We start from the raw sequence: 60,873 nt of genomic DNA, 5'->3' as shown, positions 1-60,873 counted from the left end.
AGGCAGACAGAGCTCAGCTCTTCCCTGGCTGAATCCCTCACCCCACTCCCCCCTCAGAGCAGAAAATCACCACCTTTCAGGCTGCCATCTGTTTATTTGGTCGGACTCTGAACTTGCTGAAACGTCTCTCGATGGATGAAGGAACGCAGAGTAGAAGAGCAGAGCCTGGCAGGCTGCATGGTGAGTGGAAAATAAGTTTTTTTGGGGCTTTCTGGAGTTTGAAGGCCTGATGATGGATGTGCATGAGAGGGATGGTAATGGCTTTGTGAGTATCCAAGCACAGAGCAGAGGAATAACTCTGCCTGATAGACTGAGAAATGTGTGTGGGACAGGATCCTCCCCGCTCCAACACGGGGCTGAGTGATGGAGTGCTGCAGGTTTTGGGAAGGGAGGCTGGCAGGGGCTGCATGTATTGGAAAAAAGGTGCAAAGAGCTTGGAAATCCTATTAAATCTTTGCTGTGAATGCATTGGAAAAAGCTGCACCTTGCCTCGGAATGAGGCTGGAGGAGCTTGCAGTGGTCTGAGAGGGACTTGCTGTGGTTCAGACCTGCTGGGCAGGGCTGGTGATCCCTTGTGCCTCCTGGCTTCCCTTTCCCTGCCTTCCCACTCTGCTCCCAGTGTCCAGACCTACTGACAAAAGTGATGGGTTTATGTGGAAATTTTGTGGGGATAAATATTTGCCTGTCAGCAGGGCCGGGTCCGAGTGTGATTTCTCATGTGCCATTTGGAAATGACATTTCCAAACAAAGTTAGAATTTCCCATTGAGGTTATCTGGGGTTTTTTTATTGTTTATAAGTTGGGAAATGGCTGAATTTGAGGGGTTTCCTTGCTGCCATGCAAATGGAAGGGTTGTTCGTGTCCCCATGCTTGGAGTGAGGGGTTTTAGTGTCCCACTTCCAACCTGGCCACCTGAGGAGCTGGGATGAGCTGGAAGATGTGTGTGTGCCCTTCAGTGGGTGGGGAATGCACCAAAAGTGGGATATTTTAACCTGCCTGGGGGACATTTTTTGACGTCACATGAAATCCCACAACCCACAAATTCCACTGGCCATGGGTACAAGTGAAACTGGGACAGTGTATGAAAAGGGGACGTGCGGAAAGGTTCTGGGTTTCCAGCCCTTCCTGTGCCATGTGGTGACTTTGTTGTGATGACTTTGTGTCACTCACTGTGACTTCTGTGGCAGCTTTGGGTGTGAGCAGTGTCAGGGCAGGACACTCTTGTGGATCTTGAATGTCCCCATGGCTGTGGTGGCCTCCTGGATGTCCTTGCACCCCTTGGATCTCTCCTGCCTTGCCTGGAAGCTGTGGTGGGGTCACCTGTGCAGTGACAAACGTAGGGCTGGGTGTCCCCAGGGATGCTGAGCTGTTGGATTTTCCCCAAAATCCAGTGCTGGGATGTGGCTGCTTCCAGCTGGGATGGGCCCTGGTGGCTCTCAGTGCCCTGGTGCTGAGCCAGGACAGGGTTTGGGTGCTGGGGAGACCTTGGTGAGCACAGGGTGCTCATCCATGGGGATCCCTGCAGGGATGTCTGAGAGGCTGATGGTGACCTTGGGATGAGGATTCTGCCACTGCCAGACTCAGCCCACATCAGCATGCAGCCACAGGGGCTAAAAATTGAATTTTAAGAACAAATGCAGGAAATATCCTGCACATCCAGAAGCACCAGCAAGGTTTTTGGCACCCTGTGTTTGCTGGCAGGTGGCAGGATAAATAAAATTATTTGAAGAAGAATTTTAAGTACACCTTTATTTTACTGTGTCCCTTTGGAGCTGCTGTGCCAGGCTTTGGAGCAGTGTCTGTTGTGATGCTACAACCTGAATTTTTTGGATCCCCCTTCCCTTGCCCACTTCTGCTGGGTATTTTGAAGCTGAAATTATTTTTTCTTTAATGGAAAGGACTGGATTTCTTTACACTTGGGACAAAAAATCTCCCCCCTAAATTCCTGAGAGCTGCTGTGTGCTCCTTCTTTGGCTCTGTGTGGGTTTTGCCTGTTTAATATGATTTAAAAAAAAAAAAAAAAAGAGGAAAACAAAACATATCATTTCCTTACTTTAATGTGAGCCAATTATGGCTTGCAGGCTGTTAACTTCATCACCACTTCTTCCAGCAAAGCCCTTGGTAAAATAAACCACAGCAGAGCTGCCTTCCCTGGACCTGCTGTCCACAACAGCCTGGAGCCACAGCATTTTATCCATCCCCACCGGCTGGAAAAAAAACCCCAGTGGCTCAGTCCCACACATGCCCGCTAAAATATCCCAGCACTTGTTGTACATCTGCTGAGGGACACCAACTGGAAAGGAGATTAGGGCTCAGACTGGCTGGGCTGTCTGCCCCTCCTAATGAGGAACACATTGGAGCCTGCCCGCCGCTCCAAATGGCAAAATCAGGAGGGCTTGGGAGGCTGGAGGGTGCCAGGGTGTGGGACAGAGGGACTGGAGGATGCCAGCAGCCAGGGACAGCCCACAGGGGCTGTGTGGAGTGTGAGACCAGGGGACAGTGACAGCTGGGGACACCTGAGGTGCTGAGGGGCTGGCCCAGGGTACCAAGGATGCTCTGAGTGCTGTCCCCAGGGATGCTCTCTGTGCTGTTCCCAGGGATGCTCTGAGTGCTGTCCCAGGGATGCTCTCTGCGCTGTCCTCAGGGTTCTCCTGTCCCTGCCCTGTCCTGCCCATGGCCCTCAGTCACACCTTGGGGCAGGTGTGACCCCTCCAGTCCAGCACCACTGGCTGAGGGAGCTGGAGACGGGTGGGTCCCAGCCCCTGTGGGGCACATTTTGTGTGGTGTTCTTCAGCTGCTTTTCCTTGGGAAGAAAAATGCTCTTGGCATTTACAAGCCTGTCAGGGCCATCCCCAGGAGCCAGGAGGAGTGTCCCTGCTTTTCCCACCTTTGGCCACAGCCATTTCCACGGAGTTTTGCACTGGGACACACAGACCCTGCACCCCTTTGCTGGTGACTGCATCCCCATCTCCTGAATTGCTCCATCCCCTGGCTGGGATCCAGGGAAGGAATGTTAATTTATTTTTATTCATTTTGTGGCTAATTTGGGATTTTGGGCAGACCTGATACTCGCTCCCTCTGCTGCAGCATCCTATAAAAAGGCCAGGATGAGCTGGGATTCCCATACAATGCTCAGTTTGAGGCAGCTGCATCCTCAAAGCAGAGGAATCAGGAGATCCTGATAAGCCCATTTTTATAGGCACCTTTTAACCTGTTTATCCTGCTGTCAGAAAATCTTGTGGATGGAATTTGGAGTGAAAGCAGAGACTTGAAAGCACATTTCTGCCCTGCTGCAGATCTGTAAATAGGATAATCTTGTTACAGCCACCTGTTAGTCCTGCAGTGACCCTTGAGGATTTCTGGGCAGATATTACATTATTTTAATGGCATAACAGTGTCCTGTCCTGTGATCCTGGCTTGTCCCCAACACCCCAGCCCTCAATTGCTTTCCCATTCGGTATCACTGAAAGTGACACTAAATATCTTCAATTAAACCAAAGTGGATTGGAGGTGTTGGAATGGTGCACCAGGATTTTATTCAGGGGCCTACGTACATTAGAAAAATCCTCAGGCACCTTCACGATTTTGAGTTTCTCTCAACTTTGTGACTGGATAGAGGAGAAAAAACTCCAAAACCATGTCCTTGCCGTGGGTGTGAACTCAGAGCCATGTGCCCATGCCACGGAGCTCCTTTCCCTTCCCACCTGCTTTGCTGCAGCTCCTTTGGGATGCTGTCCCTGCACTTTTAAACCCCACAGGCCTCCTGTCCCCTGCAGCCCCTGAACTCTCAGTCACCCAGCAGGTAGGGCTGACCCCAAAACTCATTTCCCTTGGGAAAGCCTCCTAAGCCCCTTGCACATCCCACTGCCCCCCGGGTCCCTAAGGGGTGAGCCAGACCTTGCAGGAGGATGGGATGGGAAAATCCATGAGCAGGGATGGCAGGTGTCACCCCTCCTGTGTCCCTGTCCCCTCCTGGGAGCTCCTGGAGCTTTTGGGTGTTTGCAGCCCTGGGGCAGTGTCCATGTCTGGAGGAGCTCATGTGAAAGCCATTAAGGAGCGTAAGGAAAGGGAGCATGACGGTTGGGAATGGTTTTGTTTGGGTTTCTGAAACGTGCGCATGAAAACACTGTGTGGTTTTCTGACAAATTTGAACCAGCGCTGCTCAATCCGCTCCAGCGCTGCTACTGTTGATCTTGCAGACTGTAAAGCATTTATTGGAGCTGCTTGAGGCGAACTTAAGCATCTGTGGAATAACAAGTCCAGGAAGTAATTGCATCCACAAGGAAAATATTTTTATGTATAATTCAGTGACCCATTTTATAAACATTGCGGTTCCACCTTGGACTTTTTTTTTTTAATCCTTTTTTTTTTTTCTTTTTTGGCTTTTTTTTTTTTTTCACCCACAGCCTTTCCTCTCCCTGGGTCTGGGTTTGGTGATCCATGTGGGGCTGTGTTTAGTGGTTCTGTGGTGATGGGGTGGGAATTAGAGGGGAAAACCCTGGTGCTGCAGGAAGATGAGGGTCCAGCTCCGAAGGTGGCACCACAGTGGGGTGCTCCAGGGAAGCAGAGACAGCGTGGATGGCTCCTGCTGAGCTTGGCAGGCACTGAGGAATTGTTTCGTGGCAAAAGCTTTTCTTTCTTCCTTAGCAAACCAGCTTTACGAGAAGATGAGTCACTTCCAGCCTGGGTGGCACAGTGCTCGCATGGGGCTGGGGACTCCATGGCCTCTTTTTGGGGTTTTGGGGTTTCATTTCCAGTAGAAATTCCAGTAGAAATTCAGCTCTGTTTGCTCTCACACCTAGCACAGGTGGGAGCTGGGAGGAGCTGCCTCACAAAGACCTTTGTACCCTGCCTGTACAGCCTGGGCATAGCACTGGATACTGGTGTTTAAATGAGTGACAACTTGGAAATACATTTGCTCTGACAGAATAAAGTTATAAAAAGATAAACTGCAAAACACTGTGTTAAAATTACACTAAAGTTTTGTAGGGTTAACATTGGCTCCTGGGGAGCTGGGGATTGATGGCCTGGGACCTTGCTCCCGCTTTTCCTGCCATGCATTTGTTGGCATCTTTCCCTTTTGGGAGGAATGAAATTTGACTCAAACTGAGTGGTGAAAGGCCTGTGGCTGCTGTGCTGTAGGACCAGTGGCATCTCCTGTGTCCCCATCCTTGCTGTGGCACTGTGGGGACGTGACTGACCCCCTGTCAGTGCCTGTGCTGCTGAGATGGACCCACCACCTCCATCCCAGCTCCTGTCCCTCTGTCTGTCCCTCTGCACCGGGCATGGCTCAAACAAAGCCTGTCAAGGCTGAAAATCAGAGGGTGAAGCTCAAGTATGAGATGCCAGGCTGAGCCTCCCTTGCTTTTCCCATCGCCCCCAAACTGCTCTGTCCAGCCCAGGGAGCAGCAATGCCAAGGGCAGCCACAGCCCCAGGGCCAGGCCTCGCTCCAGGAGGGAGAAGAAAACAAAACAAAACAAGCTTGGGAGTAAATATTATCTGAATATAGAGGAACGCGATGTTTCTTCATATGGGTCTAGAATTTCTGCCTTTTAACAGCTAACCTTGACTCAGCCAATATCCACAACATGCAGCTCTGGCCAAAATATGCTGGGCCTTAAAGTACCACAACAGCTGTTTTTCTTGCTAAAATATGACATTAAATTTTTTGGACGGCTGGATGCTTCCTTGATGAAAGTGGAATAAGGGGCTATTTTTCCTCTCCCTCTTCCCCCCCTCCAGCCCTTCCTCCTCCTCCTCCCGTGCAGGGTGATAAAGCCTGAGCCTTTGCAGATATCCCATGTGGGCAGGCCCTGTGGGGCCAGAGGGGAGGGGGCTCCAGCCCAAGGGAAGGGGCTGCTGCTCACTGAGCCCCCCCTGTTGTTGCAGGGTCAGTGCCAGCAGCAGTTTTAGTCCTCACATCTTGTTTTGCCCGTGTCAAAATTTTCTGCCCTTAAGATAAAGGCACTCACTGGTGGAGGGACTGGGGCTGGTGGGTTTTGTGCTTTGTCACAAAAGGGACAGTTTGGGGCTTTCCAAGAGCTCCAGGTGTGGTCAGTGGTGTGGGGCAGGAGCCTGATGGCCACATCTGAGTGAGGCAGTGCTGGTCCCTGTCCCTGAGCTGACCAATACTTGGAGGAATTGCTGGTGGCGTGATCCTGGGATACCAGTGAGGGCTTGTGCAGGGTTTGGGGCTCTGCACACTGTGCTGCAGTGGCTTTTGCTCTGCTGGTGTCACCTGGTGTGACAGGTGCCTTTCAGGGCAGCCCATCCATGGATGAGCAGCATTCCTCAGGATGCAAAGCTGCCAACTTTGTATCAGGACCTGAAAGTCACACAGGTTTGAATGGTGTAATAACAAAATGATCACAGGGTGAAAATGTAGATTTTAGGATTTTTGGTGTGGGGGTTATGGGGACAAGATGGAGGAACTTGGGTGTGTCCAGCCTTTCTTCTTGTTCTTGTTCTTCTTGTTCTTGTTCTTGTTCTTCTTGTTCTTCTTGTTCTTGTTCTTCTTGTTCTTGTTCTTGTTTTTCTTCTTCTTCTTCTTCTTCTTCTTCTTCTTCTTCATTTCCTGCAGTGCTGTTGGCACTTTGGGATTGGTTTAGAGTAGAAGTGCACTGTCTAACATGGGTGATAGGTATTGGGAATTAAGTGTAAATGTGTTATATGTAGTTTGTAGTATAAAAGGACAACACAAAGAGTGCCTGTGGCTGCCCTGCTGAGCAGATCTCGGCTGGGCAGAAAGAAAATTTTATAGATTAGAATTAATGAACAACCTCAAGAGCGAAAAGTGAAGAGTGCAGACTCATTCTTCAGGAACAGAGACATCCTGCACATCTCAGGGCAGCAATTAACAACGAAAACCCCAGAGTGGTTGATAACCCAGCAAGGTGTGGCATGAGCATTACCCATTCCTCCTCTTATTTCCACAACAACCCCACTGCAGAACCTCCTTTATCTCACTCCCTCCGAGCTCTCAGCCTCTCTGTGCTGTTTTTTAGGAGCATCCTCGGGTGCTCACGGCCGGGATGCCCTCGGGGGGTGCCCGGTGTGCTGGGTCCCGTTGGTGCCCGCGTGTTTGGAAGGGATTCGTTCCCTTTTCCCGAGCATGTGGTTGGAATTAGCGGCGCGGCTGCAGGGGGAGCGGGCAGCTGGGTTTCTCCGGAGCGTTTCAGTGCTTAATCTCTGAAGAATGCAGAATGTCTGTCTGGACGGCCCGGCCAAAATCAACTCCGCGGCACGGGGAGGCCAATATAAACGTTCATGTTTTGTGTCACCGAGATTTCATTAGATGTTTTTTATGTAATTGCATAAGTCGGACTACCGTGATGAAAATGCCACAGCGAGCAAATGAGATGAATTGTGAAACCTCTCCTTCGAGGAGACGCTGGCCCCCTCTGGGCCGTGGGGATCCAGCTCCAGCCCCTTCCAAGGTGCTCGGTGACCTTTTGGGGATAAATGATGGGTTGTTTCCTCGTGTCCTCGCTCTCTACCCCTTGCCCTGACATCAGGGAGAGCTCAGAGCTGGGCCAGGAGCAGGTCTGGTCTCCCCATGGCCAGTGCTGGGAGCTGGAGGGTCTGGCTGCTCCTGTGCTCCAAAGGGGCTCCCATCCCTCCTTGGAATCCCAGGGGGAGGCAGCAGAGTGGGGGGAGAGGATGAAAAATCTCCCATTTCTTGGTTGCCCGGCATCCAAGTGCTCTGCAGCATCTTAGTGATGTCACTGCCCTCTTGATTTCCTGCTTTAAACCCTGGCAGAGGCAGGGATGGAGAGTTCAGGGCTCGAGCAGCACCCCCAGTGATGCTGTGCCCGATCCCCATCCTCTGACCCTCTCCATTAACAACAACAACTTCATTAATTTGTCTCTTCAAGGCCTGGCATGTCTTCCTGATGATAACAGATTAATGCTAATTTAATTAGGCCTGAACCAATGCTTGCTTGCTCCAAACCCAGACATGCTCCAAGGGCTGCTGAGTGCTGTGACATGATGCTGCTGCTCATCCTGGGCTGGAGGGCTCGGTGAGGTGACACCCCATCATCCTCCTCCTCCTCAGGGGAGAGGCTGGGTCCAGGGGTGGCAGCCCACCACAAAGCCCTGGGTTTTGCTCCTGGAGGAAGCTCTGCCCTCTGCAGGGATGGGAAGTGTTGTAGATGGATAATGAGATGATTTGCTCTCATGATTAAAAGACAACTATTGTGTGAATATTAAGAGAAGCTTTAGTGATGTGTAGTTATGTTGTTGTAGTTTAATGTCCTCTGTTCTCCCCACAGTTCCCTTTCCTCCCTGTATTTTTGCCATCAGACAGCCTGGGTTGTCTGGGACAGGTACAAAGAAGCTGCACAGGTGTCCCTTACCTGGGGCAGTTGGGAATGGAAAAGCTTGGTGCTTAGGGGGGGAGGCATGGCAACACCTGACCTCCAATCCAGTTACAAAAAAGCAATTTCCACCTAAATGGCAAAGAAGAGCTGCCTGACAGACTTTGGGAGGGGCCAGGGCTGGCTGATGCAACCCCCAGGGGTATAAAACACAGAGCATCCATCTTGAACACAAACCAGCTTCATGGTGTGCAAGAGGGGCAGCTCCCAGAACTGTGAATTTTTCCTTATGTAGTCCTCTGCTGTATTTTTGTTAAGATTTAACAAACCTCTTTACATTTCCGAAGGGAGCAGTTGTTTCTCACAGGAAGCACCACGGGAGCCCTGGGTGCTGCATCCCCGCAGCGGCTCCGGGAGCGGGGCTGGCCCTGGCCGCAGACACATCTGCTGGGCGGGAGGGCCTGGAATTCGGGATATTGTTTGTCTGGCGGGGAGCGGTGGGTGCCAAAAGCCTGATAAATTAATCACCTCTGACATGGGTCAGTCCAGCTCTGGCGTGCGCAGCCTGGGCCCCCTGAGACGCTGCTGCTGCTGCTGCTGCAAGGCCAAAATTCATCAAGCAGCGAGAGCAGCGGGTTTTGGGAGGGGGTTTGACCACTGCAGCCCTCTGGCATGGCAGCACAGCTCTTCCAGCTGCCTGTGCCTGGCAGTGCTGCCACCTGACATCACTTGTTTTGGAGCAGGAGCTGGCTGGGTGGCTGCTGGGGGATGGGGATGGATTTAGGGTTTGTGCAGCTCCTGTCAGAGCAAACTCCTTGCTCAGGAGCTGCTCTGGGCACATAGAGCCCAGGGAGGCTGTGTGGGATGGGGATGTGGGGCAGGGGTGCAGCTGCTGGAGGTCACAGGCAGCTTCTTGTGGCCCCTCAGCCCAGCCCCTGTTAGGAGTTGGGTCTGGATGTCCTCCTGTGTGCTGCTGGGCCAGTGGGGAGATGCTGGTGCAGCTTGGGGTCAGAACAGCACTTTCCCCCAGTGAGCAGCACCATGGACCTTTCATGGTGGGTTTTACTTTGTGGGGATCTGATCAATCCAGTCTTTTTGCTCAAGGCAGGCTCAGCCTGCCCCTCACCAGGCTCCTTTGCCCTTGGGGGCCACAGGTCTGGTCTGGTACAGGGGGGTGGCAGTTCCTGACCCTGCAGAGTCCCCACTGCTGCTTGGACAGAAGGTGGGGAAGGGCTTTGTTCAGCCTCTGCTGGGGTTCCTCACAGCTGTGGAACAAAGGGGATTTTCCTGCTTTTAATGACTCCTCTTCCCATCCACCTCTTCCCCTCTCATGTGCTGCTTCCCACCTTGGTAGCTGCCAGCAGCAGAATTCACTTTGCCTTCCTTGGGCTTTCTTGGGAACATTTCTGCTCAGAGAAGGAGAAAGAAGCAGAAGGGGAGCAAAGCTCAGGGGACAGTGTTCCACGAAGTCTTTGAGAGTGTCAAGGGCTCTGTTTGTGCTTGGCATCCCCTGAGGTGTCCACAGGGCTGCTCTGGGTGGCAGGAGGTGTTGAGACACCCAGCATGTGCTGTGACCTGCAGGTGGGATCAGAGCAGATCTTATCAGCACCATGCAGAAGCCTCCTTGCATCCCTCCTGTCCTCCACCCGCTCGCTCTCCTTCTCTCCCCCTTTTATTTTTTTTGTCCAGACATAATTAATGTAAACCAAATGCTTTGTGCACAGCTGCTGGCATCCTGAAAACGTTTTGTGTGTGGTCTCTCCTTTAGCCTGGACAGGGATGTAGCAAAACTCTGAGCACTATCCCAGACCTGCCTGAGCAGGGAGCAGCATCTATTGCACAAGAAGCACCTTGAATTTCTGCATTTCCCTCGTGGGATGAGGTTATGCTTGAACTGTTTTAAATAAAACCATGAAGCTGCCCTAAAACTTCATCTCCCAAATCCAGTTAAACCCAAGCTCAGCTTTTCTCGCTGGTCATGCTCAGCTGAAACCCCAAATATCTGTCTCATTTTTGTGGCTGCCTCTGTGTGTCTGGGCTCCCCCAGGGCCTAAGGGATGCTCATGCAGCAGAGCTGCTGTGGGAAGAATGTCCTCATGCTGCTTTTGGTGCCTTTGGACTCAGGGAACAGCGAGATCTTGTGATTTTGGGTTTTTTTTCCAGCCAAAGGGGCGATTTCTGATCACTGCTGTTGTCACTGCATCTTTAGGGCTCAAGGTGTGAGGTAAAGTGTCTGCCCTTACCTGTTTTGCTCCCAAAAGCCCAAGCAGCAGCTGGGTGACATCCTGCAGCCTCTGGATTACCTTCCTGCACCTTCTGCACCCCACACTGAGCTCTCCATGCAGCTCCCCTTTCCCAGTCCCTCACAGATGATGCTTTTCCCCTTCACTGCTTCAATCATTCCCTCAAAACCCCACTATGACATCTGGGATCACCAGCAAAAATGAGCAACTTCCATAGCCCACACCCTGGGTGTGCTGGGAAAGCTGTGTGGTACCTAGGGATGCTTGATTCCCAAAAATCTCTCTTTTTTTGGTCAAAATCCCCTCCGGGGTGGTGCACTGAGTCCTGCCATGGTGCAGGGAGGGCTGTGGCTGTCCTGGCCCTCCGTGAGTCAGTGGCTGAGCATTTTGCAAATGTTGGAGCTGAATGGGAAGCATCTGAAACCCCTGCTTTGGATTCCAGGATGATTAGGATGCTGCAGATGCCTGGGTGAGAAGGTGGGCTGGGTGGAGGTTTGGGGAGTGGCTCTTCTCATGTTTCTGCTCCAAAACTGTCTCTGTGTTGTGGCTGGGAGATGGGAATGGCATCTCTGGGGTGAATCCTCCCAGCAGAGACTGAGGGCACAGCTTGAGGTGGCTCCTTCTGGGGAGGCTCAGAGCAGAAAATCCCTGTGCAACAGGACAGTCACCATTTGGGGACAACATCTGCAATTTAATTCCTCAAATAAAAAGCACATTCACGTGTCCACACAATATTCTAGTTCAAAAACCCCAGTGTATGGAAGAGTTTAAAGGGAAAACTTTCAAGCAGCCTGGGGAGATGTGGGTGTGCAGGAGAGGCTATTTCTGCACTCAGTGCTTGGTTGAGTGATGCTCACAGATGAGGGAAGGGCTCTGATTTGCAGAGAAATCCTTCCCTGGCTCCCCATCCTCACACCCAGGATGCTCTTTGGGGTCGGAGGATGCCAGAACACAAAAAAAAATCACAAAAAACCCACAAAAAACCCTCAGTGCTGTCTGCACTGAGTGCCCCACAGCACCCGGGCACTGACAATTTTAAATGAGTGAGAGGTTGAAAAATAGCGAGTGAGATTTTTTAAAAGGTCACCTTGGCCAAGGAGACAAAAATTCTTCCTTGTGTGAGCGAGATGCTTTAAGAACTGCCTTAAAATTAATCCAAAACATGAGCTCGGCTCCAAATGAGTGGGACTTGGCAAGAGGGCTGGACACATTATCTTTAAATACAGGCAGGCATCCTGGAGGGTTTCTGGTGGTTTTCCTGGTCACTTCTTATTCCTCTGTCTCCCCTCTCCTTGCATAATTCTCTCCCTTTTAATGCCTCTTCCCACATTTTGGGAATGATGTCTCCCCAAACCAAGCAGGGTTGCAACACTACAAAGATTTTGTGTCCTGTGGCACTTTTGGTCAGGAGAGCATTGCCTGTGTGGCCAGTGACCTCTGTCCTGGGGAGGCTGTGAGTCCCAAGGGTTGGAAAAGGAGTTTTAAAGGTGTAAATTGGTATAAATGGGTGCAATCCACCTCTGCCTTGTGGACTGGGGGCCTCATAGATGCCAAGTTGTGCAAAATGGGGGTCAGACCTTGTGTGCTTGTGACCATCACTGCAGTGACCTAAGTGGGGCCTAAACCTCCTGTGACAGGGGCAGCAGTGCCCAGCACACAGGAGGTTTGTGACAACAGGTTCTGTGCTGCTTTCCTGGCCTCTTCGGCTCCCTTTGTCCCCTTCCCACCATAAACACCAGGCTGGGGCTCACAGAAATGAGCAGGGCCCGCTTTAGGCCGGGAGGGAGAATCCAGTCCCTGCCACCAGAGCTGGGAGGCTCGGGACCCTCTCAGGCTTTGAAGCTGGAGATGTCTGGCCATACAAAGACACATCTGTGTTTAATCCTTCCCCCTGTAACTGAGCCTGGCCGGGGCAGAGCCCGGCAGCCCCTCACTGTGTGCTGCAGGGATGCGTTTGAAGGGCCTTGGCAGTGCGGCGGTGCTAGGCCGGCTAGAGCCACATGTTCTTGCAAATGCAGCTTCCTATTGACTTGTTAAACATTTGCTATTTATCAGATTTTGCTTTTAAACTGTCTGTAACAGTCTGGGAGAAGTTGTGTCAAAATCCCTTCCAGATGTGAAGGTGCTACCTGATACTTTGGTTATAACCTGGACCCTCGCTCCTGCTCCATTCAGATTAGCTCCACTACTGTGGAAATGAAAATGCAAATAAAGACATAAAGAGAGTGGAGACGTGTGTAAAACTTCCCCCAAACCTTCCCTTTTACAGGCAAAACGATCCTGCCTTTATAAGGAGATTGTGAGTTTTATCAGTGAACATTTGCTTCACTGGAAAACCAGAGCAAAGCAGGGGAGAGCAGCCACCATCCCTGTCTGCCCACACGGGTGTTTTTAAAGCATAATTGACTTTTTTTCCCCTCCATTTAAATAATGTTTCTTTGGGTCTGGGGCTTCCCAGACACATCAGCTCAGTTTTATGAGCATCAGGTGATGTGTGCAGTTGGAAACCTGAGAGTTTCCCTTGCATTTGGAGCACGTGGATCAGATAATGATGCCTCATTAAACGCTCATAGGAAGGCGGCTGCAGGGTCGGGAGCACTCGCTCTGCAGACCCCCTGCCCTGTCCCTTTCCAGGAGAAACTTTGGGGCCACGAGATATTCCCAGCTTAGAACAACTCCTATCTGTCAGATCAGGGCCTGAGCCAGCTCCCATTGTAGGAGGGAGGGTTTTTCCACTCCTTTAAGAGGGGCTGGAGCAGTGCCATGCTCTGTGTAATGCGGATCCGGCAGTGTGCGTGATGCACTGCATGATGACAGAATTTCTGGGAGATTGGCCTAAACCGAAAACCTTGGAGCTGGCGCTGCTCTGCTGGAGGAGTGGGGAGGCTGGAGACACCAAACCTGGGCTTGGAGAGGGGTTTTGCAGCTGGGGAAGAGCCCAGAGGGTCTGGCTGTGCCACTTCTGCCCTGCCCCAGGGTTTGGTGCCTTGGGTTGAGTCCACAGCCACATCCATGTTTGATGCTGCTGTGGGAAAAAGGCACCTGGGAGGGTGTGAGGGGCTCCCTGCAGCACCCCAGGCTGGCTGTGGTGATGCAGCTGAGCTTTGTGCCCCAAAGCATCGCAGAGCTGAGGGGCTCAGTCTGTCTGCAGTGCCCCAAAAATATCCCAGTGCTGCCAGGAGGGGCTGCCCTGTCTGCACCAACTGGGATGGGAGGTTTTGTTGGGAATCTTGCTGAGAGGAAAGATGACGGAAGAGAAATGTGCTGGACCATTGTGTGGCATTTTAAGCAGAATGCTGATGCATTAATGTTTTTTTTCTCCCTTAAATGCTGCATTAGGCAGGTTTCCATCCTCACAGGAGGTACCACTTCACTGATTCCTGTGGTTGCCTCTGCCCTAACTCCATGCTGCTGTTCCTGTGTGCCTTCTGACTGCTCAGCAGAGCAGAAGACCTTCTTTTTACACCCAAAAAGGATGTTCATTGAGGATGGGATAGCTGGAGAAAAGCTGAGAGATACCAAGTGGTCCCAAATAGGTGCTTCAGTTGCTCCATCTCCCTTTTATTCCAGGCTGATGGACAAGGCTGTGTTCTCACAGTGCATCTGCACCATGGGGCTGTGGAAGACATGGCTGGTGACTTCCTTTTGCCCCTGCAGACCTGATTTATCCCTCTCACAGGCTCATCAGAGCTGGAGGGCGGTGCAGGACCCCAGGGCAAGAGCTGTCCCTTGGACTCCCCACAGAACTCCTGCCCCTACCACCACTCTTGGATTTCCTTTGGTTCCTTTGGCAATTCCAGGGAGAAGGCTGCTCCCAATGAGCTCCTGGTGCCTCAGGATGGAGCAGCACCACTCTGAAGTGGGGTGGTGTCACTGTGGGCGCAAGGAAAACCTTGGCCCCACCATCTGCATTAACCTGGCTGGTTTCAACACTTGAACATGCATGGGGGAATGATAATGGGAGGGTGAGGAGGGAAGAGCAGCATGAAGAAGAAAACCCAAATCTGTCTCTCAAAATCACATGGTGATAAGGCCTTTTCTGGAGTGCCCCATGCAGCTGGCAGCAGAAACTAGGCTTTTATGTTTGGGTCTGGCTGGTTTTTCACTTTCTGCAGCCAAAAGGATCTGGATAAAGTTTGCTTGGAAGATTAGCTGGCACTGAGCCTGACTAGACATCTCTGGAAGCCTCCCCTCCAGCAGGAGTAGGTTCTGATTCCCTCTGTGCCAGCCCTGCCCTAGGCAAGTGTGGGGAACGTCCCCTGGAGGGGCTGTTCCACCAGCCCTCTCCCCTCTGGCACACAGATCCCTGCTCCCACTGCAATGGGGATGCTGGGGAGCATGCAGATGAGATTCCAAGGGATTTCTGTCACCAGAATGACAGGGAGGTGACACTCCACAACCTGAGGGAGCACGGAGCCTTGGCATCCATGACCATTCCCTGGGGAAACATCCTTCATGTGCCTGCTCTGATACCAGAACTGGGCTGGGAAATGGGGTGCATGGGAGCCCCCCCAGCAGGGCTGGGCTCCCCCCGTGCCAGCTCCAGGGCAGATGTGCCCCAGCTGCTGCTGCACACCGGGTTTGGCACCAGCTGTGCTGCCCGGCCACATCTGAGCTGCCAGCTCGGGGGCACAGCTGGCAGGGGAAGAGATGCTGTGCAATGCCATCCCCACAGGGTCCCTGGGCACCCCATGCTGACCCAGACACAAAGCAAATTTTGGGTTTTGTGCCCAGGGAGGCCTGGCACAGGCAGGGGAGACTGCGCTGGTAGCAGATGCCGATGCCTCCGGAGCGGAAAGCGCAGTCCTCTCATTCCTTTTTTTCCTTTTTTCTGCCTTTTTTCTAGTTCCCCCCCTCTGGCTGATTTTAAAAAAGCCCTGGCGGTTTGGGCTTTGTGAAACCCAAATGCCTTTTGCAGCATCAAGCCCGGATCCCATAAGTAATATCCCAGCATTGAAGAGTAAGACAGTATATGAAGTAGACGGGGAGCTATAAAGACACTTTAAAAGGGGCAATAAAAGTTTTGGGTTTCATATCGTCTTACCAAAGAAGAGAATAACAGAGAAGCAGGAAATTTCAGTAGCAGACATGACAAAGGTCACAGCACTCAGACTGCACCTTAGACGAAAACACCTACTCTTATGAAAACAGCCAGAATTTTTGGCAGGGGCTCAAGAGCTCTTACAGGCAAAGCTCTCGGCAGCGCTAAAAGGTTACAAGAGACTGTTTTGTCTACGTTGCTGTAGATGTTTATAATATTTCCCTGCATTGGTGCTGCAGGGGATATCCTGCCCAGGGTAGTGGATCCAGCCCTGCACCTTCCTCTGGTGTTGGGGTGCCAGGTGCTGCCATCAGCTCGGGGCTGGTGCCAGGGCAGGGACCCTGGGGGTGTGCCCAGGTGTGTGTCAGTACCAGGTGGGTGCTGGTCCTGCACTGAGGTGTGAAGGGATGGATGGTTGGCAGAGCTGGAGCATCACCCTGGGGCATCATCAGGGAGAGGAGGGGACAAAGCAAACCTTACTTGGGATTTTGCTGTGTGCAAGACAATTTGGGATTTTTTTTTGCAACAATATGTGGCAGATGGGAGCAGGAGGATTTATCCACTCAGCTGCTCCTCAGGTAACGTGCCCTCCATGTTTGCATGGGGTTTGCCAGCCTTGGTCCTCATGCTCAGCCCCAGGTGAGTGTCATGGTCATCCTGTGCCCTCTGGATCCCCACAAGGCTCTCACCATGCCCACAGTGCCCATGTCTCCAGGGCTGGCAGGGCTGTGCCTGTCGCTGTGCCCAAACAGTCCCAAAATGAGCTGCTGGGGTGAAGAAGGCTCTGATCAGAGGCTGCACCAAGCAAGGGAGGCTGCTGGCACTGCTGGGCAGGATCCTGGGGAGGGTCAGCGTTGAGTATTTGCGTTTTGATGACAAATACCCAGGAACAGCCAGTGGGGCTGTGGGATGCCCATGGGGGTGACCCCTCAGGGGGCTGCTGTGCACCCTCAGAGGCATCTCTTGCAGGCAGTGCTGAGCTGCTTCTTTCACTCCAAATCAGAGCACCTGAGCCTGATTTTTGGGGCCACCCTGAGCAGCCCTCACATAGCAGAGAGCTCCAGTAGCGTGCAAGCAACAAGGAAAGCCTTGTACGCAAACCCTGAGAGCATCTTGTAAACATCCTGGGAGCTGGATGCTGGGAGGGAATGGAGCTGTGTGGTTTGGGTTGGTTTAGGTGCTGGGGAACCCTTTGCAAGCTCTCTGCCAGCTCAGCCTCTGCATGCAGCTGCATCAGCTGTGCCACCACTTGCCAGTGACTCTTGGATGCTTGGGGATTCATAATTCATTTCTATTTTTGTTGGAAGCTCATTCAGTTTTGGTTGTTGCCCCGTCGCAGGAAGTTGCTCTGATGAATGACTGGGGTGGATTTCTCTTCCAGAGGAACCCAGGCTTAATGTGGGCTTTTTGTGGACATCTCTGTATATCAATACTGCTCTAATTGTCCATGACATATAGTCTTGGCCTTTTTCCCAGACAGTCTAAATAAATCATACACTTCTGCTATAGTAAATAGTCTGTTAGAGGAGATGTTATAGGCTTACAGCCCTCCCCCCTCCCTCCAGGAGCTTCTTTTCTCTGCCTCTCATTTTCCATGTACTTTCCATACCAATGAGGCACCTGCTGCCTGTGCCTGCAGGTCTGCAAGGACAAAGTGCCCAGTGTTGCAGTTCCCTCCAGGTTTGAGGGGCTGTGGCGGCCGTGCCCAGAGCTCTGCTGTGGAATTGGCATCTGCCCCTGACTGAGCTGAGTGGAGCTGGAAACTTTCCCATCCCGCTGAAGAAATGCTGGCATTGCACACTGGCAAGGTCTTTGTTAGTATATATTATTTACATCAAGAGAATGCATAAATAAAATAGTTAATATCTCACCAAAAATTACAGGTTCTGTTAATTGGGTGTCGCAAACCAAGCTTTGTGTGCACAGCAAACCTGCACGGAGGGCACAACTTGGGTCCTGCCAGGTCAGAGCATGGGACAGCCCAGGAGAAGGTGACATGGCTGGGAGGGCAGGGGACTCCTGGGGCAGGGGACAGGCCACAGCCCAGCTGAGTGCTCCTCCAGGGAGAATATGGACATGTACCAAACTGGAAGTGCAAGCTTTGCTAGGGCTGGTGGTGGAAAGGTGAATCACAGGATGGTTTGGGAGGGACGTTAAAGCCCATCTTGTTTCAATGCCCATGGGCAGGGACACCTTCCAGTAGGCCAGGTTACCCAGGGAACTTCCCAGAGGAGAAAATCCCAGAGCGGGCACGGAGCTGGTGGGAAAAGATACCAGAGGAAAACCCAGCACAGGCAGCATTTTCCTTTTGGCTGCACCCTCCATCACCAGGGGCAGGAACACGCGTGCCCGTGGGCTCAGACGCAGCAGCAGAGCGTGGAGCAGTCCAGCCTGGCGGGGGTCCCGGCACTCCCAGCCTTCTTGTTCTCCTTGGGCAGCAGCAGCACTAGGGCCATGGCCAGGGCACAGTGGTAGAAGCTGTGCACGTAGGTGTAGTCCCACTCCTGCGGGCAGGGAGAGCGCCGTGAGAAGCGGGAGCAGCAGGGCCTGGGACATTAAATTTCTACAAGTAGCCGAAAGGAAGGGGATAAAAAAGATTCCTGAACCTTCTGCCTCCCTTTGCTGTCAGAGAAGAAAGGATTTCCAGTGAAAAAAGAACCCCAAAGCAAAGGGGATTTAACACGTTCTAATTTGCACATTTCCCGATTTTTGAATGAAGTGTTTCATTACCCCGCGAAGGCCGCGGCGGCGAGGCCGGGGCGCGCGGGGAGGCGGCTTCTGCTAAGTGACATTTTTATGTTCTGCTAGAATTTGCAATTACTAAATGCTTTGAAAAATAATCCTTGGGGATGCCTGTGAGGTTGTATCTCGCAGCTCCCAAAGCACAGAGCAGCCGTAACGGCGGGGCTGAGCGCAGGCACGGCCGGCAGCTGTGTCGGGGGGTTATCGCCTGCCCGGCGGGACCCTTCCCAGCAGGACGGGGGGACTGGCCAGCAGCAGGAGGAGAAGGATATGAACACAGCATCGAGTGCCCCTGGGAGTCACTGAGAGTCTTTTCTTTGGCGTGAGCCAGCTCTGGATCCGGCCATGCCTGGGTTGGATCCAGTCCCTGCCGCGTCGCTGTGAGGTGTCCTTAAGTCACCCGTGCCCAGTTTCCAAAAAACCCTGCTCACGCTTGACAAAGCCATTCTGAGGACCACGTGTGCCTGAGGAAAGCACATCCCCTGTCCTTGTCACTCACTGAAGGGGGGAAAAGAGACAGAGCATCACCCTGTGTGCCACTTGCTGTCACACCTGCTCTGAATGGCTCAGGGGATGGGGACAAGCATGGAGTGACCCTTGTCCCCAGCATGCCACCCCTGGAGCCCCACGCCTGAGCTGGGTTTTGTGCAGGGCTGGATGCAGTCCAGTGGTGTGAGTGGGGCTGTCCCTCTCTTGGTGATGTCCCTCACACCTTGCAGAGTCAGGGAGGGTGAGTGTCACACAGGTACCTCAAAGAAGAACCTCAGCATCAGCGCCAGCGCCCCGAAACAGAAGCCAGGACCGATCTGTTGGGTGTAGACACTCTTGTCAGGATAGAGCCCTTTCTTCTCCTTCATCTTCTGCAGCTGGGAGGAAGGAGAGAGCACACCAAGTGGATTCACCTGGATTTAGCTGGCTGCTCCACCCATGTTATTACAATATTCCTTGTAATAACACTGTGTTTTAAAATATTCAGCCCCAAAGCCAGCTCAGGGAGAGTGTGCCCTCACACACCCAGCTGTGGGAGAGCAGATCCCAGCACAGCATCTGCAGGCTGGATGATGCAGGGTGCTCCTGTGCCTTGGTCTCCTCCTTGCCCATCCTCTCCTCATGGTGGCCACTTGCTTTTAGCTGCTGGCTTAGTGACAGTTCATAACTGAGACTTGCACCACTGTATTTCCACGATGTTTGGCATCATCTTTCTGCAATTTTTATCCCATCACTCCTGCAGTGGCTTCCCCACCTCACTCCCATCTGGGTCCACAGTACAGTGGGGCACAGACTGCAGCATTTTGCCCGACTGTCCCAGCTGGATTCAGGCAGACTGCAGACAGATTCCTCCCCACTTTATCACCGTGGTTTTATCCACATCTTCCCCGGATCTGGGGCAGTTTACCAGATCCCTCTGCCTCTGAGTAGCTGTAAAAACTCCATAAATATGTTCCTGCTGATTAGAAATGCAGGGACAGCAGATGTGGTAGATTGCTCAGACCGATCGAATCTGGCATTTATCACAGATACTGCTGTCTGCCTTCTGCTCAGGTTGAAGGAGGAATCACTGAGAGACTGAAAGCTGCACTGTGAGGAGGAAATCCCTGGCATGGGTTCAGCCCTTTCCCCAGCAGGAGCACCCCACAGAGCCCATCCTGCCCCACGTACCCATCTGACCGTGATCACCAGCACGGCCGTCCCGATGGGGCCCGAGTAGACGCCGTAGCCCCAGTGGTCGTGGTAGATCCTCACGGCGATGGTGAGGACGCCAAACATGATGAAGGTCGATCTCTTGGGCTCGTCAAACTCTGCCAGGGCTGAGGGACAGAGAAGAAGAAGCATCAGATCACAGCCCCTACTTTTCAGCTGCTTCCCTAAAGCATTCCTGGGATCTTTCCCCCCTGCCCTGGGGTTGTATTTGTGTTTCTCATGTCACATTGCTGGGGAAAGTGAGGCACATGGGGCAAAGCCAACCATCCTGAGGCATTTGAGTGGTGGGTCCAGGAGATGATTGTTGGGGTTTTATTTCAGTGTTGTATGGGGAAGCTTAAAGGAGATTCCCTGCCCAGAGGAGCTGTGGCTGCCCCATCCCTGGAAGTGTTCCAGGCCAGGTTGGATGGGGCTTGGAGCAACCTGGGATAGTGGAAAGTGTCCCTGTCCATGGCAGGGGCTGGAACAAGATGATCTTTAAAATCCCTTCCCACTTTAAACCCCTCTATGATTTCCCTTTTCCTTGCCCCAGAATTCAGAGGCGATTGCAAAAACCCTCATGCCCTGTGAGCCCACAATCAGCTCTTGGGTTCATCCTGCATCTCCAGCCTTCCCAAACTTGCCAGCTCACTCTGGCATGGGCTCCACCACCCCAGAGCAATGGGGCTCCCCCACTGATGCCATGGGGTCCCAGCTGCCCAGCCACACCAGCACCTGCCCGGGCTTTGCAAGCTGGAAGTCGCCAGTGTGAGTAAATTATTAGAGGCTTTTGTTTAGCACAGAATGGGGTAATAACTGATAAAAGTTATGGATCCCAGTGGGCTCCATGCTTTTCCAGCTTGCACAGCTGTGTTATGGCTGTCCTGGATTTGCATTCCGGGAAGTTTGCCCGAGGGTCTGCGTCCGCACATGTGCACTGGGGCTTTACAAGCCACAGTGAGAGGCTTCCCTGGGCTTCAGTCACCACACCTTCCATGTCCTTGGATCATGCTTTTATAGGGAGTTTGGCTAAGGGATAATGTCCGCATGTTAATCTCTGTTGTTTCCCAGAGGGTCAATATTTTAAACCTCCTAGTCCAGGATTTGTATTTTTTTTGCGAGGTTTCTGAGCGCAGTAATGAAGCAATCAAGTTGAATTTTGCTGCAAGGAGCCAAAGTGTCTGGATCAGCTCTGCCCTACCCTGACACTGCTGTTATCCACTGAAAATGCCCTTTGGAAATCATTTGCCTCGTTGCCTTTTCTAGCTGAGCAGAGAGAGCACTGGGGTGCCCTGGGCACTGGGGGAGCCCCCTTGGGACTCACATTTTGATGGGACAGAGCCATTTCTAAGGGCAATATATTCCCTACATATTTTCCCCTGAATGGTAAATTGATCCAATTGCATGCCTTGGAAGAGGGGTGCTCCTGCATCCCCACAGGATGAATTTGCCCAGCTGAGGGGTCTTACCCCTGCTTGTGCTGGGCTCTGAGGCTGCAGGAACCCCATCCCTGCTGGAGGTCCTGCACCATCCCTGGTGGGGCAGAGGGGAAAATCCTGTGGCCATTTTGGGGCTGACTTCAGCTTATCATGGGGAGAAATGGGAACTCTGTCTGGAGTAGGCACTGGTTAGAAATAGTCCAAATTTTCAAGCAAAACCTTTGTTTGTTGGAACACCTCTCTCCCCTGACCCTGCTCTCTTCTTGCCATCAATACTCACATCCTTCCAAAACTCATGTGACAAAATGGGAAAATGATAGGTTTGAACTTTTTGTCTTCCTCATATTTTTTTTTCTGTTTCTATTATATTTTGTTTTGGTGGCAAATAAGGAACAAAATGAGGAAAAAGAGAGTGAAGCAAATGTGGGGAAAAGGAAAACTGAATAACAGGGCAAGGGGTGGGATTTATAGTAAAAAGGAAGTGAAATAAATTTCTGCTTTTTCTGAGCAGATCTAATATTCCCATCAGCCCAGCCCAGGCTTTTGATAAACCAGGAAGTTATATTTGTTTTGACTAAACTACTTTGATTCTCATGCTACCAAGGGAAGTGGGAGATTCTGCATTTCTTAATGCCCCTGAGTGAGGCAAGACAGGCTGATGGGCCTGATATGGTGAAAATGAGCAGAAATGGGAAATTCCCTGGTATATGAGGTTTCAGACTCAGTCATCTCATAGTCTTGTCCTGCCTTGAACTGCAGCACAAATCTGCCAGTGTTTTATTGTCATTTGAAGCAGAGGACACGTGTGAGAGCTGGTGCAGGCAGAGGAAGACCTGACCAACAGCACCAGCAGGTGCCACAGCTCTTTTGGAGCAAAATGTTCTCATCTACCACTCAGGACAGTTCCATGTCTGGACCCCACCAATTACAAAGACTTTCCAAGGCGTTAATGATACAAAACTGGATTAATCCATAGCACAGACTGACTTCCACAAAGGTCAATTTCAGTGGCAGCTCAGGTGGAGCTCAGAGCGAGCGGCATTTCTGGGGACTGTCCCCACCGACTGTCCCATCAGCCATCCCGACAAATCCAGCCCTTCCTGCCACTGGTGCAGCTCTCAGGAGCCACAACAGACCAGTTCTTACCCATCAGGGACACCCAGATGGACAGGGCTGTTCCGTAGATGCTGAAGTACTCCAGGATGTCGTAGCGCATAAAGCACAGCACTGATAACCCAGGGCCGTCACAAAGGTGGTAAAACTATTCAAAAAGAAAAAAATTATCAGAAAACCATTTTCTTACCCACATACCAGTAAGGCAAAGGCTCTATCAACTGGTTTAAAATAGTGTAGCTGCTGAGAGGATGGCCAGAACAGTGTCAGCTACAGCAGGATCACTGATATGCAGTAATGAATATATTTGAGTGATAATGTCATCGTTCCCAGTTGCAAATTGCCCAAGAATCAGCATTCTTCTTTTTTAGTACAAACTAAGACAGGCTTTAATTTGCCTCTTGGCCAGAATTTGCAATCTGATGACCAAGCTGCTTTGAGCTGGGCGCTGGGGGACGGCCTCTCCAGCAGAAGGAGGACTCTGGGGTTGTGGTTTTAATTGCGAAAGATTCTTGTAAAACAATTCAGAATGAGCGTCCTGATGAAACATGTATGGATGCCAGGTCACTGTCCAGGCTAAAAGGGTTTATATGGCCAGACTGAATGCTGGGGAATTCACTCATTAGTGCATTCCCTTAAAAACCACCAGTTCCTGCCCATTAACTCATTGATTAGGTTATTTGCAAAAAACCCCATGGTCATGCAACATAAACGCAGACCACTCCAAGAGACCTTTTCCAGTGCAATCAGGGGAATGCTCCCAGTGTTTTCCTGGCTCTCTCCCTTTCCTGCCAGCCCTCAGCCCTGCAGGTTTTGCAGTGGCAGCACCAGGGAGCTCTGCTGTTCCTGAAGAAGTCCCTGCTCCGCTTGGCCGGGCGCCCCTGGAACGCTGCTCGCTGTCACGGCCCGGTGGGGATGCTGATATAATTTATAATGGGAATTGCTGCGAGCCCTCTGGCTGCCTGCAGCTTCTAGAAAAGATTGCACCACAGCTGTGATTCTTCTCCCTGCTTGAGATTGGGCTCGGGGAGTCTGGAGCCCGGGGGAAAGAAAGGGTGGCAGGCAGAGCGTGTTCCTGGCACTCGTCTGCCACAGCCATGTGCTTTCACTGCTCTGTTCAGCTCCCCTGCTGGAGGAGGAGTGGGATGCTACAAAAAAATGCAACAGCAGCAGCTGCTGCCCTTCCAACCCCCTCCCCACCATGCTGGCAGCTGCCTCTCCTCCTTTCCCTTCTTTTCCTTCCCCACTCAGGGAGATTTTGCTTCTTCAATCTCTTCGGAGAGGACCTGTTCCACCTCCCATCAAAACCTGTGCCAATTTTCCTACTGGCTTCTTGAGGAGGTGGAGCAGACACAGACCCAGTGCAAAATGAAATTGTAGATGTCTGGCTTCCCTCGGGAGCTGGGGTGGGGGGCTCAGGGGTGTTTTCATGTTAACTGCTCCTGTAGTTTTTATAGAACTGGCAGAATTTCTCCCCCTGCATTGTGCTTTAATCAGCTCAAATGGTCAAGGATGTTCTGTGGATCCTTAATAGGAGACCAAGCTGATTCTGAGCCATGTGGAAGAGCTTTTCACACTGGGAAGATCCTTTATCTACTGCCTGCCTCAGTTTCTCTGTACAAGTAACATGCCAGCCCTCATGAGATGCCTTGAGATGGATGGGGATTAGTGGGAAATGCAACATCAGCTGGGTTACTGAGCTGTTTCCTTCATATTCTTTAGCAGATCATTGAAATGTAGTCAAACAGGAGATTTTTTTCCAGTGGGAATGATGCTTTGGGTGCTCAGCTGGTGTCTGTATGGAGTCATTTAGCAGGGAGAGCCCAGGGCAGCACATGACTGGGAGCAGAAATAAGAATATTTTATGTACAGACATTTCTTCACTAGTTATTTCCACACAAAGGAAGGCCAGAGAATCAAAACCTGATAAAACACACATTTCAACCCACAAAGGGTTAATAATTATTATATTTCAGCCTGTTTTAGTCTCTCCTTTCCCAGTGCAGAAACTCCCCTGACTCCAGCAGTGCTCCCATCCCCAGCTAGCAATTGCAAAATCAATAATTTGACTACTATGTGCTTTTGGCTAAAATGACAGAGGCAGAGCAAGAGATTCTGGAGGCAATTTAAAGCCTAAATTCAGCATGGCCACTTAGCAGCTGTAAAACAAAGAGAAAAGCCAGCTCCAAAGCACTGCAAATCAGTCAAGGCTCTTTGCACCCAGACCTTCTCCCTAATCTCAGCCATAAAACACCACTAAATCTCTGTAAGGCCACACTATAGGACATCCTAAACTGGAGAATCAGCTGCTCAGCACCACACACGGTGGGAAATAACTGAAAAAGGATATTTTAGGGGTTGTGCTGGCTGCTCTTGGGTCAATCAGCTTCTCAGTGCTATGGAGGCATCCAGGAGGATGAAACATGCAGGGAGAGGGGAAACTGAGCACTTCTTACCGCCACGAAGAACATGGTGAAGAAGTAAACCATGGCTTCCATGTGGAAACGCCGCTTGGCCGCGATGCTGATGGTGGGGAGGAAGACCAAGGAGCTGAGGGTGGGCAGAAGGAGCTTGGCCACCAGCGAGCCCATGGGTGCCTCGTGGGCCAGCAGCTCCTGGGAGCAGGGCAGGAATGGTGGAGGGAGCAGTGGGGAGTGCTTTAAAGTTTAAATGCCCTTGTGGCAGGGAACAGCTGCCACCGCCACAGCCCTCGCTGCTGCCTCATCCCAAATTCCTGACACAGCCGGTGGCTCCGGGCAGCAGATGCTCTGTGCCCCCAAAACTGGCCTGGGTGTTTCTAAAGGGGGAAAAGGGAGTGTTGTCCTTGCACGCCTTGTGCTGGGCGCTGGATTTGGGTGCATGGTGGGTGAGCTCAGGCTCTGGGTTTGCTCGCTCCTCAGGGGGACCTCCTAGCCCTACATCCTGATCAGTGCTGCTGGAGCAGTCCTGCAGGGAAAATCCATCTTCTTTCCTCAAAAAAGTGGAGGAGCAGGCACTGATCTGTCCTCTCTGGTGGCCAGGAATAGGACCTGGCACTGTCCTGTGCGGGGTCAGGAGCTGAACTTGGTGATCCCTGTAGATGCCTTGCATTATTTCATTATTCTCTGCTCTTCATTTCCACAAAGGAAGAACTGGTATGTGCCAGGCCCTAGGGTTTTTTTAAACAGTGGGATGTATCCTACAACCTTTATACCCTTGAGAAACACACACCGAGCTCCAAACCTGCCTTTTATTTCCCCACCTGGGGACAGACACGGGGCAGCTGGTGTGACACAGCACCCAAGGCCTGCTGCCAGTGCCTACGTGCCCTCCGTGGGGCTCAGTGCAGCCACATTTCCCAGCCATGCCCTCAGCCTCTGCAGCCTGGCCACCTCCAGGAGCTCTGTCTGAAATTCAGGAGCCGAGCGTCTCCGGGCTGCAGGAATTCGAGCGGATTGTCGTGCGGCGCAGGAAAAGCTGGAGGAAAGGAAACCAAAATCCAAGCGGCGTTCGGGGCTGCTAATCCACTCAGTGGTTCTCTCTTTTATTATGACTTTTTATTATATCGCTGCTGCTCCCCCCCTGCGTTAATATCTTTTCCTTGGAGCCTCACAGGGATTCTCGGCATCCTTTCGGCACAGCTGTTCCCGGGACACGGGCAGCAGGAATGCTCCGCTTGAGCAAGCGCCTTTGTGGCTGCGGCTTTGGGGAGCTCTGATAGCAGCCACCAGCTCCAGGGCTGATAGGACGGGCTGGCCTCTCCCCCGGGAGGGGGTCTGGAGCAAAGACAGGCACGCACGGATAAAAAAAATATTCTTTAAAAATATTCTTTAAAACCACTGCAGGTCGTTGGAGGGGGAGTGAGGGATATGTGTGTGTGTGTGCAGGGAATGGCACAGAGCATTGACACAGAGCATTAAAGCATTGACTCTGTGCCCAGAGCCTTCCCCAGGGCTCAGATGAGCTGGGTAGGGCTCCCGTTTTTAGCTGATACTGCAGGAACCATCCACATTCCCCATCCACATTCCCCATCCACATTCCCTGGCTGGCTGCAGGCATCGTCCCTCGGCGGGATGCTGCCCACACCACATCTCCAGCCGCCCTCCTGCCTGGGCAGGCTATAAACTTACCACAAAATTCTGCAGAACTGAATCTTGACCAATAAATATTGAAAAACCCCCGTGTCCCTGTTTACTGTGAAAATGAATCCCTCCAAGCCAGCACATTAAATACCCTGGTGCTCCCCAGGTGTCCAGCCCTGAGCTGAAAGCAGAGCTCCAGCACAGCCCAGAGTGCCCAGCTCCTTTTTTGGGCCATATCCTCAGATGAATACATTATTCTGTGTCCATGATCTGCTTGGACCAAGGATGGTGTCATGGGGCACAGCAGGGCTTGTCCTCATGGGGGTTTTGAGCAGATTTGGGGTTAAGAGGGGGTTGCACAAACTGTTTTGCATCCCTGGCTATGAAAACATCATCTGCCCTGCTTTTGTGGCCATGAGATGGATGTGAGAGAGGTGAAAGCACAGCTCCAAACCTGCTGCTGAGGGCAAACCTCCATGTCTGGGTGCAAAGCAGCCCCCACAGAACTTGTGGGGACACGGCAGCTGTGCAACAAGGGTGGTGGTTGTGCACAAGGCAAACACATCAGGTGAAAAATACCATCAGGCAGCTGTTAAATACATCTCCTCACCCCAACCCTTTGCCCAAAATCCAGCTGGCTCCCACTGGAGAGGAAACCCCGTTGGCTGCTGGATGCAGCAAGTGCCAGCCATGGCAGGCACTCCCCAAGCAGGGAAGTGTTGGAGCTCTCAGGAGCAAGAAAACATTCCACAGGTTGTTGGGGTTTTTATTCAATTTTTTTTTTTAATTTTTTTTTTTTCTCTCCCAGCTGCACACCCTGGGCTGGTGGTTGGGTTGCTGCCAGCGCTGTAGGCATGGGGGGGGGAAACGAACTCCCATCGGGTTGCACACATGTTTCAGCTATTATTGAAAAAGAGCCCCCAAAATAAATGGGGAGGAGAGGGGCAGGCAGGTGGTGAGCTCCTGGCAGGAGCTGCTGCTGCTGCTTTAAAAGGTCTTTGTTCACTGCGAACACCGCGGTGCAGACGTGGGTTGGGCAAACCTTCCCGGGAAAGAACCCAAAAAACAAAGGGCCAGGACTTTGTTCCTTCTTTCCTAAACAGGTAGGAAATGGAGAAAGAGCAAATTTTAGCTCCTGGAGTTTAAGTGCTGCTGGAAAGGGAATTTTAAAACCTGCATTCCACAGGGCTAATTTCGTGTGGATCGGCGTGCACGCAGGAACGGTGATATATATGGCTAAAAAGTGGCTCCCAGATGCCAAACCCAGGTTCTGGTATGCTGTCCTGGATCCTTCCAGGGTAACATTAACCATGGCTTGCTGCAAGCCCTTCTACCCTTTCAACTCAGACGTTGCAGTGGAGGAAAGAGACACAGAGAGTTTTGTTTTATTTTTAATACGAGGGTGATGGTTTGAAAGCAGTGTGTGTTGGAACAGGGGCTGAGGGGGCTGTGCCAGCTGAGAGGATTGAGAGTATTTTCTCCTTGGGTTGATAGTATGGGATGATCTTTCATCTGCCTGTGGTGCAGACTGGGTCAAAATTGAAACCTTCTCAGTTGAGTGTCACCAGTCAGTGCCAGGCTGGAGATACTGGTGATAATGACCCAAAACCAAAGAGTGAAGCTGCAGTCCTACCTGGGGTTGCACTTTGGTGCTGCAAAGTGTTTTTTACCACTTTATTACTTCAGAGTTTAATTTTTCATCCCCACAACCCATCAGCACTCTGATGGTGAGAGGCTGGATGGTGGCCTGGTCTCAGCAGGTTGATGTGGCAGAACCCTGAGCAATGTGACAACCATGGCACCATCCAGTTTGTGATGATTTCCTGCCTTTTTTTGATCGAGAATCCTCCTGGTGTGGAAGCACCTGGTGCAGGAGTGGGGCAGCCCACGGGCACGAGCCCTTTCCTGGCTAGCTGGAGAAGGGATGGCAGCAGCACCTGGATGAAACAGCTCTCCCCATCCACTGCGTGGGGCTGGAGGTGAGATCCTGATGTGGGGAACAATTTCTGGCCAGCTGGAGCCCAGACACAGCCCTGGCACCAGGGAAAGGAGTCCCATAAAGGCAGAGCCACCAGCTGGGCTGGAGCCCTGCTCAGCCACTGCTGCAGCCCCAGCTCTGATCACCCAGCCCCAGCCCTGCCAAAGCACCTGCGTCCTCCTCGTTTTATTAGTGGAATAAATTGCCACTTAAAATATCCATTCTCTCTAAGGCCTGGCCCCATTTGAGGCAGCTTTAGCTGAATACTTACCCTTAAAAAAAAAAAAAAAATCCCCCTTCCTGTCTCCTTGTTGAATAAACCTATTATGCATATTGCTCTCAGGTATTCCTGCTGCTGTTTTCCTTAGGGTTTTTTCACTCTTCCCTTTCCTCTCAGCCCTGTCATGGCCCATGACAAGCATGTCATCATTAATGATAAGGATATCTGATTTCTTGTCACCACTTTTCCGTTGCTCCTACCTTTGGGATGTCCTGGGGTGGCCCCCCACTGACAAATTCATGGAGGCAGTGCAGGGGTTTATTGCTCATTTCATGGTGTTTAATGGGCTTTTTTTACAGTCATAACTCCTGGAGCCCAGTAACGATGTTGAGGGTCTCAGCTCTCACCCTGTTGGTCACAAAAATGTCATTTTCTGCAGAGAAACGCTTGAAGCTGTGATGCTTCAAGGCTCAAAATCCAAAAAGGGAATGAAACCACTCTTAGGGTTTTTGGGGAGTCTGACTCACGGATTTTGAATGCCTGTGGTTGGCAGGGCTGCATAGCTGATGGCCCTCAGCATAATACTGCTCAACTTCCATGGCAGACTCATTCCATTCAAAGAAAAGCCTTTGTACTTTTTTTAATCCAATCTTTGAACAGCTGAAATTTTGAACTGAGCTTGACTTGCCTGGAAGATCCTCTAGGTTCTTGCAGGAGTGTGCAACCTTTGGGACAGGTAAGCTTGAAGTCTGCAGAGAAAAAAGAGGCTCTTGAAACCATTGAAACTCCACAGCCACGACCATACCTGGGGTCACTGCGGTCACTTGTGGCTTTTAAAACGCCCAGAGATATTTTTCACAGGAATCTGATGGTGGGAGCAGCTCGGTGGCTTTGGCTGGTTCAGTTTGACTCAATATTTTGCAAACCCTCACGCCGAGATGCCATAAATCAGCCCCATGCCCAGTGTGTGGGGACACGCAGGGATGAGCTGCCTTGCCCAACACTGCGCCGCAGGTCACTCTGCAAGGGACCAAAGAACACTTCTGCCTCTAAAGAACTCTTCTTTTGGTCTCCTCTTGCGTGTTTTACTCACCCAGTGGTGGGCCACAGCTGCAGCTCTTGGCTGCCAGGGGCTTTTTGGGGGGCTTTGATCCCCTTGGTGAAGTTCTGGTCGTGCAGGGACCTCACACGCTCAGGGTACAGCTTTCATCTGCCCATGCCACACCAGTCTGGGCTGGAAACAACTGCAGAAACATCAAACAAATGCATCAGTTCTGCAGTGAGGACGAAAAATGAAGAAAATCAACCAGTTGTCTCATCCCTGAGGGAAGATGGAGCTGCTGGGGGCCTTGGGCCAACAGATTCCTGGCCATGCTCACACTCCTGGACCTGGGCAGGAATTTTGGGGGGCCTGGCTACAGCAGAGCCATCACATCTGATGTGCCAGGAAAGGGCTGATCTGGCTGGGAAAGTGGTGCTGGAGCTCCATATCCATGGCTCTGGCTCACCAAGAGCAGGTCCTGTGGTACAGAGTTCATGGAGGGCTCGTTCCAGGGATGTGCTTGGGGCTCAGGGGTGCAGGGCGTCAGCTCCAGCAGGTCCAAGGCTGGTGCTTGGGTCAGGATGGAAAAGTGTCCTGCCATGGGAAGCACAGGGAAGAGGTCAGTGTGTCCTGCCTGGATCAGAGCTGGCTGTCACTCTCTGCTCCAGGCTGAGTGAGGTCCCTCTGCCCCAGCAAAGGGATCCCCCAGCCCTCCCTTGCTCCTGATCCCGCAGAACCCCGAGTTTGTCCTCTCAGCTGAGCATCCCTGGCTCCTCCAGCAGCCCCAGTGCCCAGCCCAGGGCTCTGTTGAACTCCTTTCAGCCAAGGAAGCTCCTTTCCTCCACAGACACTTCTCTGGCCAAACCAGCAGCCATTGGAGCATCTGCTGCTGCTTTGGGTTTTTTGCACTCTGAATTCTGGGGTGGAAAAGCCTGGCAGCCTCCTGGGGCTGGGCTGTCTTGTGTCCCCTTGGGGTGGCTGCTCTGTGTCCCTTGAGGTCCCTGCTCTGTGTCCCCTGGGGTTGCTGCTCTGTGTCCCCCAGAGTGGCTGCTCTGTGTCCCTTGAGGTCCCTGCTCTGTGTCCCCAAGGGTGGCTGCTCTGTGTCCCCCAGAGTGGCTGCTCTGTGTCCCTTGAGGTCCCTGCTCTGTGTCCCCAAGGGTGGCTGCTCTGTGTCCCTTGAGGTCCCTGCTCTGTGTCCCCCATGGTGGCTGCTCTGTGTCCCTCAGGGTACCTGCTCTGTGTCAGGGTAGCTGTTGGAGCATTCGTGTCCTGGGGCAGTGGCAGGAGGTGAATGCCCAGCACAGGATTGCTGCTCTGCCTCTCCCAAGTGCGGGATGCAGAGAGCAGAGCTGGATAAGGGACTCTCATCCAAACCCTAAATTTCCCTGGGAAAGTCCAACACGAGCCCTCAGTGGCCGTCCCGGGTGGGAAAGGCTCTCGCTGTCCATGCAGGTGCATCTTGTCTCAATTTACTGCGAGCCCAAAAGCAGTAAATAACATCTGCAAATCATTTCTAACGCTCCTGCCAAAAACCGGGAGATAAAACCCGCTGTTGTCTGAGCCTGGCCAGCCGTGATTAACGCTGTACCTGCAGCAGCAGCCCCGGGCTTTGGGGACACCGCTGTCCCCGGGGTTTTGGGGTGGCAGCAGTTGAAGCTGCGGGGTTTGGCCGATGTGAAACTCGTGTTTTGGATCTGCTCCGCGCTGCAGTTCGTTCTCGGGGCTGGTCGGGCTCCCATCGAGGCGATGGCATCGCTCCTGCTGATTTCACGGGGCCGGGGCGGGGCCGTGCGAGCCGCCAGGGATAACACTGTGATTTATGGCAGCAATCAGTTGCCACTAGGAGCTGGTTAGGAATTTTCCGATGAAACGGGGATTGCGTCAGAAACCGCTGAGTCATCTCAACTGTTTCATAAAAAAAAAAAAAAAAAAAAAAAAGAAAAAAAATACTATATTAAAAAAAAAAATCTTTTGGCTTTGATGAACTTTTGGTGAAGCACAGACTGAATGCGTCTCGCCTGCTGCCGGCTCCCCCAGATCAGCATTCCCAGCCTCTGGCATTGCTCCTCCAGCCTGGGACAGGGTGTGAGGTCACCCAGGGATGGCATCTCCTGGGGTGTCACCTCCTGCCCATCCCCGGGGCTGGGGGATGCTGGGGCTCACAGGGATCCAGGCTGCTCTGGCGTTTTCAATGTGAAATAATAATTCGATGCTTTTAAAACCTCTCGTGTTCAGACTTTTCCCTCCTGGTTGTTCCAAAACGGAAAGGGTTTTCTCCTGCATGTCTCGGGCTGGGATATTTTGAAATGCAGGAGTTGGGTGAACTCAAGTGCTAAATTTTCCCAGTGTCCTGGTCACAGCCAACCGATGGAAAATTGAAAGTTGCAAATCAACCTGGCTGGGTAAATTAGAACAGGCTGGCAGACATTTAGCCAAACAGAAAAGGAGACTTCATTTCCCATGTAATTTTTTTGGGACGGATTCTCTGTCACACAGACATCCCTGGGAGGACTGGGTCCAAATTAACAGCACTGTGATTTCTGCAGGGTACAGGGAGCTGTGAGGGAAACTGTGCCCATGGTGGGGGGACAGTCACATCAGGGCCCTGCAGATGGGTGCTCCTGGCCTGTGGCAAATGGTGACAGGGCTGAATGCCACCCTCAAATCCAGGAACAGCTAAAGGGACAACCTGCAGTGCAGTGCCCTGCTGGGAGTGCTGGTTTTGCCCTGTGCAAATAGAGAAGGAGGAAAGGCTGGAGCTGAAACATGTCTGGAGGGATGTAGGAATTGTTCAGGTGGGCTGCTCAGAGCTGCTGGGATGTGCTGAGGAAGGCACGGGAATGAGTGTCACCACATTTGACACATACACACCTCAGAACGCAGACAGATGGATCATATATCAAATATAGGTTGCACACACTGTGGCTGTGGCCTTCTTCCCCACAGGCTTTTCTCCCAGACACACAAACACAGATCAGACACGACCTGTGCATGGCTGTTGCTGAGCCAGAGGATTTGTACCCACCAAAAATGGCTCTTGACGTGCCCCAAACCAATTTCCTAACCCCATTTTCTGCGTGGCACAAAACTATTTGAAGCAGCAAGACTGGGCACTGAGCTTGACCAAACAGCACCATAAGCACAGAACCTTGAGGATTTGGCTCATTTTCCAGCAGCAAGTGAAATTAAAAGTCTGGCAGACCATTTCCCTGGCCATCCCAGAGGCAGCACGTGGCTGCACAATGCCCGTGGAGGTACCGGGAGATTTTTGGTGATCTGATGATGGGGTGGGGGCAGCAGGTCCCGTTCTGCTGCCCGAGGAGGGGAGAGCAGCATCCTCCGGGGGATGCCGGGATGGGAAAATGCAGCATCCTCCGGGGGGTGCCGGGGAGCGGAGCATCCTCCCAGGGAAGGGGGAAAATCGGAGCATCCTCCAGGGTGGGGGCAAAGCAGAGCATCCTCCCGGGGAATGCCCGGGGAGGGGGAAAAGCGGAGCATCTTCCCGGGGAAGGGGGGGGGAGCAGAGCATCCTCCAGGGTGTGGGGGCAAAAGCGGAGCATCCTCCGGAGGATCCCCGGGGACTGGGGGCACAGCATCCTCCCGGGGTATCCCTGCCTTGCGTGGACCAGCGGGAACGCATGCGTGCGGTGCGGGCTCTCCCCGCCTGTGCCCCCCCGGTCTCGCCTCAGGAAACCGGCTGGCGGCCGCGGGCCGGCGCCGGGGGAGGCGAGGGGTTAACCGGGGTGGGGGCATCCCGGGCCGAGAGGTGTGAATTCCGCCCGCTCTCCCCCTGCCTCCCCCCCGCCGCCGCTATAAGAGCGGCCGGCGCGGGCTGGGGGGAGCCACTGCGGCGGCTCCTCCTCGCTGGAAGCCCCGGCGCTTTTGGCTGCCCTTTGAAGTCGGAGAGGGAGAAGGAGGGAGGGAGCGTCTGGGGCCGCCGCTGCTCCGCTCCGCTCCGCGCCGCCGCCGCTCCCGCCCGGCCCCGGAGCATCGTCCTGCCCGGCCCCTCCGCCGCCAGGTACGTCCCGTCCTGTCCCATCCCGTCCCATCATGTCCCATCCTGTTCTGCCCCATCCTGTTCTGTCCCATCCCTTGCCCGCGGAGATGCAGCCCCGCATCCCTGCTCGGCATCCCCGCCCCGCATCTCCCTCCCGCCGCCCCGCTCCCGGCTCTCCGCGATGCTGCTCATGGCATCCACATCCCTCCCCCCATTTCTTAATTTTCTCTTCATTGAAGCACGCAGCCTGTGGGATAAACTCCGAGCGCGCTCTGGTATTGGCTTGGAGTCAGGAGTGTCTGGGAGCTTTAATGAGAACCAAGTGTAAGGCAAGGCTCAGCCACCTGTCCGCGGGATCCCCGGCCAAGCGCTCTGGGCTCCCATTAATCAATGGCTCTGCCTCTTGGAAAGTCTCTTTAGCATGCTGCACCTCTCCCCCAGGGCGATTGCAGAGCGGATTTGGGGACCTGGAAGCCCTCTGGTAATTTTGTCTAAGCTAGACAGCAAAGCGGGGCTGGTGCTGCCGGCAATTCAGTGGTTTCAAAACCGCTACAAAAAGCTTTGCAAGGAGGAAAAAAAACCAAATAAAAATGAGTGGGAGAGAAGCTCTTTATATTGCAGGTCTGCAGTCCTGCCCTCTCTCCCCAGGAGCAGCACCTCTCCCACCCCCTCCTTCCCAAAGACACTGCCTAACTGCTTTTCAAGGGAAATTAGCTTAGGGGAGGATATTTTTTTTTTCTTTTCCCTCACAGACATGAGCTGCTTTGATTGCCTGGAAGCATGATTTCCTGAAACCTGCTCCTTTCTGGCTCTTGCAGGGAGGTTCACAATAAAACGTATTGTGGTTTTGAGCTGGGTTTTATTGAAGAAAATGCCATTCTGGGTTGGTCTCTTTCATGAGGCAGATGGAGAAAGAGATGAAAGGCTGACACTTGGGATAGCTCATTTCTGCTCTTTAATTGTGGGTCGTGTCTTTTCTATAAGAAAAGGAATCTTCCCTGGGAACCGAGGGGAATTGGAGTGGAATAAATGAAAAAAGGAGGAATGATGCCTGCTAATTGAATTTTTTTGTTTTCGAAGCTTTTAATCTCATTCTTCTAGGAGCAGTCCTGTAAATGGGGATATTGAAATGCACTGCTTTTATAGATCCAGGAACACTTCTGGCTACTCACTGTGCTTCGGTGTAAGGCAGGCTGTGTTCCAAGGCAGCCTTGGAGCAGTGTCAGGTGCAGCCACTGGAAACCAGTGCAAAGTTGTGGTTTCACAGATAAAAACCGAGCTGGGAAGTGAACCTGTACCATGTTCATGCTGCTATTAATGAAATAAAACTTCAGGTTCAGGTCTCTGCTGGTTGGTGTCACCGAGCTGGAGAAGAGCTCAGGAACCCAGAGGTCTGGTGCTGGGCATGGGGCTGGGTGGGAGCTGTGCTTAGTGCAGTGTTTGGTTGCTTTCTAGGATGAAGATATCCAAGTGGAGGTGGAGCAGCATCTCCATCAGTGCTCAGCTGCAGCTGAAAGGCGCCCTGGCCCTTCTTCTTGTGGGCAATGTTGTCTTTGTCATAGCTCAGGTAAGGCTACCAGGTTTTTGGGGGCTCTCTGGGCTTTAAAATGCTCTGGTGTCTGGGATGGGACCCCCCTGGGCTGGCAGAGCTGCTCTGTGCATGCTCCAGGTCTCCAAAAATGGTGAGGACTTCTGATTTGCCTTCACTCTTTAGTCTGGGCTTAACCTAAGTTGTGCCTACCATGGCCAAGAGCATTCACAGAGCATTTCAATGACTCTGAAGGGCCATGCCCTGCTCTTGGTGAGCATCACTCCTTGCTCCCTGCAGTGGCTGAGCTTTCATTTGCTTTCCATGCAGCATTTGCAGTTCCTCTGCCCTCTGATGCATGGTCATGACAGGGGATGGGAGCTGGGGGTGTCAGGAACCCTCCTGAAGTGGCAAACCTGTGCCTGCAGAGAGAGCACACAGGGTCCTGCACCCTTCTGGCACCCCCTGGCACTCACTGACCTGCTCTCCTGCTGCAGAGGGGTTCTGCAAGGGTTTGTTGAAGCTTCCAGTGGAGCATCCAGCTGCAGCTGGCTCTGCAGCTCCCTGAATTCTCTGTGCGGCAAGAGTCAGAGAGCACCGAGAGTCTCGCAGAGTTTAGGGCTGTTTGGGAGCTCGGTTTTGCCAACTGAGCGAAACAATGAGAATTTCCTTTCCTGAGGAATCCCAAATATTGCCACTTCATTCCAATTTTGTAATGAAAACACAATTGCAAGAATGCAGGGATGGAAACCTCAGGCTTGACCTCAGCTGGAGAAGGCAATGCCTGGGTCGAGTGGGGCAGGCTGGGAGGGGAGGGCTGCCCTCGGTGTCCCCACACGGGCTCTGGGGTTTGGATGTGACTCCTGCTTCTCCTCCTTCCCCTGTGCTCCCAGCAGGACCTGGCACAGACGTCCAACAGCCTGGAGGAGGGGTCAGATGTCACTGCTTACTGGTGGGGAGAGTGGACCAAGTGGACAGCGTGCACCAGGACCTGCGGGGGAGGCGTGAAATCCCAGGAGAGGCACTGCCTGAGGCAGAGGTACGGCCCCAGGGGCTGGGGAGGGGCTCTGCAGCAGCTGCCTGACCCCAGAGGTCACAAGCACTGATGGAAATGTGTCTGGGCAAACCCTGCTGGGGCAGGAGGGGGTTTCCTGAGCTTTGGCTGGTGCACAGGGGCAGCAGGCACAGACTGAGTCTGTTCTCCAGGCCTTGGGGCACAGCAGCCCCTGGTGCAGGGCTGGCTGGGGACCCACTGGTTCCATCTGCTTTGTGCCTGGCTCTGCCCTCTCTGGGCAGTGTGGTTGCCAAAACCCCCTTTGTAAACCTTGTATAACTCCTGGAATAGTTGGTGATGGAGGTGACAAAGCCACAGAGACCTTTGCTACCTGCTCCAGGGACACTGACAGATCTCTGTGGCTCTGCTCTGTGGACACTGACCTTACAGAGAGCAAATATATTTAAACAAGGGAAAATTATTTCTGTCCCCCATCTAACCAGCATTTCCTTATTCAGAAGGAAGTCAGTGAGTGGGCTGGCTAATAAAACTTGCACTGGAACATCCAAGAGATACCAGCTCTGCAAAGTCCAAGTAAGGATATCCTTTGTCTTGTTGGGAAAGTCATGTGTGGCATTTCTGGGTCCCTTGGAGAGGGGACACCATTTGTCCTCAAGCTGTCACCCTCTTCCCTGTCCAAGCAGCTGGGGGTTCCCTTCTTTGGTGCCAATTTCTGGGCTTTGGGCATTTTGCCATAGAAACCAGAGAGTGGCTCTGGCAACAATTCCCAGGGGGTTCCTGCAGTGGGGGGAGGAAGAGGAGGAGGAGGAGGACGTGGCCTGGCTGGGGAAGGTGATGGAAACACTCCTTGCAGCTGGTGCTGATGTGCCAGAAACCTTTCCTGCACTTTGTTTCCGTCAGGATGTTAATGTATCCCATTCTAGGAGTGCCCTGTGAACGGAAGGAGCTTCCGAGAGGAGCAGTGCTCATCCTTTAACTCCCATGTGTACAATGGCAGAACCTATCAATGGAAACCTTTATATCCTGGTAACAAGACATTCTTTGTGTGTTTCATAATGCTCAGCCAAATATTTTGATAGTTATGATGCTACAGCCCACAGGAAGGCTCCTCCTCTGCTGTTTTAAAGTGGTTTTTCAGAGGCACAATCAGCTGTCTCCCGAGTTCAAGGGCTTGTTTGGCAGCTGCAGGGTAGCTTGAAAATTAAATAACAACATGAATTTGTGTCTGTAGCCTGTGTTGGTCACAGCTCCCAGGGACCAGAGGCTGCAGGAGGATGTGGGAGCAGGAGATGTGAGGGCTGTGCTGGCAGGGACAGTCGGGCTCACCATGACAAGTGTCCTTTGAGCCAGGGCCATTGCTGGCTGTGCTGTTTCAGTGATATTTGGTCTCTCCCACGCCCTCTGTGTGCTCTGTCAAATGTCACCGAGGTGCAGCTGGTCACTTTGGTCATCTGGGGTGAGCAAGAAGTGCAGAAACTACTTGGGACTCGGAAACTGAGCTTTTATTGAACTTTTATTGAACACTGAACTCCCATCAAAATCAGGCATTAACCACAAGCTGTGGATGAGCTTTAGAGCTGCTGAGAAGGCAGGACCCTTCTTCTGAGGAGGCTCCTGAGCTCAGGTTCTTCAGATTCACTTGGATACCTAAAAATACTGATGGGATCAGATCCATCTTCACTTCAGATTCATTTGAGTGCTTAAAAATAAAGATGGGATCTCCTGCGAACTTTGTTTTAGGGGTCTGTACATACCCAAGAACAATTATCTTCATCAAATCAGTTTCCCTGTGTACCAAGCCCCTGGCTCTCCAGCCTTTGCAGGGTCAGCGAGGCAGAACTTGCTCCATGAGCTATTTCTCCTTGGTGGCTTTTGTCCCTTGAAGGTGACAATTTCCTTAAACACATTTTTTGCTCAAGCTGACTCACCAGAGATGTTGCAGGAGTTGTTTTGTGCTTGAGCAGGAGTTCACGTGGCTCCTGGGGGATTTGCAGAGAATATTTTGACACTGATGCTGCCTTGCTTGGGTGTGCAGGCCAGTGGGTCTCTGATTGCTCAGGAGCTGGTGGAGACAAACACTTGGGGTTCTGATGCAAATAGGATTTTGTCATCTGCTTCCTGTGGATATTATAAAATGTGGGATTACTGTGCTGGTGGGTGCTGCCAGCCAGTTGTTGTCTGCAGAAAGCAAAGGGTGAATTAAGTCCATCTTGGGTAAATATTTATGGAAAAATTATAGTTCATAAAATGCTCTGAGTTGCTATGGTTTTGAATATAGTCTTACAGCTGTATTTCCAACAATATATGTGTAAATTTAACTCCTGTATCAAGTGTTGCCAAGTGCACATGCATGTTTTTGTGTAATGTACTTGCACAAAGCAGTGCTGCTGCCTCAGTGCCTGCCCTGGGCTGGTGCTGGTGATGCCCCTGGCATCCCTGGGGCATCTCTTCCAGCAAAGGCTGTCACACTGTCCAAGTGCCATCTCCTGCCTGTCCCGAAACACAAGAGATGGCCACTTGTGAACGCTCACTGCTCTGCAGTTGTGCTGCTGTTGTTTAGCTTGGCAGAGATTCGCTGGCTTGGGTAGGATGAAAGTTGTGGTGTTTCTGCTGTTTTTGAATCTCTCTTTATATCCTTTCCCCTTAGATGACTATGTTCACATTTCTAGCAAGCCCTGTGACCTTCATTGCACCACCGTGGATGGTCAGAGACAGTTAATGGTTCAGGCCAGGGATGGAACATCCTGCAAATACACGGATTTCCGAGGGGTTTGCGTGTCTGGAAAATGTGAGGTTGTTAAACATTATAGCAAAAATCTCGTTAGTAGCATTCAGAGAATCGCAGTGGGTGCGACGTTTGCCTGACCCTCAGTGCTCTCTCTGTGCATTTTTTAGCCCATTGGCTGTGATGGCATTCTCTTTTCCACCCACACCTTGGATAAATGTGGAGTTTGCCAAGGAGATGGGAGCAGCTGCACCCACGTAACCGGCAGTTACCGGAAAGGAAATTCTCATCTTGGTAAGTCTTTGGGGATTGAGGGCTTGAGTTGAAAGGGCTGGGTTTAAAATTGACTTTTTTTTTTGGTAAATTGTTTTTAGGTCTTACCAACTGCCCAATTGAAGTTTTTCCCATGTGTTCTATGTGTGTTAATGCTGCTTGTTTGGGCAGAGAAAACCTTCTTTAAAAAAAAACCCAAAACAAAACAGGAAATTTGAGTGGTGTTTGTCAGAAACCAGAGGTCTCTGATGATGAGTGGTGCAAAAGGGTTATGCAAGAGGCTGGTATCTATTTTAGTCCTTTTTAGTCATTTAACCAAAAACAAGACACTCATGACCCAGTAAGACTAGAAATAAACGACTTGTAATAACAGGAAGCAACAATATCTTGAAAGACCAGGATTTCAAAAATCAGTGTGATGTAAAGCAGCCGAACATACATGTCCTAAATATAACAGTCTAATTCAGGAATTATGATTAATGCTCTCTGAGATGGAGCAAACTGCAGGAACTTCAGTGCTGTGGGAAGATTTGTCCTGTCCCATCTATTGTCAGGTGCTAGGCAAAGGGGAGGCAGAGGAGAAAGCAGCTCCCATCTCCTGCTGGGGTTTTGGGAATGCTTGCTGACACAGGGATCAATACTGAACCATACAACAGCTTCTCTAGCTAATAAAACCACCTGCAGATGTATTTTCTTACACCAGTTTGTATAAACATGATATTTGTGCATGTAAGAACTGAATCCTTTCCCCCCTTGGATATGTTTTCCCTCCATAAACCAGGACACAATTCATACATTTTTCTTCTCTATCACCAATAAGCTCCATGTTTGCAGCCTAAAACATGAAGGGTTGGGGCTTTTAAATCCATAGCTCATTAAAAATGTGGGTCCAGGCCCGGGTGTTGGCTAGCTTGCAGCTCTGCCTGAGGAGGGCTTGGTTCAGATCACTGGTCACAAAGATCCTCTGGTTAATCCGTAGGCTATTCCCTGGTCACGCACATTCCCGCCGGAGCGAGGGATATCCAGATAGTGGAACGGAAAAAGTCTGCAGATGTTCTGGGTGTGTATAACCTCTTGGTACTTCCCTAGGATGCATGCCTATGCTGGTTAATGCTTTTTCCAATGCAGAGCTGGATGTAGTTTTGTCACAGAATGACAGAATATCCTGAGTTGGAAGGAACCCACAGGGATCAGCAAGTCTGTTTGCTGCAGACATGAGTTAAATCCACAGGCAATGTAAATCCATCCGTCCAAGCCAGGGTTTTGCTCCTCTCTGCAGTCTGAGCTCCTGGGCTGTGTTTGTCAACAATTTGATTGCTTTAAAGCAGGAAATGTTGGTGAATATGATTTCAGCAGGGTGTGACAGATGCCCCAGTGCTGGATCACAGATGGCCAAGTGACTTCACCTCTCTGGTGATCCCCTCAACCTTTCCCTGCCTGGGGAATGTGCAATGACAACAGCATCAAGGGGATGTGACCTGTGTGTGGCCTTGATGAAGTGTTGGGGACCACACACACATCTCACAGGGGAGGTGACAGTGCGGAAAAATCCAGACTTGCCAAAGAGATGCACATTTGCTGCCTCAGAGTCTCGTGGCTTCTGGAAGGTGGCTGTCACTTTCCTGGAAGTGTTCAAGGCCAGGCAGGGTGGGATTTTGAGGAACAGTGGGAGATGTCCTTGCCCATGGCAGGATGAGATGAGCTCCAAGGTCCCTTCCAATGCAAACCATTCTAGGAGGATTCTGTGGATGAAAAAAGCTTGTTGTGGTTAGCAGTTTCTGGGATAGTTCAGAGGGCATCAGTGGCATCTTGGGCCACTGCTGGCTCGGGGGACATCAGCTCCTGCCCTTGCCCACCTGCCAGTGCTCTCTGCAGAGCTGGGACTGTTCAATTTTCCTGCTGGGCTGGTGCCAAGGGGGTGACAGGATCCAGGGGTTGAGTGTGAGTCACATTCCCAGGGGTTTGCAATGTGGAGGGACACGTGGCCTAGAACTCTGAGCACATCCCCACATGGTGAGTGCTGCAAACGAGTGACCAAAGCATTGTCATGTAGGAGAATCTCTTTTGTTTTATTGCTGTGGCACTGATTTTACCCCCTGAACACGCCAGGGGCTGCATCCAGAGCTTTGCATGTGAGAGCACTGACTGTTCTCTCCCCTTTTGAAGCTGTGGCTGATGAAGCTGGGTACTATTTCTTCAATGGGAACTATAAAGTGGACAGCCCAAGGAACTTCAACATTGCAGGCACGGTGTTCAAGTACCGCCGGCCCATGGACGTGTACGAGACTGGCATCGAGTACATTGTTGCCCAGGGACCCACAAATCAAGGGCTGAACATAATGGTGAGCTTTGACTTCTCGTCTCATGATGGGAAAAAGAAAATCTGCCTTGGATTGAGGAAGGGGTGAGCTTGGGAGCAGAGTCCTGGCATGGTTTCACATGAGGAGGGGATGGGAGCAGTGATTCTGGCCAGTTCCTTACCCAACCTTATTTTATTTGTGTCAGTGCTCTTGGATTCAGGCAGGGCTGTCAGTGGTGAATGTGGGCTTGGTAACTCCTCACTGCAGGGAGGAGATGCCTCAGGCACTGTGAGGGGATTTCTCCTCTGCTCCTTGGCATTTTTATCCGAGTTACCTGGCAAGAAAAGCAAAAATAAGAAACTGGGCCAGAGAGCTTAGACAAGTGCATAAACCTTAAAACCCAATTCTCTCTTGAAAGCAAACCATGTAAAACCAGGTATTTGGAGAAAAGTCCCTCAATTTTCTTCTGGGCAGCCAGCCAGAGCCCAACTCCTGACATCTTCCATGGAGCCCCAGGCTCCTCTGGAAGGGGAAGGGATGGTTGCTTGGGTATTTAAAAAGCATTAGACCACTATGAGGCTGCCTCAGCTGGGAGTCCCCAGCCCCAGTGGGGTGTAGTAGCTGCAGAGGAGGGTGTGTTCCTCATAAAACCACAAAAAGTGGCTTTGCAAGTGATGGTCTTGTGAAGTGGCTGCCCCAAGCCTCTGGTCACTCAGTGGCCAAGGAGGAAATGTGACCTGTGACTCCTGGGGTTAATCCCCATGGCAGCACTGCCAAATAACCTTTGGAAAGTGGTGCAGGGCTCCAGCAGGAAGAAGCTGGCACTGTGAAGGAAAACAGACTGGAACAGCAAAACTGATGCTCCCCAAGTGTCTGGTCCAAGATGAATCCCATGCTTTGCCTGCCACAAATTCCCTGCACCCTCTAATAACTTGATTTCTTTGCTAGGTCTGGAATCAAAATGGCAAGAACCCATCCATCACGTTTGAATACACTCTGCTGAGGAAGCCACACTCAAAGAACCTGCAGCCCATCTTCTACACTTTCTCTGAGTCGGAGAGCGAGGAGAGCCGTGAGTTCGACGGGGACGTGCCACTGGGCTTCATCCAGCACAATGCAACCTATTTTGGGAAAATCTCCAGGGAAAGGATAGACTTGGAGAACCAGGTGTTTGGAAGGCAGGACACGGAGGAAGATTTAAACTTGAGCAAAGGTCAGGAAACCAATGAGGTCTATGAAAGAGCAGAAACAATTGACTGTGAGCCAAAACTGAAGGGCAAACAACCCCAAGGTAAGGAGGAGACTTGGGCCTCAGTGTTCTGCTTCTCAGAGCTCTTGTTGAGAAATGCTCTGTTTCTACCTCTGGTGGTTCTGCTGGTTTGTGTTTTGGAAACCTCGGAAAGTTCTTTAAAACATCTCTGCTCACAAATCCTCTTTGCCCTTCAGATTCTGGTTTCTGGTGGGGGTGTGCGGGGGGTGGACACCGGGTGAGACCTCCCCGCTGGTGCCCTGCTGTGCTTTGCCTCATGCCAAGGACAGGAGGGAGCCCTGGGTGCACAAAACTCCCCATCACAACACCTCCCATCACCTCCCACCCCTCCAAAGCCCCCATTTGAGTCCCTTGGGCATCCCATCCCCAAATTGCCTGGAGTGCCTTCCCAGCATGGCTGCATGGGCTGTGGGGCCAGGGGAGCACCTTCCTTTCACCTCTGCTATTGCTTTGGGCAGTGCTGGCGGGTGCTGAGCTCCCCTCTGGCCACACCATAGCAGGATAAGCCCCCCTCAAGCTGCACACCCTTGGGAACCCCATGAGACCCCCCTGCCCTGCCTCTGGCCCCCCGTGTGGCTGCTCAGGCTCCGGCGCGTCCCCGCTGCTCCGGGCTGCTTCTCCCTCCCAGCCTCGATGCATTTTGTGGTTGTCACTGTGGTTTCCCCCCTGTTGGCTCCAATCTAGATTCAAACGTAACCAGGTCTACTTACCAGACAGACCATGACGACAGAGAGCCCGAGGCCAGGCTCAGCTCCAGGGAGTTCCTTCTGGAGAACGCCATCACGGACAAGCTGCTGGGCAAGACCTCGGACTCCAAGGAGCTGCTGCTCAACGTCACCATGAACAGCATCTTCGCCCAGGGAGACCCAACCAACTCGGTGGGGTCACCCCTTGACAGCCTCTATGTGGACTATGAGGACAGCGATGGCCTCGTCACCTACTCAGTGAACAGCACCTTCATGGAGCTGAGCAATGGCAAAGCCACCAACACCTCTGCAGAGACACCCTTCTCCAACGCCACCGTCACCATGAGCAGCCCCCAGGGGAACAGAACCCACAAAGCAAGGTAGGAGACGTGCCTTTAGTTAATAAATCAAATTTATTGATGTTCTTGACTTGTAAAAGCCCTGCGCTCAATGCATGGTTTCCATCCCTTTCGAAGCAGGAGGTAAGTGGGGGTGGGATGCTGAAAATGTTCTGTTGGGAGTTCATCTGCAAGGAAGGGCCAGAGGTTTGGGAGCAGGAAGGCATGAGAGCATTTAAGCAAGAGGAAATCTTGATGTGCCCCTCGGTGGCCATGCTGAAGTCCATGCTGATGTTGTCAGCTGGGGCCTTGCTCTCTGCTGTCACAGCTTCTTGTCAGAGCCACAGCCATGAAGAAGCCTCTTCCTTTTGCCTTCACTTGACATCCTGCTCCCATTCCCCAGCCCCTTCCTCTGAGTTCTGATGCAGCAGAAGTTGGTCCTGGCCCCTTTTCACCCACCCTGTTCAGTGCCACCTATGATCCTCCTCACTTGGGATGGCAGGAATATGCTTCCAGCAGCTCCCAGGTGTGGCCCTGCCACCAGGAGCTCCACTGTAGGTCCAGGAACAGCCTGGATTTGTTGCCTCAGCTCAGGGAGTCACAGCTTGGACAGGAATAGCCAAAGCTCTGCAGTAGCAGCTCATTGATTGGTACTGGGACCATCACCTCAGAGTCCTTTAGATGGTTGGTTTGAGTGGAAGTGGGGAGGTAAAGAAAGGCCTAAAGTAGCTTTAGCAGCAGGTTTTGCTCTGGGGAAGGGTGGAAGGAAGTCTTGGGGTAGGTGCTGATCCCCAAGCCTGTATCTATCAGCTTTTGAGATATCCCAGGGCTCTCTGGGGAGCAGCCTTGATTCCCAGCCCAGAACTCATCCCCAGTGTGACCACATGGGGACTGAGATGGGGACAGTGCTCACAGCAGCAATTAGCACTCCAATTAACCCTTCTTCATGGTCAGCCACCCATGAGAGCACTCCTTGGGCAGCTTGAGCTGGCACTGGGGCTTTGGGAATATCCAGGTCCCAGAGCCAGGTGTGGATTTGGGTCCCACTGTGCATCCCCACGGCACCCCAGCCTCCTGTCAGCCTCCTCCTGGACCTGTAAAACACAGGATAAGATGCTGAGCTTGAGGAGATGCAAAGCCCTGAGCAGATGCTCCCTCTGGTTGGAGTTAGCTGGATTTACCCACAGCTTCCACTACGTTATGCTAAAGACACTCGTGCTAAAGAAAATGGCCATGCAGCCAAATGGATCAACAAACTTCTTAATGATAAGAACATGAAAACCTTGCCAAGGGCTTGAATCGATCATCTCTCCTCGTGCCTTGGCTTGGGAGTGCTGCCTTCAGCTGCCAAAGCAAGCATTTCATCCTCTCTGACAGAGAGGGCAGAGCCCTCAGCTCCCCTAACCCTGCCCTGGGGACTGCCCATCACACTCCCTGTGTCCCCTCAGCTGCCACCCTGCGCCCCAAAACTCTGCCCCAGCAGCTGTGAGATGGGGGCAGTGCTTCCCTACCTCCTGGGAGTACAGGGAGCTTGGCTTTTACAGGACAATCACAGAACACTGCGGCTCCAGTGCAGTTTTTGGGTGCTAAAAAGCTCCTTGCACTGTCCCTGGCTGCCCAGCTATTGGTAACAGTGATTTAAACTCCTTCAGGAATGTCACCTGGCACTGACAACAGTTTTCCACCTGTTCTTCCCTTGGTTTTGTTCCACAGTGTCCCCTCTTTTCTCTCTGGAACAAAATGCAAACTTTTCAGATCAAAACATTGATATCCAGACCAGTTTTGCACCAGCCAAAAGGCTGAAAGATGCTCAGGTCCTTTCAACAGGAGCCATGAGTTTGCCCATTTGCTTAGAAACAAAAAACCAAAATAAAACATAGAAATGGGAGCCAGGGGCTGTGGATGTTGGTCTGTGGTGGTTTTGTGTGCATTTGTCAAGGTTATTCCTCTGCTGTGGGAGCTGTTTTGGGAAAAGGGGCAGCCCAGAACTCAGTGAAGGGTGAGGGAATGGTGCTAATTTTTGGTGCTGTATCTTGCTTGAAAAGCTGATTAAAAGTTTGAGAAGCAAATGTGTGACTTTATTATTTAGCTCATAATAAAGAAGAAAATTGAAAGAAAAGAGAAAATGCCCCCAGTTTTGTTAAACAATGGGCTGCTGTCTGCATTGAGAGGAGAACAAAGTGGCAGTTTTGTCTTTGCTGGAAATGAGCTGCCCTGTGCCCAAATGTCGGATTCCTCTGGAAAGATCTTGTCCCTGGGACCTTGTCATGCATAGAAGCTCTTTATTTGGGATCACATACACTGAAGCGACACTGTTGAAAGATTTACTGTCCTCAGATGTGGGATAAAGCTTATTTTGAAGATTTTATCCTTTTAAAGACAAAGGAGTCCTGGTCATAGGATAACTTGGTGTTTACTTTGGTGCCTCAGAGATCAGGGGGTAGACTGGAGGATCTGGATAATACTTCCAGGCAAATTAAAGTACAAAAAGCAGATGTTGACTATGTTTTAATGAATTTGTGAGCCCTCTCCTGGCTGGGTGGCAGCTGGTGGCACAGGCCAGGGATCAGGAGCTGGTGTGGGTCCCCAGGCAGAGCTGCTGTGGCAGATAAAACACTATTTATAGTGAGCTGAGATTGTTATTTTTCCACTAAAAAAAATTTTAAAAAATAGTCGCATTCATTTCAGTTCCATTTCAAGTGCAGGAAGCAACCATTTGCCAAACTGACAGAGGCAAAATCAACAGGGAAAATGAGATTGTTGTTGTTTTTAATCCTTCTGGAGGCTCAGTGCTGGTGGTGAAAGGAGGGTGGGTCAGAAAGGAAACGGCTGGATTCTCAACAGTGTCCTTTGAAAGGTTGATTTGATAGGCTGGACCTCAACTTTTTCTTACAAACAACTAAATAAGGCAATTTCAGAGCTTCTGCTGCCTAGAAATCATACAAGCTGCATATCCTGCCAGGCCAGAGACAACTGGATGTGAGGATACAACCTTGTACACTATTCCAGTGTAGCTGTTCCAAGGGTTTGGACCAAGGTATGAGAACAGAACCGAAGCCTTTTGTTGCAAAGGTGCAGTATCCCTGAGGTGTTCCCCCCTCCCAGCACGGGGAGCAGCTGCAATTCTTGCTTGGATAAATGTTTTTTCTCACACCAGGCTGACTCTGTTACTCCTCTCCCCGTGGCATTTTGTGTTTGAGCACAACTTGGAGCTGGAGAGATGCAAATTCCCCACCTGACATCCAGCAAAATAAATCAGACCAAAAAACAGAGTGGCAAAATCAGTGGGCTTTGAGGGGAGAGCTCAGAAACTCCTGTGCTGGCTTTTGGAGATTGGAGCAGCCAAAATCTCTGCTGCACTGAGCAGCACGAGTGGGTTTGCCCAGCCCTGGAGACACAGGGGAGGAGATACTGCACCTTTAGTCACTGTGGGCCGAGGGCCAGGTGTATTTGAGCAGAAAAATGCAAACTTTTGTTAAATTCTGAACTGTTTCTACTTGTGGGTATTTTTATCCCATTCTCTCTATTTCTAGACAGTGGAAGCTCTGCCTCTAACCGGGCTGGGGATTCTACTTGGGGCTCAGGACAGGTATGTTGTGAAACTAAAAAAAATTAAAAATTGATTCAAACAAATGAACCTCCCAAAAAATCAGAACAACCAAACCCAACCAAAGCCAAACCAAGCACATCCCCTCCCAAACCCAAACCCAACTGAACTGCAGCCAGATGTGTGTGTCTGTTGTGGGCTGTCACTGCTTGCCTTGTAAATGCCTTTTTTTTTTGTTTTGTTTTTTCTTTCTTTTGTTTTGTTTTGTTTGCTTCTTGCTAGAAACAGATTGAAGTTGTTAAGAAAGGGCCAAGGTGTGAGTGCTGCTGACATGTACAGGTGGAAGCTTTCCTCCCACGAACCCTGCAGCTCTACATGCACCACAGGTAGTTATGAGAAGCAGCCAAATTCTACACAGCCTGCTGAAATCACCTGGTGTGTGAGTCCATTTTATGTCTGTTAGGGATGGGAAGGAGCTGGTGGTGTTTAGGGGATCTGATGGGTTCTGCTTTAGCACAACCCCAGCTCTGCTGTGCCTGAGTACAAAGGTGGGGAGAGGAGCTGGGTGCTGAGCATGCAAACCCCACTGAGCTCTCAGGTGTGTTGGGGACCAGGAGGTGATGTCCAATGTGTCCATCATCCCTCCAAACTCTCCCTCCGGGAAGCTCTGAGCGCTGCCTTCACTTCCCATCACTTTGTGTCCCCCCTGGGGCTCAGCAGGATCCCCAATCCTGTCCTGAGCCTCCGTTTTTTCCCCCCTTCCTCACCTTTTTGACAGCTTCAAGGGGTTTGAAAAGCTCAGCTGCTTCCCTGCAGAGAGAAATTTTAAAGATTGTTCAGCTCTGGCAGGAAACACAATAGCATTTGGCTTTTTGATTATGTTTTGTTTCTCCCACTCCTTCTACCCTGGAGCCTGAGCTCGGCTGCGAGGGTGTAAATCTGGAACAGTGACAGAGATGCCAGGGATATCAAAACTGAGCCTCTATTCTTCAGGCAGAAATTCCCTCTTTTTGCATTAATTCCTCCCTTTTTGCCCCTTGAAAAGCTTCAAGGCACCTGATCTCCTCCCTCAGCCCCTGGTTAGGGGGTCCTGTCGATCCCTTGGGATGAATCAGGCGTGTGGGTTGTGCACTTGTCTGTGCTGCCCCTGAAATTACCCAGAGCCTGCAGAGCTTCTGGAATTAAAAAGAGGGAAAGGAGTGGGAGAGAGGAGTTTACAATCTCAGGGACGTCTCTTAAAAGATCAAATGCAAGGATTTTACATTTTAAGCATTTGCACTGGTCCAGCAGCCTCGTGCCTGCAGCAGGAGCTTTGCGAGCCTTCCCTTTCCCGAGGATCCTGTCATCCACATGTTCTGGGACATTTTTGACTTCTTTGATCCCCTCTGAACAAATTTCTCCCTTGGCTGGGCCAGCCTGCTCTGCCCTGGTTTGCAGCAAGCCAAGAGAGGTTTAACTCAAATTTCTCCTTCCTCACTGCCTTTTCTCACTGACATATCGCAGAGAGGCAAGGCCATGTCAAGAGCTGTAGATCTTTTTTTAGTTTCATGTAAACCATATGTTCTCCAGAGCTGCAATTCTTGTTACCTGTAGCCAGAGCAGCCTCCTGGTCCCCAGCCAGGTCCCAGAATGGACTTCCCAACATTTACTCTGGCACGGGAGGCTGTGGGGGAAAAGGTCTCGCTCTGACAGCACCGGCTCAGCTGCCTTGGAGGGGGAGCAGAAGGGGCAGGACCTTCCTTGCCAAATCCCCAGGATCTCTGCCTTGGCCTGGAGCTCTGGATGCACCTGGGGAGCACCTGGTGCAAAGGGAGGGGTGTAATGCCCAGGGGGAGTGAGGGATGGAGTGGGTTTGGGGCTGTTTGCTGTTGCCTCCACCCACCACCCTGTCTGCCGAGCAGACTCGTGGTCCTGAGTATTTCCTATAAAAATGTGTTAGTCATGTATTGGTTTTGGTGGCAAGCCCTGGCAGGGTGGCCATGCCATGCCCTCCTCTGAGCTGGCCAAACTCAACCACACTGCCCAGATTGGTGGGGTGGCCACTGTGATATTCCCTCCCAGCAGCACCCATCCCACGCGACAGGAACTCCAGCTTCCTGCTTTCCATGGGGAAGAAGTTTTGAGAAATGCAGCTAAAACCAGAAAAATAACAAAACCAAAACGGTTTGGATGTGCAGCTCACCAAGCACCCTGCTGTGTGTGTGTGTGTTCTCTCTGAGCCCAGGAGTGATGTCCACCTATGCCATGTGTGTTCGCTACGATGGGATCGAGGTGGACGATGCCTACTGTGATGCCATGACCCGGCCCGAGCCCATCCATGAGTTCTGTGCTGGGAGAGAGTGCCAGCCAAGGTACTGCCAGCACAGGGCACTCCTGCACTCTCTGTGCTTCCTCTGCCCTGGTTGTATTTTGGGGGAAGGTTGGTGTGGATTTTGGGGGGTAGCAGGGATGGCCCACGGCACCCCCATCCCTCCTCCCTTAATTCCATCTGGGAGGCAGCAAGAGTTTCTTCCTGAGAGCTTTAGCTCAAGCTACCAGGGTAAAACTTCCATAAATCCTGGCAGAGTTGGCATCTCTTTTTGGTGTCATTTTTTAAAACAAGAATTAGGGTACCTTTTGTGCTTAGATTCTCCCACTACTCTTTCCTAAAGCTGTCCCCCCTTATGGCTGTGCTGCTCCAGCTTCAGGGGCTTGCATTGTGAGGGAGAAGAGCTGCTCTGTGATTTACCAGTGACTTCAACTGGGGAGCACTGGGAGCTCATGGGGCAGCCACCAGCACTTGGGCAGACAGGAAGATGCTTGGGCTGCCAAGGCTTTTCAAAGAAAAAAATGTTAATTTTGTGTGATCTGGATGGGGAAGTCCTTTGTTTCATTTCTCTTCTGAAGTTAGGTGCCACCTCTAAATGACATCTCCAAATGTGTGACATCTCCCTAGGGCTGCCTGGAGCCCCAGATGGAGTGTGAGGCCTGGGGGCAGCTGGGGCTCTCCTGCTTGGAGAACAGCAGCAGTGGGGACCTGGGCGTTGCCCACCTCCAGAGGAGCTGGGAATTCTGATCCATTCACAATTAGCTCATTCTTTAATTGCTGTAATATTCCTGTACCGTACAAAACTTGACCTTTTATGTTTTTTCCCTGGATTGCAAGCTGCTCCTGTCTTGTCAGGACAGAGGTGGCAGGGGACAGTAAAGGACAGGCAGCGCTTGGAGCAGATCCCAGCTCCTCCAGCCTGTCACTTGTGCTCAGCAGAGTCAGACTGATGGTGGGACATGAATTGTGTCCCACTGGGGCTCGGGCAGCTCTGTGTGACATTACTGCTGGCATCTGCAGGGTGATGGATGCCGTGTCCTCCCCGTACTTCAGCTGAGCAGACAAAAAGAGGAGGTCAAACACGGGCAAAAAGCCTGGCAGACAAATGTGCTGGCAGAGCCCGTGGTGACAAACGCTCACTTGTCACTGAGGACACTGGGCCAGGCCCTGCTGTGCCACCCTGCCTCCTGACAAGCTGGTTTCAGCTTCAGGCATGAGCTGGGGGCTGTGGGGTGAGCCCAACATATGTTGATGCTTCCCATCCCTTGGGAACAGCTCTCAGGAGTTGGCAGCCTGGCTGCAGCTCACTCCTCCCTTGATGCTGTTGAGTCAGGGATGGAATGAAAGACTCCAGTCTTCAGAAGGTGAATCAGAAGGCAATTTAATGAAAGCAGCAGGTCCTTTTGTAATGTGACTTGCTAAGCTGAGACTTGATTGGTCCCAAAGTGAAAACCTCTCACACTATTGGTGAGCTATGAACAGCACACTCCGGAGAACCACATCTATAAACAACGGTTATAGAAAGAGAGAGAAAAATGTTTTAATTCTTTAAGTTTCCAACAGCTTCCCAGGATTTTCCTGGGACAGCTATGTCTCTCTCTGCTCAGAGGATATGTGATTACACACTCCCTGCAGCCAGTGCTTTCCTGTGGGCTGCTCCATGGGGTGATGGGCTCTGTTCCCTGCCCAGGTGTGTGGGATTCACATTTTCTGAATCTGAGAGAAGCAGAGAAAAGAATGATACTGCCACAATATAATAAAGTAATTAATTAGTAATTCTGATATCCATGGAGTCCTCCTCGTCATTCCTCCCTGCCATGGAGATTACCACTTTCCCATGCTTTCCCATGCCTTTCTGTTGGAGAAGATCACCTTCCCATGCCTTCCCTTGCTTTCCCCCGCAGGTGGGAGACGAGCAGCTGGAGCGAGTGCTCGCGGACGTGCGGCGAGGGGTACCAGTTCCGCATCGTGCGCTGCTGGAAGATGATCTCACCGGGCTTCGACAGCTCCGTCTACAGCGACCTGTGCGAGGCGGCCGACATCGCCCGGCCTGACGAGCGCAAGGTCTGCAAGAACCCGGCCTGCGGGCCCCAGTGGGAGATGTCTGAGTGGTCAGAGGTGAGTCCTGCTGGCCAGGGCAGCGCCTGAGCCCAGCCTTTGCTCCCTTTTCCAATTTATCATGATTCTTTGTGGTTCCTGATGTGTTTTTAAGTCACCGTGTGGAGTTAAAGTAGGGATTTATTAAAAGGATCTCCTCAATGGATCCACCTTGGGCAGCACAAGAGCCCAGCCAGGGCTACACCCAAGATGAACCAAAATGGTCCCAAAATGAACCCAAGATCAACCAAAATGAACCCAAGATAAACCAAAATGATCACAAAATGCACAACTGCTCACAGGGCTCTCGTTTTTATAAATTCTGCTCCATTTGCATATTGCAGTTAATTGTGATACCTTGTGATTCTTGATGCTTTTTTAGGTCACCATGTGACCTAAAAAAAGAGGCTAGAGGGAGTTAATGAATAAAGTAGGGATTTATTAGGAGGCCTCCATGGATGCACCTTGGGCAGCACAAGAGCCCAGCCAGGTGAACCAAAGATGAACCAAAATGGTCCCAAAATGCACGAGCATGTGAGAGAGAGACCGGAGTCTCTCACTTTTATACGTTCTGCTCCATTTGCATATTGCAGTTCATTGTCTAGTTCCAGCTTTAGCCCATCAAGTCCCATCCTTCTTGTTTTTCTCTCTCCAGCCCACATTGTTTGTGCTCTTGGGCCTGAGATTTGGATCATTTGTCCTTGGTCCCCAGCTAGAGAAGGAATTGTTTTGTCTCCCTGCTCTGTGCACAGAGCTCACCATCCCCTAATATGAAGCTCAGAACTACACACCAAAGCAGTACAGAATCTGAAAAATATAAAAGCTAAACCCTGAGGCATCAATCCTCATCCATAACCATCCACAGCCAGGATACACTGCCTGCGGTAATGCACGTGGATCAATGTGCATCAGTATTTTTCCCCTTAAAATGAAGGCCTGGCTCCTGTTTAGGATGGGAGGCCATTGGTCACTCACAGGTAGGGCAGGAGCCCATGACTCAGATCTCCCCATCAGTATTTCCTTGGCAGCCTCTTCAAACCCAACGTGCTGGGAAGGTGATCCCATCTCATACATAAATTATGTCCCTATAAATGTCCCTTCCTCACCTCCTCTGCACCACATGCAGAATGAAACCTTTCCCTGCCTTAAACCAGTCCCCAAAGCCTCTGGGAGATGCTTTGGGGAGGGTTCCAGCTCACTTGTTTCCTTGGGAAAACCTGTGGGTTTGTGCCCCTGAATCCTTTTCCAGGCACGGACAGTGCTCCAGCACATCCCTTACAAACACAAACCCAAGGAAATACCCAAACCAGTGCTGCTTCCTCAGGGTGCCTCTTCCCAAATCAAGCACAGACCTGATCTAAGCAGGAGCAGATGAGCTCTGAGCTGAGCTGTCCGTGGGTGCCAACCTGCCCCATGGTTTGCATCACGAGGAATATGACTCTTCCTCCTGGGCAGCTCCCAAAAACTCGTCTTAGTCATAATTTAAACGTCTCCATTCCCCTGCAAGCTGGTGTGCATCATTTCCCTGGAGCTGACAGAGGGGCTGGTGCATTCCCTGGTGGTGCAGGATGTTTTGACTTTCCCAGCTGGTAGAGAGGAGCTCCCTGAGCACGTGCTGCAGCGTTGTTTTGTCCAGCATAGCAAATGAGTGGTTTATTTTACAGAAATGTGTATTCTCCTCCAGCATTTGTCAGGGACAGATTGCTTGAGACAGTGCTGGAGTAGATTGTTCTTAGCCAGCAGCAAAGCTAATCTCCTTTGGATCCCATCAGAGATGGGGTGCCAAGTTGGCTGGGGAAATAGGCATTAAAAAAAGCACATTTCAGGGCTCTGAGGATTAACATCTCGGCACGGTGCGTCTGGGCCCTGTGCTGTTGACACTTTTCCCTGCTTTACGTTATGCATGGAGCAAATGTAATGTGTATGTGAGACTGTAGTAACTCAAATCCAGTTCTAAATAATGTCACTGGGCTGCACGGTGCCAAATTTATCCACAGCATAAAAATCGCAGTTGTGCAGTCAGGAGGGGGAAAGCATTCTCCAAAGAGGGGGAAAGGAGCTGGCTGTTCCTGGGAAGGAGGCGAGGGAGATCTCACCCTGTCTCCAAGTGACAGCTAAAGCTGCTCAGCTCTGAGCAGACCCTTCTGGAGCCTTTCCCCCCTCTGGCATCACCTGTTGGAGAGCACAGCACCTGGGCAGGACGCAGCTGGGGCTGTGGAGGGGGTTTGGGGGAGTCATTTGTGCATTTCCAGCGTGTGCTTTTAAACTTTTATGTTCAAATATGGGGGAAAACTCCATTCCCGAGCCGGCAGCTGCCGTGGTGCCGGCAGCCCCTGTGATGTCGCTGTCCCCTCCGGCAGTGCCCGGCGCGCTGCGGGGAGCGGAGCGTGGTGACAAGGGACATCCGCTGCTCGGAGGAGGAGAAGCTCTGCGACGCCAGCGCCCGGCCCCTGGCCGAGAAGAACTGCACGGGACCACCGTGTGACCGGCAGTGGACAGTGTCCGACTGGGGACCGGTGAGACCCCGCCGTGGCCATCGTGTCCCACCGCAGGCTGGCTTGTCCCTGCTGCTCCTGAGGGTTTTGGGGTTGGGCTCATCAAACAAACCTGCCCTTGGGTCCCAACAAACCTGCAGGCAGCCTGTGCTGTCAGCTGGCCTCAAATAATTCCACTGCTTTGCTCTCTTGGGTCACATCTGCTAGCACTGTCACCCTAAGTCACCCAGGCTTGGGCACTGGGGATGAACCAGCATCCCAGTGGACCCTGTTCCTTCCCCTGGGCTCCTGGCTTGTGCCACCCTGGCCTGGCACTGGAGGTGATCCAGCATCCCAGTGGATCCTGTTCCTTCCCCTGGGCTCCTGTCTTGTGCCACCCTGGCCTGGAACTGGAGGTGATCCAGCATCCCAGTGGATCCTCTTCCTTCCCCTGGGCTCCTGCCCTGTGGGGGATGTGGTACAGCAGTGGTTAAACCCGGAGAGACCTGGCTGAGGGCCTTAGTGGGTGTCAAAATTCTCTTGTCTGTCTGCTGCACAGCATTCCTTGGCAATGCAGATGCTCCATGCCCAGAAATTGAACCTTTTAACTTTTTCCCCTTTTTTTATTTTCTGTTTCCCCCTTTCTCTTTTCCCTTTCTCACCTTTACCTTTTCTCTTTCCTCCTTTTCCCCCTTTCCCTATTTTTCTTTCCTCCTTATTTTCTTTTCTCTTTCGCTCTCTCTTTTTTTTTCCTCTCCCCCTGGCTTTTTCCCTTCCTGTATAATTCTGCTCCAGAGACCCCCTCCATCCCAAGCTATTTTTACCCAGGTTTTGATACATTCACATCAGCTAAAAATAAGTAGTTTCCATGGCAGCAGCAGTGCTAGGAAACACCGAGAGCCTCTGCAAGAGCAACCACGGGGAGCACCAGCTGCTCCGGGCACTGAGGGCTGGATTTTTGCAGCCAATTTCTTGGTCCCCTTTGTCACTTTGGGAGCCACTCTGGGGTTCCCTGCTTGTGGTGCTTCCCCTTTTGCCTGCCCTGAGATATGCTGGGTGTTGGGGCTCTGGCACAGGTTGCCCAGAGAAATTGTAGATGTCCCATCCCAAGGATAAACCTATCCTTTTCCAAACCCCTGCACAGAGTTTAGAAAAACCTGGGACAGCAGAAGGTGTCCCTGACAGTGATGGGGGTTGGAACAAGATGTTTTTTAAGGTGCTTCCCAACCCAAACCAGTCTGGGATTCCATGATGATGGAATCTCTGTTGGAGGATCTGCTGAGCATCCCCGTGGCTGTTTAAACCCCAAAAACCTCAGTGAAATTTGGGGGAGGTGGGTGTGAGGAGGCAGCTGGGCCCTGTGGGGCCCCTGTCCCTGCTCTGGGGCCCCTGTCCCTGCTCTGGGGGCCCTGTCCCTGCTGTGAGGGCTCTGTCCTGTCATGGAGGCCCTGTCCCTGCTGTCTCTGCTGTGGGGGCCCTGTCCCTGCTCTGGGGGCCCTGTCCCTGCTGTGAGGGCTCTGTCCTGTCATGGAGGCCCTGTCCCTGCTGTGGGGGCCCTGTCCCTGCTGTGGGGGCCCTGTCCCTGGTGTGGGGGCTCTGTCCCTGTGTGTCCCTGCTCTGGGGGCCCTGTCCCTGCTGTGGGGGCCCTGTCCCTGGTGTGGGGGCTCTGTCCCTGTGTGTCCCTGCTCTGGGGGCCCTGTCCCTGCTGTGAGGGCTCTGTCCTGTCATGGAGTCCCTGTCCATGCTGTCCCTGCTGTGGGGACCCTGTCCCTGCTGTGGGGGCCCTGTCCCTGCTCTGGGAGCCCTGTCCCTGCTCTGGGCAGGGTCAGGGGGGTTCCCTGGCGCTGAGTGCCCGCTGTGGTTGCAGTGCAGTGGCGGTTGTGGGCAGGGCAGGATGATCCGGCACGTGTACTGCAAAACCAGCGATGGCCGCGTGGTGCCCGAGTCCCAGTGCAACCTGGACACCAAACCCCTGGCCATCCACCCCTGTGGGGACAAGAATTGTCCCTCGCACTGGCTGGCACAGGACTGGGAGCGGGTAAGTGCAGATCCTGTGCTTTGGGGTGCCCTGGAGGGGTCAGGATGAGGTGTGCAGCTCTCAAGGGGCCCCGCTCATGACCCCACAGTGCAACACAACGTGTGGCCGGGGTGTGAAGAAGAGGATCGTGCTCTGCCTGGAGATTGTCAATGGCAAGATCAAGACCCGCAGCCCCTCTGACTGTGACGTGGCCAAGAAGCCTGTGGAGGAGAGCACGTGCTTCGAGAGGCCCTGCTTCAAGTGGTACACCACCCCCTGGTCTGAGGTGAGCAGGGAGGGGTCCCCAGGGCTGTGCTGCCCCATCCCTTTGCACCAAGGGTCCCTCTGCCTGCAGAACTCCCAGGAGATGGGTGAGTCCCTGCAGGATGTGGTCCCTGAGGGTGTTTTTGCTGCATGGTGCAGCTGGGGCTGTCTGTGCTCAGGGAGGACAGGATTGAGAGGAGCTGTTTGAGGCCAGATGTAGCTTTATTTTTTCTTTATTTTTTTCCCTCATGCCTGGAAGTGTAGATTGGAGCCCACAGGGTGGCTGGCCTGGGGATGCAGAATTTGGGGATGCTCCATCACCCTGCACAACCCAAAAGGCAGCCAGGCTCCAGTGGGCTTCCTGCAAGCCCTCCTGGATGCAACCTCCCTGATCTGAGCTCCAAGAGCCTCATTTTTAGTCTTGCAAACCCTATAATTAACCAAAACAGCCCTGCTGTAATCCCAGCTCCATGAGGCATCCAAAGGGCAGCAGGCAGTGAGTGCTGGACGCAGCAGTGGCTCCACATCCTCCATGGATGCAGAGAGACCCCACAACCCAGCTCCTGGTGCTCTGGGGGATTCCATGGCCACCCATGTCCTACAGAGCATCACCTGCACAGGGCCAGCTGGTTTGTGACCCCTTGTGAAGGGCAGCAGGAGGAAGGAGGGTGTCAGAGCCAGGGGATGGGACCACATCCACCTACCCTGGGCAGAAGCTGATGGTGCTGGCAGCAAAGACAGAGCGAGAGGACAGCGGTGTGGCACTGGGATGTGACACTCTCCGCCTGCCCTAACATCTCCAGTGAGCAGGTTCTGGCTCAGAACAGTCCCCTGGCATGGCAGGATCTTGCCTCACCCTTTCTCTCTGTCCCCCAGTGCACAAAAACCTGCGGGATTGGCGTGAGGATGCGGGATGTGAAGTGCTACCAGGGCAAGGACATCGTGCGGGGCTGCGACCCGCTGGTGAAGCCGGTGGGCAAACAGACCTGTGACCTGCAGCCCTGCCCCACAGAGCCCCCAGGTGAGCCCCACAGCCTTGGTTTGCCATGATCCCTCCAGCAGCACTGCCCCATTTGGATAATGATCCCAGGGAGGATGTCAGGGACAGCTCTCCCTCTGTGCCCAAGCAATGCACAGGCTCCTTCTGGAGATAAATTAAGAGGAGAGCTCAGAAGAATCATGCTCTGACCTGAAGATAAAAGGGGCCTTTGGAGAACTGATTTGGGTGCTGCTTCTGTAAGATTCCAGCTACAGCTGAGGAAGTTCTGTCTGTGCCATTATTTTAATGATTTTTGGTCTTCGGGTGTCCTGTGGGATTTGTAACTATCTCGTTATCTGGCTCGTCTGCTGGCTCAGAGTCCCTGTGATCTTTAGCAAACACACAGTTCTAATCCTTTAATAGGATTTGGGAATAAGGACAGTGTGGGAGAAAAGCATGAAAATGGGTGACAGATTTGGGGCCAGCTCCTGGCTCAGCTCTGGGTGCTCTCAGCTGCCCACTCCCTTGGGATCCATGGAGCTTGGGAGCTGCCTCGTGGCCACCTTGCCCTGAGAGCAATCTGGTTTCATGCATCCTATGGATTTGAAGCAAAAAATATATATATAAAAGTATAAATCCTATGGGTTTGAAGCAAAATATTGCATGGAAAGGAGTTGGGAGAGTGCTGAAGCAGCCTCATCCCTTTCTCCAACATCTCACTTGTCCCTAACTCTGGATGTGGCACTGCTGGATTCCCATTCCCTTTCTCAAATAGCTTCCTTGGGATAGAAATTGTGAATTTCAGGGGAAGCCCTTGATTTGGGGACAACTCAGTGCCTTGGTGGCTCCAGCAGTCTCTGGGCAGCTCTGTTTTACAGCAGAGACATTGAGCTTCAGGGCTGGGACCAAGTGAGACTCCCCAAGCCTGGCCAGGTGTGAAGGAACAGATCAACCTGCTCATGCCTTTGCCCAGGTTGACATTTCTGGAGAAGCTCCATAGTGCTTTCCAGGGGATGTCAGGGAGGTGGAAGCCACAGCTGGGCTGATGTTGTTGCTCATCCCGTGGTGTTTAGAGCTGTAGAGGGTGGGAAATGACCTCATGAGCTCACAATTGTTTATTTTCTTTTACTTTTCCATGCCATGCCTTGAGACGTGGCACCCTGGGACACAGGGTACCAGCCTGTTCACACCTGCCAGCAGCCACGAGACAGTGGCACCAAAACTGGCACAAATAAAGCTCCAACAACATTTTAGTTTGAGTTAGGAACAGCAGGAGAGACATAAATTAAGGGAGAAATCCTACCCTGACCACCTACTCTCCAAGTGCCTTAACAAAGGTTAAACCAAAACCCAGCCACCCCAGCCCCAAATTACTTCAGCACCTGAGGGAAATCAACTGTATCTGTCAGGGATTTAACCTGTGACCCCTGGGCCATATTTCCAGGCACTTCATGTCCTGCTAAAGTGTATTTTCTCTCCCTGCAGATGACAGCTGCCAGGATCAGGCAGGAACCAACTGTGCCTTGGCCATCAAGGTGAACCTGTGCAGCCACTGGTACTACAGCAAAGCCTGCTGCCGCTCCTGCCGTGCCCCCCACTCCTAGGGCAGGGCTGCCTGAGCCAGGGCTCTTCCTTCCCCTGCCCTCACAGCCCAGACACTGCTGACAAGGATGCTCTTGGCCTGGTTTGTGTGTCTCCACTGAGGCAGGACTCTTCTCCAGGCTGCTGGACGTTGGGAGCCCCCCGGGGTCAGAGCTGTACAGAAATCTTGTATATTTGATTCCCCCCCCCAAAATCCAGCTACACCCAAGGTCCTGTCCTGTTTCTTCCCTCGGTGCAAGGTTGGGGTTGGCAAGGGGAAGGTGTGAACTCTGGGAAGTGCAAGTTTCCCTTCCCAAAATGGGCTTGGTGGTGCCTCTCTCCTGATTTATTCTGAGGCTCTCCTTAGCTGAATTAACATGGTGGGAAGCTGTTTGTTAAATAAACTCAAGCCCTTTTTTGTAATATGTAGGTGTATACTTTTTCAGAGAATTTTATCTTATAATCAAATGTTAGTTTCATAGTCCTCACAACCCCTCCCTGATGCTGACATATTGTATATAATATGGAAACATAACTGCACTTTATATCACAAAAAAGACGTGCTCTTTTTTAATATATTTGTTTACAGACAGTGAACTTTATCCGTATAATCATTAATTTGTACTCATATGTATATTTTAATAAAGTTGTCATATTTATGGTGGTATTTTGTTTTATTCTCCAGTTTGTAGTGGAGTGCTGGGAACAGTGGAACTGGGGCTGGGGATTTGCTGCTGCTCAGGGGAGGCAGAGCAGCTTTAAATCAGGAGAATCACAGCTACTTGGACAGTGATGGAAGGAGAAGTCCCAACAGTGGGGGGATTTTGGGACTTTTGGGGGCCCTTTGGGGTTCTGTGGCTTTAGAAGCTGCAGCCCTGAAGCTCCTCAGGGGTTTGGGAACGGAGAGATTCCACATGGTGCCAGTAAGAAAAGGGCCTTTCTGAGCTCCCAAGGGGTTATTGCTCTGTGTTTTTACTGTGTGACCCCCCCCAGACACTGAGCCAAAGGCTCTTTAGCATCCCCCAAACTTCTGTGTGCACCCCAAGTGCTGCTGCAACCCTCCCTCAGCAGCAGGGAGCCCCTGAGTGCTCTGCAAACATCACCCCAAATCTGCAGATGCAGGGGCAAAAAAAAAAAGAAAACAAACAACAAACCTCAAAACCCATGTCAAAGTAATTTATTTCTTTTTTTTTTTTTTTCTTTTTTGACTTTTTCCCTCCCCAAAATCTGAGATTCCCAAAGTCCTGTACAAGAGATCACCAGGTGAGGGTTAGTGAAAGCCAACCATTTGCTGAATTTCCAAGCTACAAGGGAAAGAAACGAGGAAAAAAAGGAGGAAAGGAAGGCTGGTAGGAGAAATCACAAAAAACAGGAAGAGAAGGGCTCAAGGCATGGGAACAAACCCCAGTGAGAACTGTACATGGGGGCATGGCCTGAGTGGCTGCATCCCTCTGGGATGTGCTGGGCCACAGGGACCGAGCCCGGAATATTAAACATGTAGGAAACCAACCCCAGCCCTCCCCACCCCAAACAGAACCCCCCCAGAAAGTCAAAGATACTCATTTGCAAAGACTGACTTGTACTTCAAAAGGTTTCC

General features: G+C 51.9%; 2 protein-coding genes across 7 annotated transcripts; one reads left to right on the top strand and one right to left on the bottom strand.

Moving 5' to 3' along the window:
* Nucleotides 1-17,959: 17,959 nt before the first annotated feature.
* MYMK (myomaker, myoblast fusion factor) lies at nucleotides 17,960-25,167 on the bottom strand. The gene is made up of 5 exons (XM_054284482.1): nucleotides 25,033-25,167; nucleotides 22,610-22,724; nucleotides 20,004-20,152; nucleotides 19,094-19,210; nucleotides 17,960-18,106 (listed from the first exon to the last, which is right to left on the bottom strand). Exons 1-5 carry the CDS (start codon nucleotides 25,165-25,167, stop codon nucleotides 17,960-17,962), a joined length of 663 nt encoding a protein of 220 aa, XP_054140457.1.
* Nucleotides 25,168-33,569: 8,402 nt separating this feature from the next.
* Nucleotides 33,570-60,337, top strand: ADAMTSL2 (ADAMTS like 2). Of its 6 annotated transcripts, none has more exons than XM_054284195.1 (19): nucleotides 33,570-33,895; nucleotides 35,330-35,441; nucleotides 36,299-36,441; nucleotides 36,915-36,990; nucleotides 37,341-37,443; nucleotides 39,065-39,210; nucleotides 39,313-39,436; nucleotides 40,395-40,475; nucleotides 41,582-41,757; nucleotides 42,664-43,006; nucleotides 43,703-44,051; nucleotides 47,839-47,942; nucleotides 49,781-49,907; nucleotides 51,769-51,982; nucleotides 54,322-54,477; nucleotides 56,303-56,473; nucleotides 56,562-56,738; nucleotides 57,593-57,737; nucleotides 59,181-60,337. In XM_054284195.1, the coding sequence occupies exons 2-19, from the start codon at nucleotides 35,331-35,333 to the stop codon at nucleotides 59,297-59,299; spliced, it is 2,865 nt and encodes a 954-aa protein (XP_054140170.1). In that variant the 5' UTR covers nucleotides 33,570-33,895; nucleotide 35,330; the 3' UTR covers nucleotides 59,300-60,337. The 6 variants fall into 6 exon arrangements, with proteins under 6 accessions (XP_054140170.1, XP_054140172.1, XP_054140171.1 ...); XM_054284197.1 differs by having other exon boundaries at nucleotides 42,664-42,928; nucleotides 59,181-60,336; XM_054284196.1 differs by having other exon boundaries at nucleotides 42,664-42,928; nucleotides 43,670-44,051; nucleotides 59,181-60,336.
* Nucleotides 60,338-60,873: the final 536 nt, after the last annotated feature.

The sequence above is a fragment of the Melozone crissalis genome, unplaced genomic scaffold (genome assembly GCF_028551555.1).
Source record: "Melozone crissalis strain CALT ecotype California unplaced genomic scaffold, PUWL_Pcris_2 ptg000041l_1, whole genome shotgun sequence".
Classification (NCBI taxonomy): domain Eukaryota; kingdom Metazoa; phylum Chordata; class Aves; order Passeriformes; family Passerellidae; genus Melozone; species Melozone crissalis.
The sequence above is the reverse complement of the archived record's forward strand: the minus strand, read 5'-3'. Positions and strand labels throughout refer to the sequence as shown.

Coding starts and splice junctions, on each gene's coding strand:
- MYMK (XM_054284482.1), bottom strand. CDS start 25,167: ATGGGCTCGCTGGTGGCCAAGCTCCTTCTGCCCACCCTCAGCTCCTTG. Junction 22,725..25,032: donor TCACCATGTTCTTCGTGGCG/GTAAGAAGTGCT, acceptor CTTTTTGAATAG/TTTTACCACCTTTGTGACGG. Junction 20,153..22,609: donor CATCTGGGTGTCCCTGATGG/GTAAGAACTGGT, acceptor TCTGTCCCTCAG/CCCTGGCAGAGTTTGACGAG.
- ADAMTSL2 (XM_054284194.1), top strand. CDS start 35,331: ATGAAGATATCCAAGTGGAGGTGGAGCAGCATCTCCATCAGTGCTCAG. Junction 41,758..42,663: donor ATCAAGGGCTGAACATAATG/GTGAGCTTTGAC, acceptor TTTCTTTGCTAG/GTCTGGAATCAAAATGGCAA. Junction 49,908..51,768: donor GGGAGAGAGTGCCAGCCAAG/GTACTGCCAGCA, acceptor TTTCCCCCGCAG/GTGGGAGACGAGCAGCTGGA.